General features: G+C 43.1%; 1 pseudogene; it reads left to right on the top strand.

Annotated features, from left to right (window-relative positions):
* Positions 1-27754: 27754 nt before the first annotated feature.
* LOC140455609 (heat shock 70 kDa protein-like) lies at positions 27755-63158 on the top strand (annotated as a pseudogene).
* Positions 63159-72089: the final 8931 nt, after the last annotated feature.

Genomic DNA, 72089 nt, shown 5'->3' with positions numbered 1-72089 from the left:
GAGAAACCCATGTCTGTCTTATGGCCACAACATCATCGCACCAGGTACTGATCCATGCTCTAAGTTCATCACTTTCATTCCTGATACTTCTTGCATTAAAGCAAACACACTTTAACTGATCCTTTGGTTCCTTCCAAAGAAAATTCTTCCCACAGCTGGTCTACCTCTTGGTATTACCTCGTCTGCATAAACTCTCACCTACGGTATACAGCTCAGGTTTTCACCCCTCTGCCATACTAGTTTCAACCATCTCGAACTACTCGAGCAAACCTTCCACCCAGGAAATTGGTCCCCTTCCAGTTCAGATGCAACCCGTCCTTCTTGTACAGGTCCCACCTTCCCCAGAAGGCATCCCAATTATATATATATCTGAAACCCTACCTCCTACACCAGCTGTGCAGCTACGTGATAAGCTGCGCCCTCTCCCTGTTCCTCGCCTCGCTATCTTGTGGCACCGGTAGTACACTAGAGAACACTACTCTGTTCGTCCTGCTTTGCAGCTTCCATCCTAACTCCCTGAAATCACTTTTTATATCCTCAATCCTTTTCCTGGCGATATCTTTAGTGCCAATATGTAACACGATTTTTGGATGTCCACCCTCCCGTTTTAGAACCTTATAAACCCAATCGGAGATGTCCCGGACCCTGGCACCTGGGAGGCAATATACCTTCCAGGAATCCCGATCCTGACCACAAAATCTCCTGTCGATTCCCAGAACTATCGAGTCCCCTACCACGAATACTTTTCTCTTCAGCCAACTTCCCTTCTTTGCCAGTGTCTGGCTCAGTGCCAGAGAACTGACTGCTATGGCTTTCCTGAGGTCGGTCATCCAACCCAGCAGTATCCAAAACGGTACACTTATTGCGGAGGGAGATGTCCACAGTGGATCTCTGCACTGTCTGTCTGTCCCCTTGTCCTGAGCCGTAGGAGTGACCAACTCCCGGTGACTCCTCTCAATTACCCCCTCAGCCCCACGAATCATCCATAGTTCATACAGCTCCAGCTCCAATTCCCTAACACGGTTTTCAAGGAGCTGGAGTTGGGTGCACTTCCCGCAGATGTAGCCAGCGGAGATGTGTGCCATGTCTCCCACCTGCCACATTCTGCAGGAGGAGCAAGCAACTGCCCTAGCAGCTATACCCGACTTATCTGAACACCCACTCATTACTAAAGTTGAAAGATTAGTTCAAGTTGCTATAAAATTAGTAACAAATTTATATACAATAGAGGAACTTTAGAATGTACCTTACCTTATTAACTAGGTTAGAGGAGCAGGGCGGTTGGGAGACACTAAGTTGTAGAGTCTCTGGTTTAGCCTCCTTGCTAATACATATGGTCACTGCTTTCCTTCCCGGCTGCACCTCTAGTCCTCGTCACTTCCTCCACAGCTTCCGCTCCTTCTGTGAAAGGGTAAACGCCGCTGTCCGTTACCCATAAGTAATTTTTTGAAAAAACTCCCTTTCCTTAGCTGCAGTCTTTCGGGTTCGTCTTACTCCGGTGATGCTCGCACTTAATCAAAAAAATTCATTAATCCTATCTTTGAACTTATATTTAACGTGGGATTTGTCCATTTGTTTGACAAAATTAAACAAGACCATCGAAGATGGGAGGCACTTCCAATATCCTGGCTAGGTCAGGTAACTCTTCTTAACATGAATTCCCTCCCTTGTTTGCTATACCCCGTGTGAATGCTTTTTTTTAATGATTCCCAGACAAACATTTAGGAGACTAAATGGATGATGTAGCTCTTTGATTTGTCACCAAAGCGACCCCTTATCAAGTTAACCAAGTTCCATCGACCCCACAGTTTGTGGGGAGTAGATCTTCGGATATTAAAAGCTATCAATTAAGATCTTCTTCACCCGATGTTAATGGGGACTCGGCGTCAATAGGGTTAGATATTGAAGTTTCTCAGGCTAACTGCTCCCTTATTAGTCTGCTATTCATAGACAAAATGAGGACAGTTACGAAGTATTGCAATTTCCCAGTAAGTATCAATAATTTTAAAGTAGGGAGGGCAATATAGCCAAACCTCATTTCTTACCCCATAAATTGGTGTACCGTGTTTCCGACGGGGGATTCTGGATTCGATGTTTGAACTATGGGCAACTCGGGGGTATATGTTGCTTTGATGATTTATCTGAGGGAGAAACAAGGATGTCCTTTGATCAAATAAGTCGTAACTATAGACTACCAAGTAGAGAGCTCTTCTGTTTTCTTTTTATCAGATCAAAGATGTTATTCAAAAAAGAACCACGCTTTTAACAGATTCATACAAATCCGATACAGAGAAGAGGGTGCTTATTGCTAAGAACACACTCTCTGTCAGTATCCTTTATCATTTGTTGGAGAGTGGCCCCTCAGACGAGACTTTGTGCCTTTCTGAGGTCTGCAAAGAGAGTTGGGGGTTCAGATCACTTCCCACACATGGGGAGGATATTTGTGAAAATGCAAGAAGTATTTCAATCTGTAAGAAGACTCTTGCCATGTCGTTGAAGATTCTTCACAGAGTCTATCTGGCCCTAGATCCTCTCTCAAAATTCAAAATGGGAGTATGTCTCAAATACAGAATGACTATGGGCAGTCTTACTCATTGCTTGTTGACCTTCCACCGTCGCTATAGGAGCGGTATGTTCGGTGGGATGGAGAGCATCCTGGGGACCGAATTGGAGATGGATCAATTTTCCCTTTTCCTGGGCCTGCCCAGTCTACCTTACTCAGATCTGCATATGAAAAATACTTCAATACCCTCACTCTCTGTGTTCATAAAAATGTTCTATTGTGTTGAGTGTCTGAAAACCCCTTGGGTCTGTTGGGTTGTCATAACCTCGTCATGGAGCATAGCCCTTTGGACTTTTTTAAAGGTATGTTGCACCAGAAAATAGAGGACTTTTATAAGACATGGCAATCCTTTTTGAATTACCAAGGTACCGGCTGACCTGCCACTCCAGTAAGGACTTTTATACAGCTATGACGAACTTGACTAATAAATCTAATGTCCAGAGAGGAAGACTGACGAACAAATGAACATGTATTACTTAAAGCTCTTGAAGGAAGAGAGCTTTAGTCTTGTTACACTGATTTCTACTGTTCGTTTTTTATGTTTTTTTTATTTTTCTTCAGTACGTTGATTTACCTTGTTTTTCTTTATGTACATGCACATGTGTGTAATTGTGTTCAATTTCCATTGTTTTTTGAGTTGGGTACTGATTCGTTCATTGAAGCATTAAAAAGACTTTCGCTGAATAAAAATATTTTGAAAAAATTTAAATGTTAACATGGATATAATAGAGTCCCAAAGGATCACTTTCTCATTAGTGAGACCACAAATTATGGTTTATCTTAAGCGTCATCACACCTCGGGTGACAGGATGATGTTGAGAGAGCGTCCCCTTCGTGGCAACCTATGTCTGTATGGGGAATGGAACCTGCGCTGTTGGCTTTACTCTGCATCACAAGCCAGCATTCCAGCGAGCAGATTGCGAGACTGTGTTACTACAAAAGATAGAAATAACCAAAGTCAAAGTAAAATATAAGCATTGAAAAGAAGGAAAAAAGGTACAATTCAAATAAAGGTCAAGATAATGGCTGAGAGAAAAAAAATCTCCGCTGGAAATTGTATTTTATAACGATGCAGTTGATTAAATGATATCCTTGGTTGAATATAATAAGGTACCCAAGCGACATAACCAGAATTATTAATTGTGATTAGATATCAATAACTATAAACCATGAGTACGTTTATGATTGGTCTGTGTGAAGCATGCTAACCATTGTATGGAAGTAAAAAGCTGATGGAACATATTTTTGGAAGGTTGGTCCCCATGGGAAATACCTCCCGAACACATGCTTGAAGAAACCCAGGGTAGAAAGTGCGTGAGTGTCATCTGGTTTGTGACAGGAAACCAGGGGGCTGAATGATTGAAAGTTCCTGCAACGTGAAGCTCAGGAGACAGTCAGATCATACCCTATCTTATTAAATGGTACAGCACATTTGAAGGGCTCAATGGACTCATTATGGATTTTGATTGCATATAATTTTTAAAAACACACTCTGTTCCTTCATCTAATGTTTTACACACTGGGGCACTGCCATTTTCCTGAAACTGGGAATTATTTGGAATATTATCTGGAACATTCCATAATCAGCATTATCCGGAGGATTCTACAATCTGTCGGGATATTAAAAAGGCAAGAGACACAGAGGGAGAGAGGGGGCACTGCATGCAGGAGTGAGAGCGGTGGAGCATGAGCCTTGTTCGGGTGTCGGTGCTGGAACAGACATACATTGAGTTATTGAGTTTGAGAGACCAGAGAGAATACGATGACCCCTATCCTTGCAGAGTGGGGAATGTTATCGATGTTTGTCCTGTATTGCTGGATATTGCTACAGATCGCAGTTACTGCACTGAGCTGGGTAGTGAGCTCAGATCATGCTCGGTGGGTGTGATGGTGTGGCCCACACTGGGAAGAGATGTACTAACTCATCCACGAGGATATCTGTGACCCTGTTGACAAACCGTGGTGTAATTGTCCCTTATCTGCTATCCTCTTAGTAAACTGTACATGGCAGTTCCAACCTCAGGAAAGCTCAATCGAGTGCCCATTATCCTTTTGACGATGGTACCAGTGCCAGGGATAATAGAATATCCAGGGGCATCCGGATGATGGTGGGTACCTCCAGCCAAGATGGGTGGGAAAATCGGTTTATCATTAAATGAGAGGGAAACCATGGGGTAGGGTGGGTAGTTAATGACGTGCGTTCGATAAGATAGCACCAGGAGACTAGCTCGGCCTCGATGCAGACAATCCCCCTGTCACACTCAATGAAAATCACTCAAAGATAAATTATTGTTAGATTCAGACGGATGAGTTGAAGACTCTGCTGACCCCATTAACACTTACAGAGCTGCAGAACAAATCCTCATCAAAATCTCTCCATCATTTGAACTCACACCGATATTCTTTTCACCATCATTCCTGGTAATACTGGCTTATTTTGCCTGATGCTATCGAAATGTCTATATGTCAGCATTCTGAAACCTGTGAACACATCCTTCCATTACATTGTTGCTCAATCTCACCCTCTCTGTCTATACCAAAAACCACTTTCATTTACATTTATGCACGGAGACAGGCCCTTCAGCCAAAACTGGTCCATACCAACCAAAATGTCTGTCCACATTAACCCCATTTCCCTGCACTTGGCTCATATTCTTCTCTGCCTTTCCAATTCATATATTGTTCGAACAAAGTGCAGCGAGGTTTTGTGACATCAAGAAAGACCTCAGGAAAGATCTCGCTGAATCTGCCATTCATCTTAACCCAGCAATCAAATAACATAGAAACAATTTGACTGGAGGTTATAAACAAAACGTACAAGCAAATACTTGTGGGAGATGTGTATGGAAGTCAATACTGCAGGGAAAGATGTATACGTTCAAAACAGGAAATTAGATATACAAGCGTTTGCAGGCAAAACTCAACGGATCTGGTACTATTTGAAGGACGAAAGTTGAAAGTTTGGCCCTCGAATAGGACAGCAGGTCAGGGCGCATCCAAGGAGCAGGAGAGTCTATGTTTCGGTCATAAGCCCTTCATCAGGAATTCATTTCAGAATTAATTTTTTCCTAATCCTCTGTAGGAAGAGAGTGAGTCAACATTTTTAATTTGGGGATTCTTCATCCGAACAGTTTTTGTTTTCGATCTGCAGTATATGCAGCTCTTTGTTTTATTTAAGATAATCAATTATTTGCATGCTGCAGTATTAATAGATAACTTGATTTGGGAAGAAGGGGAAAGGGAGAGGGCAGAAGAGCAGGCAATGTGTCAGTCACAGCTTAAGGCCCTGTCATTCAGAATGTGAATCCTGGGTTGAAGGTAAAAGAGTGCTTTTCGGAAGCACCGCACTGGAATTCAACGTCTTTTGCACAGATGTGACAGATCCAGAGTCATCCTTTGGGTGACTCTCTTTACGGTGTTTGCACCTTCTCCCATTGCGTGCGTGAGTTTCCTCTGGGTGTTTGGTTTTCCTCTCACAGCCAAAGATGTCCAGATTACATTCAGTGACCTCACTAAATTGTTCTGCAGTAACCAGGGATGTGCAGGTTCATTGGATTGTCTATGGGAAATATAGAGTTATCGTGGTAATGTTTGGGTTTGTTGTTCGGGATGTTATCTGGAGGATCAGTGTGGACTGGGTGGGCCAAATGGCCTGGTTCCACACTTCAGGGCTTCTATAATTTCTATGCAGCTGTCTGTGTTTGGAAAACCTGCCCAGGATCCTACCATAAGTGATGGCATAATTTGCCTCAACAAAATGTTACACATTTCGTTTGTCTAACATGAACTCCATCAGCCACTCTTCGGCCCTTTAGCATATATAACCAGCATCCCGTTTTATTCTGAGTAAACCATCTTCACCCTCCACTACCTCACCAATTTTGGTGTTATCTGCAAACTCACTAACCATTCCTATTGTATTCACATCCATATCATTTATATAAAATGACAAAATCCATTCGATTCTTGTGGTACACGGCTGGTCACAGGCCTCCAGTCCAAAAAAATATAACAGTTCACAAACCTTTCCTTAGTCTATACCTTCGAGCCAATTACCCCCGACTCTCCCTGTATTCCATGTGATCTCACCATGCTAACCAGCTTACCATGCGGAACCTTTTTGAATGCCTTACTCTAGTCTATATTCTATTCCACCGTTCTATTTCTGTGCCTTCGCCAATCTTATTCGTCATTTCTTCAAAACGATAAATCAAATTTCCGATAAATCGATTTCCACACACAAAGTCATGTCGACTATCGCTAATCGGAATTTACATTTCCAAACACAAGTAAATGCTGTCCCTCAGAATCCCCTCCAACAACTTACCCACCAATGACATCAGTCCCTCTTGTCTACAGTTTCCTGACTTCTCCTTACCAACTGTTCTTAAACAATTACACAACCTTACCTGTGACTGTCCATGATACAAATATCTCAGCCAGAGACTGAACAATTACTTCCTTAGCTTCCCAACAGATTTGGGGTGCATCTGATTAGTTCATGGACCATAGAACAGTGCAGCACAGTACAGGTGTTGATGTTGTGCCGGTAGTTTATCCTACTCTAAGGTCAGACTAACCTTCATGCCCTTCATTGTACTAAAATCCATGTGCCTAACCAAGAGTCAGTTAAAAGCTCAGAGCGGGTTATCCACCTTAATGCATTTTAAAGTATCCAGCTCCTCATCTTCTGTAATGTGGAATTTTCAAGATATCACTATTCATTTCCCCAAGTTCTCTACCTTCCATATCCTACTCCACAGTAAATACTGATGCAAAATCTTTATTTAGTACCTCACCGATCTACTGTTCTTCCACACATAGGTAACTTTGCTGATCTTTAAGGGGTCCTGCTCTCTCCAGAGTTACTCTTTTGACGTTAATGTATATGTAGAATCTCTTTGGAATATCCCTTACCCTATTTTTGAAAGACATCTTATGTCCCCATTTTGACCTCCTGATTTCCCTCTTGGGTATTATCCTACAGCACTGGTACACCACAATGGATTCACTCGATCCCTACTGTCTGTACCTATCATATGCTTCCGCCTTTTCTTGAACAGAGCCTTAATGCTGCTCGCCATTCAGCATTCCCTACACCTACAAGCTTTACCCTGCTCATAGTCAAGAACATGCTGTCGCTAGACTCTGTCACTCATTTGTGAAGGCCTCCCACTTTCCCACCAATAGCTACTCCAAAGCAGCTTTTCAAAGTGCCACATATATCGTTTAATGTTGGCCTTCATAAAACATTAAAATTATATTTGGACTATTCTTCTCCAAAGGGATTTTACAACTGATAGTTCCTGCATAACAGTCTCGAGAAGCAGAATGGCCTCCTCCTGTCCCTCTGTAACAGACTTGAGAGGCTGAATGGCCTCCGCTGTCCCTTTACAACAGGGGTGTGGGGCCAGAATTACTTCCTCCTGTTCCTGTGCTGCAATCTCGATGCTCTGAATGATGTCCCAAGGTTATGGAAGAATTTGACAACAGTGCACATAAACGAGAAGCAACATTACACAAAGTAAATGGACAATAAATATATACATTGGTTTATTGGCTCTGGAAATTACCCCACCAGTTACCTTATGCAGCGGGTCTGTTACTTTTTCACTGTCGCCCTTTATAAACCGATGTAATATACACAGTCCTGCAGTGTACTCCCACATACAAAAGGAGCAATAAGAATATTGAAAGATTTATGGTCCATCCCTAAGCAATGCCCATCCATTCCACCCACACCGAGTAAATGTTCCCTTTTATTGGGATACGAAAAGTGATGTCAGAAAGGCGTAAACTGGACCTGTTTGTTCAGTGATTGTGATTAATGTTAGTCTCCACGGGTTGCACTTACCCCAGTGGACGGTTTCCATCTATTAATGATAAGGGGGCTCCATTCAATGTGTTATCCACAGTATGGTGGGAGCATCACCAACAGTGTTAATAGGAATCAGCAGGTGGTACTCCAGGTTCCTGAAGAAGGGCTTAAGCCCGAAACATCGATTCTCCTGCTCCGTTGATGCTGCCTGACCTGCTGCGCTTTTCCAGCAACACATTTTTCAGCAGGAATCAGCAGCTCCAGAGAGACAGTGTAGAGATTTCAGAATCTCAGCACAAGAGCCTGGAATGTTTCAACAATGAATCAGAATCTGAGAACATTAGACTGGAATGTTACAGCAATGGATCAGAATCTGAGAACATTAGACTGGAATGTCCCAAGAATGGACAGGCGTTTAAACTGGAATGTTTGGTTTCTTTCTACATATTATGATCGAAGGTCAATATTGGGGCGGATCAAATATGTATTTTACATTATACAATATTTTTTATTATTCAATCCTGGCTTTTGTTGGTGTTCCTGGTAAGTCTCACTGTTCACTCGTTAATACTATAAATCATGTTTGACAGTAATACTGATCGTTCATTCAGTCTCCCCTCCTAGCCACTGTTATTGTTCCTGCTCAGATTCTAAATCCAGATATTCACTTGACAAAAAAATACTAAATTGTTAATTCACTCTCTCCCTCCTTGCTTCTGGCAGCGTTACTCGTGGGTTGCTATGTCAACCTGCTCAGTTTCAGCTGTGAACAATGTTCCGTTGTATCACTGCACTTGCTATCTAAATATTGAAAACATTGAGGTCACTATCTTCTGTTCTGGTTACAAACTGCATTTTCTTCGTCTGACTCCATTTCATTTCTGGACAATATCTGAAGCTGAAATAGACGAATGACCACAGTGATGATCCCTTTGCCAATGAACCAATACCTGACACTAAACCCTGACCATTACTAATTATAACTACTGATAAATCCGGTATATACTCCACTGGCACATCCCATCTGTTGTTTGAACCCTGAGCTGTGAAATACAGTCTTAAAGATGACAATCGTCTGTTGCTGACACTCACAGCTGCAAACCTGCAGAACCAACTCTGAGTCAATACTCCATAGCTATTATCTGATATCACACTGAACTCTCCATCCATCCATCATTCCTGTGCGTACTGATCTATAATGCTATTAGGTCCGGCAATGCCTTTACTTTAATATTCACAAGCACGTCACTATCAGCTGCCCATGAACTACAGTTTCCTCATTTCCTCTTCCACCACCTCAACCCAGTTCCAAACGACCAGCTCAGCAATGTCGCCATGACTTGTCCTACCTGCCTATCTTCTTTACCACCTATCCACTCCACACACCCGCCGATCTATGACCTTCGTCCCCTCCCCCACTCACCTATTGTCCTCTATGCTACTTTCTCCCCACCCCCAGCCTCCTCTCACTTATCTCTCCACCCTTCCGGCTCTCTGCCTGTATTCCTGATGAAGGGCTTTTGCCCAGTTCTCCATGCTGGCCCGATAGTCAGATTTACTGAGCAATACACTGCCATATGCTGCGGTACTCTGCATGCTGGGTTGTCTACTTGTCCCAGTTCATAGTTTCTGCGTTTGTTCTGTGAGGCAAATTCAGAATTCGGTGGAGCAAATTTTGTCAGCTGATCTGGCAATGCCTTTATTCAATGTTTTCATTCTTGTGACCTGAGCCGCCAAGGTCTCACTGCTCCAGATGCAACCACTCCCTTGTTTTTATTCTCATATTTCAACATCATGCTCAGTTTGTGTCCTAATTGTCCGTTTCTATCTTTAATGTGATTATCTCTGTCCATCTTTATCTTTCCCTGATCTTGGTTTTTGGTTGTGTATTGTATCGAATACTGGCATTCTGAAGTTCAGAAATAATGTCATGGTGTGTGTCAGGCGATTGTTCACTTTCCACTGTGCCCCATTTGTTACTCCTTGGACAGGGGAGTGTGTATAGGTCTGTTGTTCACTTCCTGGTGTTTCCCTTGAGGTGCTTCATGAACAAGTGTGTGTGTGTGTGTGTGTGTGTGTGTGTGTGTGTATGTGTAGGGCAGCTGTTCCATTCCCGGTATGTCCCATATCCTGCTCCATGGTGGACAGCGGTGTGTGTGCTGGGCTGTTGTTCACTTGCTGGTGTGTCCCAAGTTGTGCTCCATGTTTGACAGGGAGTTTCAGCATATTTGATTCAAGTCTTTAAATCTTGGTCTGGGCGTGTCCACTCAAAGCCTGTGTTTGCCCCTCTCAGCTGATCACGTGGTCTGAATCACGAGGAGGAACCTGAAGTATAATTATAAAGGAGTAGATATCACACTTTTAGTGGAGGGAAGCCTGTTTTTGTCCTGTTATTGAAAAGTTAGTGGAGGGGCCTGGGGATTGTTTGCTGGAGGTTGTTCTGTGAAATGCCTCAGACATTCAGGGAGGCCAGAGGATTTGGTGACCCAACTCTGGATGGAGCATGTGGTCTGCAGTTACAGAATCTGGGTCTGTAACATGAACAACAATTGGAGCAGAGGCTGCAGAGTGTGGAAGCTTTTAAACCAAGGACTGAGTGTGCGTGGGGGAAGGGATCAGAAGAAACTGTCTGTGTCTTAACGTGAGCACAGGCTGTCATTCTCATCCTTAAACATACATACACACACCCTCTTTCTCACACACACGGACACAAACATACACATCCTCTCTCTCTCACTCGCACGCCACCCGCCCCCCCCCCCCCCCCTCCACCTCAACACACACACACACACACACACTCCGCATCTCTCGCACAGACACACATATAAATCGGGGAGGCTAATTTGCGTTTACAGATTTATATTTGTGGATAGATTGTATTTTGTTCAAAACAACATTCAACTTGTACGCAGCCAATCATTATGGCATTTATGGCATTTTATAAAGTCCTGCTTTGGAAATAAAACCAGTATGTCTCCAGGGTAAAACAAGTTGGACTCCACACAAGACCTTCCATGGTTTGTGCAGGGAAGTTCACATCTTAGCAAACGTAATAGAATTCTTTGAGGAATGACAAAGTTGATAGTGGAGAAAAGGCTGGAGTTGTCATATACATGAACTTCAGTAAGGCATTAGATGAGATAGACTGATGGAGAAGGTGACGTCGCAGGGGTCCAGGGTGTACTAGCTAGCTGGATTAGAGAACTGTCTGGGCAATAGGAGACAGAGAGTAGTAATGGAAGCGAGTTTCTCAAAATGGATAACTGTTCTGTGTGGTGTTTCACAGGGATCCGTGCTGGGACCACTGTTTGTTGTGATATACTAAGATGATCTGAAGGAAGGTATAGGTGGTCTGATTAGCAAGTTTGCAGGTGACACTAAGATTAGTAGAGTAGCAGAAATATGAGGGGACGTTCAGCGAGTAAAGCTGAATGGAGATAGATTGGAGAGTTGGGTGGAGAATGGGCAGATGTGAGGTGATTCATTTTGGAAGATCCAATTCGAGAACGAATTATACGGTAACTGGAAAAATCCCTGGTGGAAATTGATGGACAGAGAGATCTGGGTGTTCAGGTCCATTGTTCGCTGAAAGTGGCAGGTCGATAGAATGCTGCCTGACCTGTTGCGCTTTTCCAGCAACACATTTTTCAGCTCTGATCTTCAGCATCGACAGTCCTCACTTTCTCCTGGTCGATAGAATGACCAAGAAGGCACACAGCATACTTTCTTTCTGAATTCTAACAATTTAAGGAGTGGAGAACTACAGACCAGTTAACTCGTCACCCACAGGAGGGAATTTTTTGAAATCTATTGCGTACAAGAGTAGGAAGGCCATATTACAGTTGTAAAGGACTTTGGTTCGGCCACACACAGAACACTGCGAACAGTTCTGGTTGCCACATTCCTGAAAGGATCTGGATGCTTTGAAAAGAGTGCAAAGGATTTCCTCCACGTTGTTGCCTAGTATGGAGCGAACCAAATATGAAGAGAGGTTTGGTAGAAAGGGATTATTTTCATTAGAAAGATGGAAGTTCATGGAGGACTTGACTGAGATCTACAAAATCATGAGACGGATAAACAGGGTGAATAGCAAGAAGCTTTTTCTCAGAATGGGGGAGTCAGTTACTAGGGGTCAAGAATTCATTACGAAAGGGGAAAGGTTTACTGGAGATATGCTCAAAAAGTTCTTTGCGCAGAGGGTTCTGGGTTCTGGAATGCATTGCCAGCGGAGGTGGTAGAGGCAGGGACTAAAGCATCATTTAATATATATGCGGACAGATACATGAATGGGCAGGGAGCAGAGAGATACAGAACCTTAGAATAAAGGCGACAGGTATAGCTAGAGGATCTGGATTGACACAGGCTTGGAGGGCTGAAAGGTCTGTTCCTGTGCTGTGATTTTCTTTGTTATTTGTAAATACTGGCGAAAAGCGTCTGTTGATACTTGAAAAGAAAATGAAACCAAGATCAAATGTGGCACAGCGAATGTGTGGATACGAGAATTTATTTAGAGAACAGACAAATGACAAGGAGATGAAACAGTGACATTGCGTCTGTCTTCAAAGAGGAAGATCGAGAAAATCCCCCAAAAATATCAAGTCACCATGGGTCCATTGTAACTAAAGACTAAAACCATTCATATACAGTTACAAGGTCGTATTTGGAAACAGATCTGGGATGAGTATTGAGAAGTCTGACAGACCAGATATAATTCCAACTTAAATTTTTGTGAAAAGAGCAATATAAATATTGATTGCAATAGGGGCCACTGTATTTCTCAGTATTCACTTCGGAAGGTTATAAATGCATTCTAATGATTTACGAAGGGAAGAAATGGGAGAGTGGAGGACTACAGGCCAGTTAGTTGTCATCCACAGCAGGGAAACTGTTGCAACCTATTGGACACTGAGTAAGCAATAGCAAATTTCAAGAGAGTTGTTCTGCATTTATGAAAGGGAGGTTATAAATTACAATTTTTTTGAAGATATCTCTTGTAGATATAAACAATGGCGAATCAGTGAATGTGGTACAGTCAGATATTCAGGAGTAGGTTTAATCAGCACACACAGTAAGTTATCAGAAAACATTCAAGCAAAGTGTATTGGGAGGATCATATGCAAACGGGGAAGCTAAGCATTAGAGAAACTATTAGACAACATAGGTGGTGGTAGAAGGTTATTTGTTTGACTGAAGACCGGTGTACGCTGGTGTGCCGCAGGTGTCAGTGCTGTGCCCCGTTAAACGCCTTCATTTAAAGGGAATCCAAATACAGACGATGGAGAATCAACGAGACTCAAAGTGTCAGCTTGCTCTCTCTTTACAGTGCTGTCTGACTCACTGTGATCTCTAGCATGTGTTGGTTTAATACAGATTCAGCTTCTGCAGTGATTTGCTCCTACTAGAAATAAAGACATTCTGCACTAGTAACACAGAGAGATGGTGAAATTATACCTGGACTGTACCTGTACAATTTTGATATCTTGATTTAAGGAAACTATACAGATCACATATACTGAATGCGTATTATCCAGATTAATCTCTCAGATGGCACAATGGTCTGCTGAGGAGACTTGGTCTGGGATCAGGGCGGGAATCTGTGTGTGAAACTGGAGAACGCTGATTGATTGTTATATGAGAACTTCACATCTTTTTACTTGGGTAAAGGAGGTGGCAGGTACAGAATTCAAGAAAATGGACTGTGAAGCTCTTCAACAGATTGATGTAAGATGTGAGCAGGGATTCATGGTTTTGGCTGGTCTAAAACTGGACCAATCCCCAGGTCCAGATCAGTTACATCTCAGGCTGCTGTTGGAGACAAGGGATGAAAGGCGCTGACAAAAATGTTTAAATAGAATCTGGTCACAGGTTAGGTGCCCGAGGACTGGAGAGGACCCTTTATGGGAAGGGTTTTGAATATAGAAGAGGGAATTATAGACCAGTGTGTTCAGATCAGTGTTACAGAAAATTTTGCAAAAAAATAGGTTGGTGGTAGAAGGCTGTTTGTGTGACTGGAGAACCGTGTCCCCTGATTTAACACAAGGATCAGTGCTGTGCCCCTTATTGTTTATGGTATATATAAATGATGTAGGTGTGACTGTGGAGGGGGAATGGCAGCGTGATAAGGAAGTCTGTGTTGACACAAATATTGGCTGGGTGTTTGGCAGAGAGGAGGAAGTTCCTATGTTATATGAAGATACAGATGGAAAGGTCAGATTGGTGGATCAATGGCAGATGGGATGTAACCCTGCTTAATATGAGGTGATGTACTTTGGAGGAAGGAACCAGGCAGGAGAGTACACAATGAATGGCAGCACACCAGGAAGCTCAGAAGGTGCTTCTCTACACATCCGTGAACGTAACCGGGGAAGATCAAAGGTTGTGTAAGAAATAATTGGAAACAGTGGGTATAGCATTTACTCATTGAGGCATAGATTACAAGAGCTGTGTAGCACTTTTGTTCGGCCAAGATGGAATAGTATTTGGGGTTCTGGGATCCCCGTTACATGAAGCATGTGATTGTTCTGTAGGGGGTACAGAGATTCACCAGGATGTTGCCAAAAATGGAGCATATCAGCTATAGAGAGAGGTTTCATAAACTCCATTTGTTTACTTTGGAGCAGAGAAGGCTGAGGGGGACGTGATTCAGAAGGATAAGATTACGAAGGACATGGACAGGGTGGATAGACAGCACACGCACTGATCTATATTTCCTTTTAGTCAAAGGGCCAAGAACAGGGGAGCACACGTTAAAAGGGAAGGATTTGAGGTTTAGAGAAGATTTAGGGATTGTCTTTTCACCCAGAGGGTGATGCGGTCCAGAATGCACCTCCTGAGGGGGGGTGGGGTGGTTGGGAGCTATCGCGGGTCACCTCACAACCACTAAAATGTATTTTGGCGAGCACTTGAAGTGTTAAACCATTCATGGCTATGGGATTGATGTAGTAAGGTTGGAATAATATAGATCCTGCTGTACTTTTGATGCTACACAGGCTATGCTTCTTTGATTGTATGGATGTGGAAGGTCAATCATTGAACAGCTTAAGACAGGAAGTAATAGATTTCAGAAGAGTATATTAAACAAGCGTGAAACGTTAAGCTTCTCAAAGTACAATATATCACGATGAAATGTTGGTAAAGATAATTGTAGCTTTCTTACAATCCAAAACCAGCGAATGGAGAACAGGAGAATGACAGATTATGAAGCAACCACTTCAGTTCTGCCTTCATGAAAGAAAAAAATAAAAAAACCTCCAAGCAATTCCAGGTCTACTGAGAAAAGACAGGAAATATAATCAAATCAGTAAATAATCAGTTTTGGAGAAAATATTTGGACTGAAATCTGATCATCTTTATCTATGATTCCTAAAGGAAGTGGCCATTGTATTAATGAATGTTTTGCTTACTCTCTACCAAATTCCCGATGATTGAATTGACAGATTTGAGTGCAGCAAATACAATCCCAGTATTTCAAAAGGAGGCAGGGAGAAAGTCGGGATTTACAGTCTGCTTAGCATCAAAGATGCAATCAGGACAAAACAAGCGTCTATTAGAAAGAATGCTTTGTCAGGGAACTTTGAGAATTAAATTAATTTGAAACTAATGAACATGGATAAACTCAATGCCAACTTATTAAAGGTGAATCATGTTTGAGAAACAGACTGGGAAATAAATTATGGAGAAGCAATAGAAGCAGTGAATTGGCATTTTCAGAAACGTTTTGATGAAGTCTCATGTCGAGTGTTGTGAAAATGCTACTCATTTAACAAGGTCATGCTGTCCTTCTTTCTTTTTCAAAGATGAAATAGCAGTGAATCCAAAATGTCTGGGTTTGACTGCTCTAAAATAAAAACACGTACAATAAGGAGCAAGCTGTGCTAGTTCTGGTCCTGTGTAATGAGACAGAAATAATTAATGACCTCGTAGTTAGAAATCAACTTGGAAGGAATGATCACAGTATGGTTGAACTTAAATAACAGATGGAGAGTGTGAAGATAAAATACAATCCCAAGGCCCTGTGCTTAAACAAGGGAGACTGCAATAGAATGAGGGCGGACTTGGCTATCGTCGATTGGAATCAAAGACTTTATAGTGAGAGTTGACTAGCAGTGGAGGATTTTCAAAAGAATTTTTCGAAGTCCTTAGCAAAATTATATTTCGTGAAAAGGAAAGACTCTAAAAAAGGGAGTAGTCTGCATCGGGTGTCTAAGCAGTAAGCGACGCTATCAAGTTCAAAGAGAAGGCATGTAAAGTGGCCAAGCACAGCAGGAACCTACAAGATTGGAAACACATTAAAGGTCAACAGAAAGCCAATAAAAGAGCTATAAAGAAAAGTAGGATAGGACACAAGAAAAAGAAAATTAGCACAGAACATGAAAAGAGATTGCAGATGATTCCCTAAATATATAAAATGAAAATGAGTGGCTAATGTAAATGTTGGTCCTTTGAGGACGAGAGGGACCATTTAGTTTTAGGATATAATGAAATGACCGAGGCATTGAGCAGGTATTTTGTATTGATCTTCCTAGTGGAAGACACTTACAACATGCCAGTAATTGACAAAGAGATGAGGGTAGGTGAGGACATATCCATAATCATTATTACAGAGGAGGTAGTTTTGGGTAAGCTAATGGATCTAAAGGCAGACAAGTCCCCCAATGAAATGCATCCCAGGGTACTAAAAAAGATAGCAAGAGAACTATCAAGTGCAAGTGTGGTAATTTTCTAAAATTTGCTGAACTCTGAGGCAGTCCCAGCAAATTGGAAAACAGCAAATGAGACGCCACTGTTTAAAGAGGCTGGTAGATAAGAGATGGGGAATTATAAACCAGGTAGCTTAATCTGTGTAATGGAGAAGATACGTGAGTGTATTATCAAGGGGGAAATACCAAGTCATTTTGATACAAATCGACCCAATGCGCAGACACAACATTGGTTCCTGAAGGACAGGTCATGTTTAACATGTCTTTTGGAAATTTATGAAGACATTATGAGCAAGGTAGACAATGTGGCCACAGTGGAGGTGATGTGTCTAGGTTTCCAAAAGGTCTTCGAAAAGGTGCCGCACAGTAAACTGCTGCAGAAGATAAAGATGGAAGGCGTTATGGTAAAGTAATTGTATGGATAGAAGATTGATTGACTAACAGGAAGCAATTGGTAGTTCTAAACGAGTGCTATTCACATCTAGCAATCAGTGACTAGTGCCGTGCTTCAGAGATCAGTGTTGGGGCTGCAATTATTCACAATTTGTATCAATGATGTGGAGTTGTGAGCATCTGCAGTTTGTCAAAGTTTGCAGATGACACGACGATGAGTTGCAGAGCAAAGTGTGCAGAGATCAATGAAACTTTTAAACAGGAACACAGATACTTTGAGTTAGTAGGCGAATGTCTGGCAGACGGATTACGATGTCAGTAAATGGGAATGCATCCATTTTGTTACGAGTATCATTAAAAAAGGATTATTACTAAAATTGTAAAACGTTGCAGCATGCTGCTCTGCAGTGGGACCTGGGTGCCCATGTGCATGAATCACACAAGGTTGGTCTGCAGGTCCAGCAAGTACTGAGGAAGGCAAATGGTATGTTGTCTTTCATTGCTGAAGGGATTCAATTCAAAATCAGGTAAGTTATTTTGCAGCTGTACAGGGTGCTGGTAAGGCCACACCTGGAGTATTGTATGAAGTTTAAGCTGCCTCACTTGCGAAAGAATGTACTGACACTGGATGAGGTGCAAAAGAGTTTCACGGAGTTGAGAGATAATTTGTTGATTTTTCAGATAGTTACGTTATTCTGTCTGTTCTCCTCTTGTGTTTGTGTTATATTCAGTTGCATCACACCTGGGATATCCTCCTTACACCTGCTTAAGTGAATGAGCAAAGGTTGGGTCTGCGGTACTTCCTTGAAATGATCTGAGGATGTCTGTCCTGGTCCATATCAGTGTGTGACAGCTCGATCTAATATACTGGCATGGGTTGAGAATGGGAGAGTTTAAAGGAAAAAGTGAATCAGTTCTATATATTTTGGAGTGGAAATCAATGACTCGCATGATAATTCAGGAATTGGTGTGTGGACCCTAGCTATTCAGAAAGCATGTCAAACATTTGTTCAAGGGCATTGTATGTAATCTTTACAAATATGCTGATGGCCTCAAATCGAGATTGTGACTGGGTGATCAGGTTGTAAAAAAGTTCAAATGTGATTGAGAAAATTGGAGGGAATGGGCAAATACGTGGCAGGTGAAGAACAATGTGGATAGACGTGACATTGAGCACATTGCTTGGAAAAATAAAATAATGGTTAACATTTCAAAAGGAATTGATGTAAACCTGTTGATCTGTGAAGAGACTTATGCGTATACCTTTGTTGACTTCTTCACCAAATTGACGGACCTAAGTTCCTATTTCATGTTTTATCCAGATAGTTAATCATTTCAATGGATATAGAGTATACAGTGTTTGGGCAAAGTCAATTGAAGAGATGTTCGAACCAAAAACTAGAGTGGGGAATGCTCAATGTTTTGGATGACCTACCCCTTTCCTGATGTTTCTGTGCAGTATGTGGGAAAGCTCTGTAAATGTTGTTACAAACTCTCAGATGTTAGGAAGGAGGTCTCTGAAGGTACGACAGGACAGTGTTTCCCATTCCTTTTTCCGATACACAGGCTGGTGCCCGGTGTTCTGTCCGAGTTCATCATTTAAGACCTTGGAACAGTTTGATACAACGGCCTTGCTTGGCAGTTTCTGAGACGACTGATGAGTTTACCACATGGCTTTGTATCTGGAGTCACATTTAGGCAAGACCAGAAAAGCACGGGAGATTCACTTCCTGAATGAACAATGGGGAAGAACATTTGTGTTGACAATTGACATGGGCTTCAATATCAGAATTACTGGCACCAGATTTTACATCTAGATATTTTATTAATTGTTTCTAACATCCACCAGCTGCCAAAGCATTAACCTGGTCTAGATTAGCAATCCAGTGACATTTCAACAACAGCATCATCTCCACATGGGGACCTATGGGAAACCACACTGATCTGGTTATTTCTTTGCTGCTTGACATCTCTGGCAGAAATAACTTTCATCAATTTGATTGTTGTTATGGGACTGAGGGGCTGGTTAATTGGTCCAGCTTGTAATTATTCCCCTCTTAGGGGATGGCACATAGCTGAGTAATTTTACACATTGCCAGGGAGATGTCAGAGTAGTAGCTGGAATGACACAGCGTCCCAGGGACACGGCTTGTTGTGCAGCACAAGTCTTCAGTCCTTTTGCAAGAATGGTGTCAGGGCCCATTGTTTTTGTCGTATCTATTTTGTTCAGCTGTTTCTTCATGTCACGTGCAGCTGTTCGAATTGGTTGAAGACTGGCATCTGTGATTCTGTGAGCGTCATTCAAGCAACACTTCTGGCTGAGGATGGTGCAGACACAGCATCCTGGTCTTTTACACTGATGTACAGGAAGGTTCCATTCTTTCGACAAATGGTAGAGCAATAGTCTCAGCAATAGCTGCTGAGATGTTAGTCTAACAACCCCAGTAATGCTCTGGAGACCTGAGTTCGAATCCTATTACATTAGATGGTGGAATTCAAATCCAATACATGTTTGGGATTAAGAGTCTAATGACGAGATCATGAATCAATTGCTGATTGTAGGACAAACGCATCTGGTGCACTGATGGCCTTAAGGAATGGAAACTGCCATCCATACATGCTCTGGGCACATGTAACTCAAGACCCACAGCAATGTGGTTGACTCGTAACTACCCTCTAGGCAATAAATGATGGCCTGAACATGACGCCCTCATCCCATTGAACAATGTTGTTTTTAAATAATATTTTTGGAGGCCTCTTTAATCGTCAGTTTCATAGTTCAACTCCATTTCTGTCTGGATGTGACAGAACTGTAGAGCTTCTATCTGATCTGTTTGCTTTGTAATCATTTCGCCCTCTGTCAGATATTAGTCCTGCTGTTTGGAATATAAGTACAGTGGTCACGTGCGGTAGCTTTAAATGGATTGTCATCAGTTTTAGGCATACATGGTTCTGACCCTAATACATTCCCAACTCGTCTCTGAAACATCGATCAGTTTAATGGGAATCGTAGATTGAGGGATTATCCTGGGCATACAGTTATAGATTATGATTCAATACAATTCTCCTTCTCTCCAGCTGTGATCAACAATCCCAATTGAATTCCCAAGTTTGAGCTGCAATTGCTGCATTGCAATTCAGCAGTCTATCCCCCAGTTCACACCAAGACCCATTCACTGAGACCGCTTCACCATGACCTACTCTTGTTTCGGAAGTGGCAACACTTCCATTTTTGTATCCTCATTCTTCTGAGCGTTTGTCCATGATGTCACACCTCTTAACTGTCATGATTCTCAAAACACCAAAGAATATTCCGCCAGGCAGCACCGTACATCCGTGGTTAGTGTGGCTGCCTCACAACACTACGGACCCAAGTTTGATTCCATCCTTCGGCGACGAAGTGCGTGGAGTTTGCACGTTCTCCCTGTGTCTGCGTGGGTTTCTTCCAGATGCTTCAGTTTCCACCCACAGTCCAAAGACATGCAGTTTAGGTGCATTGGCCTTATTAAATTGTCCATAGTGCTCAGGGATGCGAGGTTTGGGTCCATTAGTCAGGGGTACTTGTAGGATATGGGAATGGGTCTGGTTGGTTTATCTTCAGAGAATCGTTGTGGACTTGTTGGGCCGAAGAGCCTGTTTCCACACTAGCGATTCTAATTCTAACATTCATTTGAATCTTTTCCCTTCCAGTTGCGCCACCTTCGGTGTTTAGATTGAATGTGTTTCCCTCTGTTTCTCTCCATGGTCTTCATTAAGAACTCTGTAGCGTCAATGATGCCAGTCTGATGTTTCAGAACCAATGAATTTCTGCATCTTGCGTTATTGTTCACTCCCTGGTGTTTGGCGCTCCATGATGGACAGGGCATTTGAGCGGCTTGGACACACCTCTTTCAAGATGTTCCAAACCAGAAATTGCTGGAGAAATTCAGCAGATCCAGCAGAATCTGTGGGAAAGTAGAAACAGAGACTGTGTTTCATGTCCAGCGTGACCCTTATTTAGAACTGAAAAGAACTCCTTAATCCTTTGACAAAAGTGGATGAGGGATGATGGGATACAGAGCATGTGGAGATGCAATGCCACAAAGGAATGAGCTTTTAATTGTGGTGAAAGAGAAACAGATGTAAAATGGGTGTAAATTAAAGTGTAAATGGGAGAAATGGCTTCTCTCTATTGAGTGCAAGATAAACAAGTCACAGACAAGGTCATAGGGAAACCAGGAAGCAGAATGTATGAAAAATGGAGAAAAGCCATAATGGAGTCAGGCTTTTTATTTATGGAATTGAATATTAACTCCTACAGGCTGTAATGTACCAAAGTGTAAAGTGAGGTGTGAGTAAAGCTTGGGTTGTGCTTCTTTGAAACATTACAGCAGCTCAGGAACGAAAAGTCAGCATGAGAACAACGTAGGTTATTGGAATGGGAAGCAAGGGGAAGGTCAGGATTATTCCAACAGACAGAGTGGAAGTGTTCCTTAAAACAGTCTCTGTTTGGTCTCCCAAGTGTAAGGGAAGTTGTGACTGGGGCCTTGGACATTGAGGAGTGAAGAGGCTAATGAGCAAGTGTTGCACCTTCTGCAATTGCATGAGTAGGTGCCATGGGGGTGGGGGGAGTGGGGTAGTATTCAGGGTGATCGGGGGTGTCACAGAAGGAATGTTTCCTGTGAAATGCTGACAGTGGACGGGAGGGGAATATGTGTTTGATGATGTAGTCCTGCTGGAGGTGGTGGAAGTGGCAGAGGATGATTCCATGAATGTGGATTGTAGTGCAGTAGGGAGTGATGACAATGGGAGATATATCATTGTTCTGGGAAGGAGGGGATGGACTAAGGGCGACACTGTGGGTGATGGGAGAGTGACACCTGAAGGCCCTCTCCACCGGAGTTAGGGGATTTCTGGTTTGAAGAAAAAGGAGGACACGTCAGAGGCAGTTCACTGGAATGTGACATCATCAAACAAAAACAACAGAGATAGAGAAACCGGGAGAATAGAGTCAGCCTCCGCAGATCATGTGTTCATCCACATACAGAAGTTCCTCCTGAATGATTGAAAAGAGCCAAACATTTAAATTGAAGTTTAAATTTCACATCTGGTCTGAAGAGGGATGTGGAAATAGACCCAGAGGAAGGTCTGTGGACATACAGGAGCAGACATTCAAGCAGATATCCCATAACGCTCAGCAATTATTGTTTCTGTTAAAAAAAGAAGGACTCGGAAGGAGATGAACTGCTCGTGGTTGACAAAATCTGTCAAGGATACTGTTCAATTGCAAATTAACGAGCATTAGTGTGTCCCCAGATTTAGGGCGTATATTTCAGGGACCATGAGCAGATTCGGGACATGAATTTCAGCTGTGCTGCCTGAATTACCCCCAGAAACCCCAGCCATTGCTGCTCCATCTTCTTCCCTGCTCATCTCCCCTTCCTTCTTCCAGGTTATCAGTCTCCAATTACAGAACACATTCTCTCATATAATGGTTCCTATCTGAGTCTGTCTTACCTGCACGAGCATCAAGTTGTGTTTTGTGCTGTCACTTTGCCTCTGGTCTCAGTGCGACTCGGCCTCTCCATTCATGTTGCTTTACACCTCTCATTCACATCTCACTTCGGAATGTTTCCTCCTTGGAGTTTCGTTATTGAAATCATCCCCCCCCACCCCCCCCGGCCTTTGCACTGAATTCATACTGTGATCCAAATTTCAACAAGTATACTTTGCCTTCATCTCACACTGCTGAAGGAAACTGCATGCTTACCGTGTGGTATAAGAATTCAGTTTCTTACTTGGATTTGGCCAGAGATACGCTTTCAGTGTAGGGATTATCACCCTCTTTCGACAAACAAATTCAAGTGTTTGACTTCCTAATGTCACTGGTAAGGATTTCACGCTGTCTCTAGTGTTGTTACTTTGAGATAAAACAAATCACAGTATGAAGTTTTGTCTGTGCTGTTTACCTGTCATTTTGAATATTGTTTCAAATTTGCAGTGCTTATGATTAAACGTTTGCTCTTGAAGTTAGTATTAGATGGAGTGGAGGAGGTTGAAAAGTGACGTTATAGAAGTTTATTAAATCATTAGAGGCATGGATTAGGTGGAGAGCCAAGGTATTTTCCCCCGGTGGGGGAGGGGGGTGGGGGGGGGTGGTGGTTTGGAGGGATTCAAACATCGCTTTAAGGTGAAAGAGAGAAGATGCAAAAGTGCCAATGGTGCAACCTTTTCACATATAAGGTGATGTGTGTATGGAATGAGCTGCAAGAGGAAGAGTGGTAGATGGAAGCATAGCTAAAACATTTAAAATACATTTGGGCAAATATAAATGGGAAACGTTAAGAGGCATATGGGGCACGTGAAAGCGGATGGGACTAGTTTAGTTAAGCATGAACAAGTTGGACCAAAGGGTCCGTTCGTGCGTGATGTGACTGTATGAATCGAGAAAGGGAGGAAAAGGGGGCGGGGGGACAAAAGATACGATGTAAGTAAATTTGCAAGAAATATAAAAACAAGCATCACAAAATTTTCTTAATACATAAACAAAGTTCAAAATGAGTGTGTGACCTGAGGTAGAAATGAAGTCTGGAAAGTATGTTGAGGTCAGTTGGAGGATGTGACTGGGGAACTGTCAATAGGGAACAGACAAAAAATTACACCAGTACTTTGCATTGTTCCTCACTGGGGAAGGCACTGTAAGGATGTCAATGATATAAACAAAATGTTAATAAGAGGCAAGTTTTTGAACTGTCTCTAACAAAAGGAACAATGTTTTTTGACAAACAGATAAGAGTAAGTGTAGACCGGTCAGCAGTAATTCACAGTTGATTTTTTTAAAGTGGTGACAGAGTGACTGGTGGTACTGTGTGAAAGATTCCATAACTCTCTGGATTTCAGGAGTATTCCAGCGAAACTGGAGAACCTCCAATGTGGCGCCTGTCTTCGAGAAAGGAGCGAGACAGAAATCAGGAACCATTTAGCCTAACCATTATTACTGGGAATCCGCAAGAGTCTGTTATTAAGGCAAGAATTGAAGGGCATTTAGAAAAGCTTCACGCAGAGTCAGCATGGTTTTGTGAATGGGAAACTATATTCTGCCTGCAAAGTTATTCTGACAGCCCTGAAAATGTAACATGCAGACTTGATAAAGGGGAACTAATAGGCATGCGGCTCACCAGAGAACTTCCACAAGGTATCACAAAACAAAGCTTCTTACACAAGATAGACGCTCATAGTGTTACGGACAATGTGTTAGCATGGGATGACGGGTGTTTAGCACATAGAAATCGGAGCGTCAGGATTAATGGATCGTTATGATAAAGACATATCTACTGGGGTGTCACAAATACCAGTTCAATGGCATCAGTTATTTACAGTGTATTCTGACAGCCTGACGGCGGGAGCTGAATGCAATATATATCCGAGTTTGAGAATGACACTGCGAACCAAAAGGCAGGCTGTTATATAATGAAGAAGACTCCCAACAAAGGAGCAGTAAAAAGGGATTGGAGTGTTCCTGTGTATGAAACATAAAGTCAGCGTGGTGATGCAGCAATTAACTAGAATGATACAATACGCAGGTTCCTGGGATGAAAGGGTTGAATTATTGAATACATCTAAAATGGTGAGGCGATTATTCATTGTGCTTGAAATTAATGAGCGTGATATTACTGAAACGTAAATGATACAGAGGGGGCTTGACAAGGTAGATGCTGAGAATGTGTTTCCACACTTGGGCAGAGTCTCAAACTCAGAGACAGAATAAGGGATATCGACTTTAAACTGAAATACAAAAAAAAGTCTTCTTTCAGAAGGTCGTGAAGTCTGAATTTCACTCACCAGAGAGTTGTGGAGGCTGGGTCATTGAATGTTTTTACAGATGGGCTGGATTGATGTTTGACATATCAGCGAGTTGTGGGATATGAGGGTTGAACAGGAAAGTGGCGTTGAGCCCTGGAGGCTGAGAGAACGTCCCTATCATGGTGACCTCTGTCAGTATGGGGAATTGAACCTGCGCTATTGGCCTCCCTCTGCATCACAAACCAGGGGTGAACAGGAAAGTGGCGTTGAGCCCTGGAGGCTGAGGGAACGTCCCCATCATGGTGACCTCTGTCAGTATGGGGAATTGAACCTGGGCTATTGGCCTCCCTCTGCATCACAAACCAGCCATCCAGCCAACTCAGTGGGAGCCTGCGTAACTGTTTCAGACAGAAACAATCACAGACAAAGGGCAAGAGAAACTTTCATAACAAGGAAAAAGGTACAATCCAGGTAACGGTCAAGGTACTAGCCGAGGATAAAAATGTTCTCTGCTGGAAATTGTGGAAACAAGTGTTTACATGTTATCCTGAGCTGAATGCAAAAAGGTGATACAAACAAAATAACCAGAAAAATAATTGTGTTTAGATATCGACAACTATTAAATAACAGTAAATTTCTGATTGGTCTGTGTGAAGCATGCTTATTTTTGCATGAAAATAGAAAGCTGATGGGACATATTAGATTACTTACAGTGTGGAAACAGGCCCTTCAGCCCAACAAGTCCACACCAACCCGCAACCGACCCATACATTTACCCCTTACCTAACACTATGGGCAATTTATCATGGCCAATTCACCTGACCCGCACATCTTTTGACTGTGGGAGGAAACCGGAGCACCCGGAGGAAACCCACGCAGACACGAGGAGAACGTGCAAACTCCACAGAGTCAGTCGCCTGAGGCGGGAATTGAACCCAGATCTCTGGCGCTGTGAGGCAGCAGTGCTAACCACCGTGCCGCCCATATTGGTAGGAGAGTCCGCCCCCCCCCCCCCCCCCCCCCCCGCCATGGGAAATGCCTAAGGAACACATGCTTGAGAAAACCCCGGATAAAAATGCCTGAGTGTCATCTGGTCAGTGACAGGAAGCCGGGGGCTCAATGACTGAAAGTTGTTTTAACATTGAGCTCAGGAGACAGTTAGTTCACTCCCGATCTTATTAAGTGGTAGAGCACGTTTGAAGTATGGAATGGCCTCATGATGGATTTCAATTTCGTGTGCATGTAATTTTTTTTTAAAAAAAAACACGCTGTTCCTTCCCCTCATGTTTTCCACACTGGTGCACTGTCATTCTCCTGAAACTGGGAATTGTTTGGAACAATAATCAGCACTCTCCAGAGCATTCTATAAATTTGTGGGGGTATAACAAAGGCTTGAGAGAGAGGAGGAGGGGGATGTGCTGACTGCAGCAGTGAGAATGTTGGAGGATGAGCCTTGTTCTGAGGTAGGTGCTATAACAGATATACAGTGAGTGTGAGGGAACAGAGAGAATACGGTGTCCCTTATCCTGACAGAGTGGGGAAGACTATTTATGCTTGTCCTGTATTGCTGGACAATTCTTCAGACCAAATATACTGCACTGGGCTGGGTGGTTGAGCTTGATGGGTCTGGTGGTGTGGCTCCCTTTGAGAAGAGAATGGTCCCCCTCTCTACTACCCCGTCTACGAGGACATCATTGCCCCTGTCTACAAACCCGTAGTGTAATTACCCCTTATGGATGGATAGAGCTCTAAAAGATGGTGGAATCAAGGGTTACAGGGATAAGGTAGGAACAGGATACTGACTGTGGATAATCAGCCATAATCATAATAAATGTTGGTGCTGTATCGAGGGGCCGAGTGGCCTACTCCTGCGCCTATTGTCTATTGTCTATTATGTATTGTCTTATCTGCCATACTCGGCCTAAACTGGGCAGGGCAGTTCCGAACTGAGAAAGCTCAATTACTTGCCCACTGGCCTTTACATTTGGCATCCGTGCTAGGGATCACGGAATATCCAGGGATTTCCGGCGATGGTGAGTACCTCCAACCATGATGAGTGGGTGAATCAGTCTGGCATTGAATGATAGAGACATCATGCGGTGGGGTGAGTAGTAAATGAGTTGAGTTCGATCAGGTAACACCAGGAAACTAGCTCAGTCTCACACAGACATAACCTCTGTCACTCAATGAAAATGACACTGAGAGAAATTAGTGTTAGATTCAGCCCAGAGTCAAAGACTTTGCAGACCCCACTCCCAGGTACAAAGTTGCAGAACAAATCCTCATGCAAAACTCTCCACCATCTGAACTCACACCAATATCCCATTCACCTAGCATTCCTGGTAATGTTGGCTTATGTTGCCAGATGCTATTGACACGTCTCCATTCTGAAACCTGTGAACATATCTTTCCATGACATTCGGTCCACATTCACTCCATATCCCTGCACTTGGCCCATATCCTTCTCAGCCTTTCTGTTCCATGCGTTTTTCGAACAAAATGCAGCGAGATTTTGTAACATCAAGAAATGCCTCAAGAAAAATCTCGCTGAATCTACCATTCATCTCACCACGGTGCTCAGTTTATACAGGAAGTTTGACTGCAGCTTCTAAGAATGAGAAGCAAACGCTGGTGGAAGATGTGCATGGAAGTCAATACTGCAGGGAAATCTTTGTTTATGTTAAAAACAGAAAGTTAGATACCCAAGAGTTTGCAGGAAAAACTCAACGGGTCCGGTTGCAACTGAAGGAAGGAAGTCGAAAAGTTTGGCCCCCGAAGAGCACAGCAGGTCAGGCAGAATCCGGTGAGCAAGAAAGACTATGTTTCAGATAGAAACCCTTCATCAGGAATTCATTTTAGAATTCACTGCATTTGCAGTTGTCACTTTCTCGCAATCCTTTGTCAGAAGAGAACAGAGTCAATGTTTCAAATCTGGGGAGTCGTCATCAGAACAGTACTGTTTACCGATCTCCAGAGTATACAGCTCTTTGTTTTATTTTAGATCAGCAATTATCTTGCATGCTGCAGTATTAATGGAACACTTGATCTGGAAAGGAAGGGAAGGTGTGAGGGCAGATGTGCAGGCAATGTGTCAGTCACAGCTTAAAGACCTGTCCAGTGGAATGTGAATCCTGGGGTGAAGGTAAAGGAGGGCTTGACAGAGGCACCACGCTGGAATTTGACATCACCTGATGTGACAGATCCAGAGAAAGCTGGAGAAATCAATCACTCTCTCTGATGGTCGTTAGGTGGCAAACCCGCTCTCAATACTGTGTCAGGACACCAATGATCTGGGTTCGATTCCATCCCTTGGTGACACTCTGTGCGGTGTTTGCAATTTCTTGCCGTGTTTGTGTGGGTTTCTTTCGGGTGCTTAGTTTTCCTCCCAGAGTCTAAAAATGCACAGGATAGGTTCAGTGGCCTCACTAAACTGCCCCACAGTATCCAGGGATATGCAGGTTAAGTGGATTGTCTAAGGCAAATGTAGAGTTACCGGGGTAACGTATGGGTGTGTTGGTCAGCATGTTATCTGGAGGGTCAGTATGGACGAGATGAGCCAAATGGCCTGTTTCCACACTGCAGGGTTTCTATAGTTACTATTTAGCTGTCTGTGTTTGGAAACACTTCCCAGGATCCTGATTACAAGTGCTGACCCAATTTGGCTCAGAAAAATGTTACACCATCCGTTTGTCTGACATGAACTCCATCAGCCACTCCTCGGCACTTTGGCTCATCTTATCAGGGTCCCGTCTTACTCTGAGTTAACCATCTTTACTGTCCACCACCTCACCAAATTTGGTGTTATCTGTAAACTCACAAACCATTCCTACTTATATTCACATCCAAACCATTTACAGAAATGACAAAATTCATTAGATCCTTGTGGTACAGTGTTGGTCACAGGCCTCCAGGCCAAATAAAGTATGCCGCACCAGCAATACCTTCATCTCTTACGTTTGAGCGAAGTATCTACAACTCTCCCTGTATTCCATGCGATCAAACCATGTTTAACAGTTTACCATGTGGAACCTTTTTGAATGCCTTATTAAAGTCCATATTCTATTCCACAGTTCTATTTTTATGCCTTCATCAATCTTATTCGTCACTTCTTCAATAAACTAAATCAAATTATTGAGACAATATTTCTCACAAGCAAAATCATGTTGACTATCGCTAATTGGAATTTACCTTTCCAAACACAAGTAAGTCCTGTCCCTCAGAATCCCCTCCAACAACTTACCCACTAGTGACATCAGGCCCACCGGTCTATAGTTTCCTCACTTTTCCTTGCCAACTGCTCGTAAACAATGGCACAACCTTACCTGTGGCTGTCCATGATAAAAAATATCTCAGCTAGATATCAAATAATGGCTTCCCTAGCTTCCCAACAGATTCTGGGGTACACCTGATCAGGTCATAGAACACAGAACAGTGTAGCACAGTACAGGCACTTGAGCTGTTGATGATGTGCCGGCAGTTTCTCCTCCTCTAAGATCAGACTAACCTAGGTGCCCTTCATTGTAATTACATCCAGTTGCCTATCCAAGAGTCACATAAAAGGTCAGAGGGGGTTGTGCACCTTCATGCATTTTAATATGGAAAGCTCCTCATCTTCTGTAATATGGACACTTTTCAAGATATCATTATTCATTTCCCCAGGTTCTCTACCTACCATATCCTACTCCACAATATTTACTGATGCAAAATATGGATGTAGCATTTCACCATTCTCCTGTACTTCCACACATAGGTCACTTTTCTGATGTTTAAAGGGCCCTGTCCTCTCCCTAAATACTCTTTTGAGCTGAATGTATTGGTAGCAATTCTTTGGATTGCCCCTTACCTTATTTTCGAAAGATATCTTATGCCCCCAGTTTACCCTCCTGATTTCCCTCTTGAGTATTAGCCTACAACCTTGGTACTCCTCAATGCATTCACTCGATCTCTATTGTCTGTACCTATCATATACTTCCGTCTTTTTCTTGAACAGAACCTCAATTCCGCTCGCCATTCAGAATTCCCGACCAGCCTTGCATTGCTCATGAACCGGAACATACTCTATCTAGACCCTGTAATCTCATTTGTTGAAGGCCTCCCACTTTCCTGCCACGAGCTCCTCCCAAACAGCTTTTGAAATTGCCCATATAAAATGTTCAAAGTTGGCCTGATTCAATTTAGAACTTTACCATTTATGTCAGGATGGTTCTTCTCCATAAGTATTTTAAAACTGATAGTTATTGAATAACAGGCTCACGAAGCAGAAGTGGGCCTCCTTCTTTCCCACTGGAACAGACTCAATAGGCTGTATGGCCTCCTCCTGCCCCTCTGCAACAGAACCAAGAGGCTGAATGGCCTCCTTCAGTCCATTTACAACAGACCCAAGAGGCTGAATTGTCTCCTCCTATCCCTCTGCAACAGACCTGAGGGGCTTTATGACCTCCCACTGTTCATCTGTAACAGGGTCGAGAGGCTGATTGTCTCCTCCTGTCCCTCTCTGACAGACATATGGGGACAGAATTACCTTCTCCTGTTCCTGAGCAGCAGTCTCAATGCTCTGAATGATGTCACAAGGAGCAGCACTGCACAACGCCAATGGCCAATAAATAGTGTACACTGGTTTATTGTCTATGCAAGTGTCTCCACTGGTCACCTTACACAGCCGGTCTGTTTATTTATCTCTATCTTCCTTTACAAACAGTATGTAATATAAACAGTCCTGCAGTGTTCTTGCACTACTCCCACATACACGGAAGAAAGAAGAAGAAGATTGAAAGATTTATGGTCCATCCCTAAGCAACGCCCATCTATTCCACCCAGACTGTGTAAATGTTCCCTTTTACTGGGATAGTAAAAGTTACAGATGGAAGGGGTTAACTGAGCCTGTTTGTTTAGTGACTGTGATTAATCCCAGTCTCCATGGATTGTAATTATCCCAGTGGAGGGGTTCCATCTTTTAATGATAAATGGGTTTCGTTGAATGTGCTATTCCACAGTATGAGTGGGAGCACCACCGACAGCATTAACAGGGATCAGCAGCTCAAGAGATGCAGTGGGGAGAGATCAGAATCTGAGCACAAGTGTCTGGAATGTTCCAACAATGAGTCAGACTCTGAGAACATTAGACTGGAATGTTCCAACAATGAATCAGAATCTGAGGACATTAGGCTTGAATGTCTCAAGATTGGACAGGAGTTTATATTGGGATTTTTGGCTTCTTTCTACATATTATGATCGAATCCCATTATCGCTTCAGATCAGATATGCACTTTACATTATTCAATATTTTTATTATCCAATCCTGGCTTTCGCTGGTGTCCCTGGCAAGTCTCAATGTTCAGTCATTAATTGTATAAATCATGATTGACTGTAATACTGTCCTTTCATTGACTCTCCTATCATTGTCGCTGTTATTGTTACTGCTGAGACTAAATCGAGATGTTCACTTTACAAACCACTACTAACTGCAGCAATGAACTTGTTAATTCACTCGCTCTCTTCTTGCTTCTGGCAGTGTTACTCATGGGTCACTATGTTCACCTCTCCAGTTTCAACTGTGAAACATGATTCATTGCATCACTGCCCTTGCTGTTTAAATATTTAAAGCATTGCGGTCACTGTGTTCTGTTCTGGTTACAGGTTGCATTTCGTTCCTCTGACTACATCCCATCCCCGGCTAATACTGAGGCTGAAATACACTGGAATAGTCTACACAGCTCCCCATGCTGGGCAGACAGTACAGCTTACTGAGCAATACACTGGCATGGTCTGCACAGCTCTCCATGCTGGGCAGATAGTTTACTTTACTAACTAATACATCGGCATAGTCTGCAGAGCTCCCCAGTTAGTCCCACTGCCCTGCCTTTTTCCCCATATTTCACCAATATGGCCTATTTCTGACTTAATTATCTGTTTCTATCTTTAATGTGATTTTTTCTGTCCCTCCGTATCTTTCCCTGGCTTTGAGTTTTGGCTCCCTAATGTATCGAGTGCTGACATTGTGAAACTCAGAAGCAGTGAAATGGTGTGTGTGGGCTGTTGTTCACTTCCCCGCGTGCCCCGTGTTCCATGTTATATATGCAATCCTGCAGTGCTCTTGCACTACTCCCACACACGGAAGAAAGAAAAATGGTTGACAGTTTAATGATCCATGTTGGACAGGAGGGATTCAGCCGTTTTGACTCACGTCTTTGAAACTTAATCTGTGCCTGTCCACTGAACGCCCGTGTTGGTCCCTCTCAGCTGATCGTGCTTGCTGTAACACGAGGAAGCACTCGAGTATTATTGTAAAGGGGCAGGCATCAAACTTGCGTCGGAGGCTGAGGGGTGACCTTATAGAGGTTTGCAAAATTATGAGCGGCATGAATAGAGTAAATAGACAAAGTATTTTCGCTGGGGTCGGGGAGTCCAGAAATAGAGGGCAGAGGTTTAGGGTGAGAGGGGAAAGTGACCTAAGGCGCAACTTTTTCACACAGTGTAGTACGTGTACGGAACGGACTGCTGGAGGAAGTGGTGGAGGCTGGTACAATTGCAACATTTAAGAGGCATTTGGATCAGTGTATGAATAGGAAGGGTTTGGAGCGATATGGGCTGGGTGCTGGCAGGTAGGACTAGATTGGGTTGGGATATCTGGTCAGCAAGGACGGGTTGGACCAAAGCGTCTGTTTCCATGCTGTACATCTCTATGACTCTCTGATTCTATGAAAATCTTCTGACTGACTCCTGTTATTCAAAAGTTAGTGGAGGTGTTGGGATGGTTTGCTGGAGGTTGTCTGTGAGCTACCCCAGACATTCAGGGAGACCTGAGGATTTTGTAACCCAACTCTGGATGGAGCATGGAGACTGTAGTTCCTGATGAAGGGCTTTTGCCCGAAACGTCGATTTTGAAGCTACTTGGATGCTGCCTGAACTGCTGTGCTCTTCCAGCACCACTAACCCAGACTGTAGTTACAGTGCCTGGGTTTGTAACATGAACAACAAATGGAGCAGAGGCTGCTGAGTGTGGAAGCTTGGAAACCAGAGCGTTAGTCTGTGTGGGGAAAGGGATCTGCCAAATCGGTCTGTGTCTTAACGAGGACACACGCACCTGCCACCCTTGCATGCACATGTACGCTCACGGTCTTTCTCTCTCTCACACATACATACACGCGCTCTCTCTCTCATTCTTCCCCCACCCCCGCGCACACACACTCCGCATTTCTCACATGCACACACATATAAATCTGGGGGGAGAATTTGAATTTGCAGACTTGTATTTGCAAATGCATTCAATTTTGTTTTAAAAGAACATGCATTTTGTAGGCAGTCAGTCAATGCAGCATGTTATAAAGTTCTGCCTTGGAAATAAAACCCGTCTGATTCCAGAGTACAACACAGACAGACTCCAAACAAGACCTTCCCTGGTTTTGTTCCAGGGAGGTCACATCTTCGCAAAGATAGTAGATTTCTTTGTGGAAGTGAAAATTGACAGTGAGGAAAAGGCTGTAGATGTTATATGATGGACTTCGATAAGGTATTTGATGAGGTAAGCTGATGGAGAAGGTGAAGTTGCAAGGGGTCCAGGGTCTACTAGCTAAATGGATGGAGAACAGGCTGGGCAGCAGCAGACAGAGAGTAGCAGTTGAAGGGAGTTTCTCAAAATGAAGAACTGTTCTGGGTGGTGTTTCACAGGGTTTAGTGCTGGGACCACTATTGTTTATGATACACATAAATGAACTAAAGGAAGATAAAGGTGGTCTGATTAATAAGTTTGCAGATGGCACGACGATTGGTAGACTGGCAGAAAGTGAAGGGGACTGACAGAGAATGCAGCAGAAAATAGATCGATTGTAGAGTTGTGCAGAGAAATGGTAAATAGTGTTCAATCTGGACAAATGTGAGATGATACCTTTTGGAGGATCCGATTCAAGAGTGAACTTTATGGTAAATGGAAAAAGCCCCGGGCAAACTAATGTACAGAGAGATCTGGGTGTTGAGATCCATTGTTCCTTCGAGGGGCAGGTCGATAGAGTGGTCAAGGATGCATACAACATACTTTGCTTCCTGCATTCCACCATTTTAAGAAGTGCAGAAAAGAGAAAGTGGCGAAGTACAGACCAGTTAACTTGTCATCCACAGGAGGGAATCTGTTGGAATCTATTGTGTACAAGAGATGACAGGACATGTTACAGTTGTGTATGGCTTTGGTTCGACAACATTTGGAATAGTTCACACAGTTCTGATCGCCAACTTATCAAAAGGATGTGGATGTTTTGGAGATGGTGCAGATGGGTTTCAGCAGGATATTTCCTGGTATTGGAGGCAACTGGCTATGAAGAGAGGTTTGGTAAATTAGGATTATTTTCATTAAACTGACGGAGGTTTGGGGGACCTGGTTGGGTTCTACAAAATCATGATAGGTATAGACAGGGTGGATAGCAAGACGCTTATTCCCAGGGTGGGGTACTCAATTTCTAGTGCTCAAGAATTCAAGATGAGAGGGAAAAGGTTTATGGAGATATGTTCAGAAAGTTCTTTACACAGAGACTGGCAGATGCCTGAAACGCATTGCCAGCGGAAGTGGTAAATGTGGTCACGATAGCGACATTTAATATGTATCTAGACAGATACATTAATGGATAGGGAGCAGAGGGATACAGATGCTTTGAAAATAGTTGACTGGTTTCGATAGAGGATCTCGATCGGTGCAGGCTTGGAAGGCCCGAAGGGCCTGTTCCTTTGCTGGAATTTTTTTTTGTTCTTGGTAAATACTGGCGAAAAGTGTCTGTCCATATTTGAAAGGAAAATGAAAACAAGGCCAAGTGTGGCACAGTGAATGTGTGGACGGGATAATTTATTGTAGAAAACAGAAAATTGACAGGGAGACGAAACTGTTACATTATGTCTGCCTTCACGGACGAAGATCCAGAAAATATCCCACAAATACCACAGCCGTTTGTAACTAAACACTAAAATCATTCATACTAGTGACGTGGTAGTATATGACAACATACCTGGATTGAGGATTGATAAATCTGACAGTCCAGATGTACTTCACACTGCAATTTCAGAGAAAGCAGCAATACACAGATGGATTGGATTGTGGATGACTGTTTTTATCCGTATTCAATTTTAAAGGATATAAATGCATTCCAACGATTTAAGAAGGGAAGAAGAGGGAGAGTGGAAAACTACAGATCAGTTTACTTGTCATCCGTTGGAATTAATCTTTTGCAATCTATAATAACAAATGTGATATTGGACACTGAGAAAGTTATAGCAAACTTCAAGAGAATTATTCTGCATTTATGAAAGGGAAGTTATCATTTAGAAACGTTCTGTTTGAAGATATATCTTGTAGACTTAAACATAGAGAAGCAATGGATGCCATGTAGTCAGATATTCAGGAGGAATCTTAATCAGTCCACACAGTAAGTTTGCAGAAAACATTAAAGCAAAGGGTATTGGAAGGAGCATATACAAACTGGGAAGGTAAAAGTTACGTTTGTCTTCATTTAAAGGGAATCCGAAGACAGACAATGAAGGGTCAACTAGACACAAAGCATTAACTTGCTCTCTCTTTACGGATGCTGTCTGACTCAATGTGATGACTAGCATTTTTTAGTTTCAGTACAGATTCCAGCTTCTGCAGTAATTTGTTCAGACGAGCAGTAAAATCATTCTGCACTAGTTACACAGAGTGCTGGTGAGACTGTACCTGGAGCAGCAAAATGTGTTGCTGGAAAAGGGCAGCAGGTCAGACAGCATCCAAAGAGCAGGAGAATCGATGTTTCGGGCATGAGCCCTTCTTCAGGAATGCTTATGTCCAAAACGTCGAATCTTCTGCTTCTTGGATGCTGCCTGACTTGCTGCGCTTTTCCAGCAACATATTTTTTCAGCTCTGATCTCTAGCATCTGCAGTCCTCTCTTTCTCCTAGACAGTACCCGGAGCATTGTATACAATTTTGATGTCTTTATTGAAATAAAATATACTGATCCCATATACTGAATGGACATTCTCCACATTAATCCCTCAGATAGCAAGGTTTTCTGCTGACGAAACTTGGCCTGAGATCAAGGCGGGAATCTCTTGGTGAAGCTGGTGAACATTGATATATGAGAGAATCATGTCTGTTTTACTTGGGAGAAGGAGGATGCAGAAACAGAATTCGAGAAGATGGACTCAGAAGGTCTTGAGCAGATTGATGTAAGATGTGTACAGGGGTTTATAGTTTTGGCTGATATAAAATTGGACACGTCCCTAGTTCCAGCTCAGTTACATCTCAGGCTGCTAATGTAGTCAAAGGGATGAAAGGCAGTTATGAAAATGTTTCAATACAATCTGGTCACAGGTAAGGTGCCGAGGACTAGAGAACGCCCTTTATGGGAAGGGCTGCAGAGAATGACCAAGGAACGACAGACCTTTGAGTATCAGATTAGTGTTCGAGAAACTATTGCAGAAAATAGGTGGTTGTTGAAGCCTGTTTCTGTGTCAGTGTTGTGTTCCTTATTATTTGTGGTATTCATAAATGATATAAATGTGAATGTGAAGGGGCATGGGATCAGTGTAATAATTAGGTTTGTGTCTGACACATGGATTATTCGAGTGGTTGGCAGTGAGGAGGAAGGTCTTACGTTACAGGAAGATGCGGATGGAATGGTCAGATGGGCAGATTACTGTCAGATGGAATGTAACCCTGATAAATATGAGATGATTCACTTTGGAAGAATTAACCAGACAGTGGAGGACTCAATAAATGGCAGCAGACTCGCAAGGTTAGAGGGTGCTTCTGCACACATCCTGGAATATGACGGGACTGGGTAATAGATTAGTAAAGAGGTAATTGGAGACAGCAGGCACAGCCTTTACTAATCGTGGCATAGATTACAAGAGCTATATAGCACTTTGGTTCGGCCAAAAATGGAATACTGTGTGCAGTTCAGGGATCCATATTACAGGAAAGATGTGAATGCACTGAATGTGGCAAGAGGAAATTCACCAGGATGTTCCCTGGAATGGAGCATATCAGCTATGGAGAGAGGCTGGATCAGCTCGAGTTGGTTACTTTGGAGCAGACAAGACTGAGGGGAACGTGATTCAGAAGGGTAAGATTACGAAGGGCATGGATAGGTTGGATAGACAGCAGCGTTTCCTTTAAGTCAGAGGGTCATGAACAAAGAAGCACGCTTTTATAGTGAAGGGGTTGAGGTTTAGAGAGGATTTCAGGATGGTTTTTCACTCAGAGGATGTTGGTGTCTGCAATGCACTTTTTGAGAGAAAAGTTGTGGGTCATCGCACAGCCGTTAAAAGGTACGTGGACAAGTACTTGAAGTGTAATAACACTCACATCTATGGGCCTGATGCATTAAAGTGGGATGAATGTAGATTGTACCATATTTCCGATTGTACAGAGATTGATTCTGTGATTGTCTGGCTGTGGAAGGTCAATCACTGAGCAGCTTAAGACAGGAAATGATGGGTGTATGAAGCGTACATTAACAAGAGTGAAATGTAAAAACTTCTCAACATAGAGTATACCAAGGTGAAATGTTAGAGAAAATCATTGTATCTTCCTTATAGGCTGAAACCAGAGAACAGGAAAATGGCAGGACTATGAAGCAACCACTTCTTTTCTGCCTTCACAAAAGAAAACGTTTCAAAAAGTAAACTCCAAGCACTTCTCAGTACACTGAAAAAAAAGTAAAAAGAATCAAATCTGTACATAAACAGTTTTGGAGAAATTATTTTGACTGAAATCTGATTCATCCCCATGACCTGTTAATCTTCTCGTTGATTACTAAGGGAGGTGGCCAAGGTAATAATGAATACTCTGTTTATCCTCTTCCAAATGCTTGATGATTCTGGAACTGAATTCACAGATTTTCACAGCAGCAAATGTAATCTCAGTATTTCGAAAGGAGGCAGGGAAACAGAGTCTGCTTAGCACCAAAAAAGCAATCAGGGCAATACAAGAGTCTCTTAGAAAGGTCGCATTTTCAGGGAACTTTGAAAATTACATTAATCATAAAGTAATAAACATAGATAAATTCATTGCCTAATTATTAAACGCCACTCATATTTGAAAAAACTGGATGGGAAATAAATTATGGCGCAGCAATAGATTATCAGAAACATTTTTGAAGTCCCAAGTCTAGTGTTGTGACAATGCTACTCCTTTAACAAGTTTATTATGGCCTTGTTTTATTTTTCATGGATGTCTTAAAAGCAGCGAATCCAAAAATTTTGGGTTTGACTCCTTGGGAATGCTTTCAAGTCTAAAATAAAAGCACGCATAATGAGGAGCAAGATATCGTAGGTCTGGTCATGTACAATGAGACAAGAATAATTATTCACATCATAGTGAAGGAGTGATCACAGTATGGTTGACTTTAGAATGCAGATGGAGAGTGTGAAGATAAAATCCAATACCAGGTTGCTGTGCTTCAGCAAGGGAGACTATAATGGAATGAGGGAGGAGTTGGCTAAAATCACCTCGAAACGAATACTTCATGTAGGGAGAGTTGACAATCAGTGGAGAATTTTCAAAGGAGACTTTTAATTTCCGTGGCAAAAGTATATTCTAGTGAAAAGGAAAGACTCTAAGAAAATGGGTAATCTGTCAATTGTATTAAGGAAATGAGGGACGCTATCAAATTGAAAGAGAAGGAATGCGAACTGGTCAAGAACAGCAGAAACCTAAAAGATTGGGGAAAACAGTAAAGGTCAACAGAATGCCACAAAATGAACTATAAAGAAAAGTATGAATGGACACGAGAGAGAGAAAAAAAGAACTGAATATAAAGATGGATAAATGATGGTATATGCCATAAATGTATAGAATTAAAAAGCATGACTCAAGTACATGTTGGTCTTTAGAGGATGGGAATGGACATTTAGTTAGAGGATATGACGAAATGGCCGAGGCATTGAACAGGTGTTTTGTATCTATCATCATAGTGGCGGACACTAATAGCATGCGTGTAATTGCCAAATAGACAGAGGTACGTGAGGACCTTGGAAACATTCATTAGTGTGGAAGAGATAGTATTGCGCAAGCTAACGGAGCTGATGGTAGGCAAGTCTCCTGGCCCTGATGGAATGCGTCCCAGGGTTCTAGAAGAGAGAGCAAGAGAAATAGTAAATGCAATTGTGGCAATTTGATAAAATTTGATGAACTCCAGGGCAGTTCCAGCAGATTGGAAAACAGCAAATGTGACACCACTGTTTAAAAAGTGAGGTAAACAAAGTATGTGCAATTATAGACCAGTTAGCTTTTCCTGTGTAGTGGGGAAACTGCTTGAGTGTATTATCAAGGAAGAAATAGCAAGGCATTTCGATAGAAATCATACTATTGCGCAGATGCAACACGTGTTCATGAAGAACAGGTCATGTTAAACAGGTCTTTTGGAAATCTTTGGAGACAGTATGAGCAAGGTGAACAACGAGGCCCCAGTGGCTATGGTGTAACTAGATTTCCAAAAGATCTTCAACAAGTTGACACACAAGAAACTGCTGCACAAGAAAAATGTGCATTGTGTTACGGGTTAAGTATCAGCATAGATAAAGGATTGCTGGATTACAGGAAGCAAATTTTGAGTGTAAGTGAGTGATATTCTGGCTGACAATCAATACCTAGTGGTGTGCCTGTGTGATCGGTGTTGGGGCCAAAATTATTCACAATTTATATAGATGATTTGGAGTTGGAGAGAACGTGTAGTGTGTTAAGGTTTGCAGATGACACGAAGATGCGTTTCATAGCAAAGCATGCAGAGGACTGTGAGACTTCGTCGATTAACATAGATATTCTGAGTGAGTGGGTAAAGGTCTGGCAGATGGAATACAATGTTGATAAAGATGATATCATCCATTTTGTTGGGAGTGCCAGTAAAAAGGATTATTCCTTGAATGGTATAACATTGCAGCATGCTGTCATACAGAGGGACCTGCATGCCCATGTGCATGAATCACAGAAGGTTGGTCTGCAAGTACAGCAATTACTGAGGAAAGCAAATGGAATGTTGCCCTTCATTGCTAAAGGTATTGAGGTTATAAGCAGGGACGTTATGTTGCAGCTGTCCAGGGTACTGGTGAGGCCACACCTGGAGTACTGCATACAGTTTTGATCTCCTTACTTCAGGAAGGCTATATTGGCACTGGAGGGGGTGCAGAGGTGGATTATTCGGGTGATTCCATAGGTGAGGAGGTTAGCTTATGAAGTGTTACTTTGCAGACTGGAACTATATTCATTGGAATTTAGCAGAATGATGGGATGATCTCATAGAAACATATAAAATTATGCAGGGAGTATATACGATAGAAGTAGACAGGATGTTTTCACTGGCAGGTGAAGCTAGGACAAGATGGAATGAAATCAATATTAGAGGGAGTAGATTTAGGATTGAATTGAGAAGGAACCTCTTTACCCAGAGATTTGTAATCTCTGGAATTATGGGGATTATATCAAATACTTGGAACACCAACATTAAATTGGGATAATCTGTTGGGTTTTCGGAGAGGTTATTCTGTATTGTATCTACTTCCGTTTGCGTCTCACCCAGTAATCTTGCAAAGAAATTCTGTTTTGTTTAAAACTAAGTGATTTGACCAGCTACATCACTTCTGCAATATCCGCCTAACACTTGCTTAAGTCAACGAGCAAAAATAGGGTCTGTGCTACTTCCTTGAAATGATTTGAGGGGGTCTGTCCTGGAACATAACAGTGTGTAACAGCTAGATCTAATATGGGTTGAGAATAGGAGAGCTGTCAGGGAAAAGAGAATCAGTATAAACCGTTCCATATATTTGGCAGTAGAAAGCAATGACTAGCGGGATAATCCAGGAATTGATGTTCGGGCCCCATCTATTCAGAAAACAGATCAAGCATTTGTTCATGGTTATTAAATGTAATCTTTCCAAATCTGCTGATTGTACCAAACTGAGATTGTGAGTGGATGAGGAGGATATAAAAACGTTTCAAGGTGATTGAGAAAAGTGGACGAAATGGTAAAATACGTGACAGATGAAGAAGAATGTGGATAGATGTAACATTGAGCAATTTGGTAGGACAAATAGACCGACAGGCTAGCATTTCAAAAGGAATTAATGTAAAGAAGTCGCTGCATGAAGTTACTTATGTGTATACTTTTGTTGACTTTTTCACCAAACTCCAAGTTCCATGCAGAGCAGTGGGTTCTGAAGCCAGAAGTCATACTGGGATTGATATTGGCACACTGACCAGTATACATAGACCCACCAAGTGGGGAGATATATCATTGAAAAGGATCTCTATCTCCTTGTACACCAGTCACAGAAAGCAATACTGCTACAACAGAAAGCAGGTAGAAAGATAAATAGTATGCTGACCTTCATCTCTGGGGGATTTCAGCCCAGGTGTGTCTTACTGCAGCTACACAGGCCCTTGGTGAGCCCCCATCTCAAACATTGTGCAATACAGTGTGCAGTATTGGCCTCCTTACATAATAAAGCACAAATCTGACATTGAGGGAGTGCAGTGAAGGATGACCAAACTGATCTCTGGGATGACAGGCTTGTTGTGGGAGCAGAGTTTGAAGCGACTGGGCCTGTATTCCATGGAGTTTCGGAAAATGGGTGGAGATCTCAGTGAAATATATAAAATTCTGACAGGGTGAAACAGATTGTCAGCGGGGATGATAATTCCACTGGCTGGGACGTCTAAAACAAGGGTCACAGTATTAGATACAGACAAGCCACTCTGCATTGAGATGAGAATAAATGTCTGCACTCGCAGACTGGTGAACCTGGGGAATTCTGTCCCACATTTGACTGTGGAAACTAAGGCACTGAATATAAATAAGGATTTCTAGACACTAAAGGGGTGAAGTTGCAGCAGGAGTTTGGTGTGGAGATACAGGATCAGCCATTGTTATATTGTATGGGAAAGCAAAATTGACAGACCAAAGTTCCTACTTCATATTTTTTCTGATATATATTATCACTTCAAAGGATATCCAGTATATATTGTTAGGGAAAAGTTAATTGAAGAGTTGTTTAATCAAACCCTAGAGTAGGGAAGTCTCAGTGTGTTGAAAGGCCCACTCATTTCGTGATGTTTCTGTGCAGTCTGTGGGAAAGCTCTGTTAATGTTGTCATAAACTCTCAGATGTAAGGAAGGAGGTCTCTGCAGTTTCGACAGGACTGTGCTTCCTATTCCCTTTTCCGATACAGAGGCTGGTGCCGGGTGTTCCCTCATTTTTTATCCATTAAGACCTCGGAGTAGTTTAATATAACGGCCTTGCATGGCCGCTTGAGAGACCATTGAAGAGTTTAGCACATTTCTGTGAGTCTGGAGTCACTTTTTGGCTCGACCAAGAAAGCACTTCCTGAATGTACATTGGGGAAGGAAGTTTACGTTGACAATGCGCATGCGCTTCAAGGTCAATATTACTGGTACCAGATTTTAGGTCTCGATATTTTATTAATTGCTTCTAACTTCCACCAGCTGCCAGAGCATTATTCTGGTCTGGATTAGTAATCCAATGACATTTTCACAGCAACACCGTCTCCACATGGGGGCCTATCAGACACAGCACTGTGCACGTTATTTCTGTGCTGGTCTACAGCTCCATCAAAGGAATTCCCACCAATTTGATTATCGTGATGGGACTGAGGGGATGGTAATTGGTCAGATTGTAATTATTCTCCTCTTAGGGTCGGGACACTTCTGTGTAATTTTCCGCATTTCCATGGAAATGTCAGAGTTGGTGCTGGAATGAAACAGCGTCCACAGAGACACGGCTTGTTGTGCAGCACAAGTCTTCAGTTCTATTGCAGGAATGGCGTCATGATCCATTCCCTTTTTCGTATCTACTATGTTCAGCTGTTTCTTCATGTTACTTGAAGCGAATCGAATTGTTTGAAGTCGGGCACCTGTGCTTCGGTGGGGATCATCCAAGCAACACTTCTGGCTGAGGATGGCGTATGGACTGCATCATTGTCTTTTACACTGATGTGCTGGAAGTTTCCATTTTTTCGCGGAATGTTAAAGCAATAGCCAAGTGGTGTTGCTGCTGATGTGTTCCCTCCCACAATCCAAAAATGTTCAGGTCATTGGCCTTGCTGATCCCAGTAATGTTCTGGTGACCTGAGTTCGAATCCTGTTAGAGTCCATGACGGAATTCAAATCCAATAAATGTTTGGGATTAAGAGTTAATGATGATTATGAATCAATTGCTGATTGTGGGAGAAATCGATTTGATTCACTGATGTCCTTTAGGGAAGGAAACTGCCATCCATACCTGCTCTGGCCCACATGTAACTCCAGACACACAGCAATGTCATTGAATCTTAACAGTTCTCTGGTCAATAAATTCTGACCCAGTAAGCGACGCCCTAATTCGAATGAACATTGTTTTCAAATAATATTTGTGGAGTCCCTTTCTCTCGTCAGTTGTTCCAGGTTCAACTCGATTTCTAACTGGATGTGTCAGGACTGCAGAGCTTAGGCCTGATCTGTTTGATTTGTAATCATGTTGCTTTCTCTATCAGATATTAGTCTAGCAGTTTTGAATGTAAGTACAGTAGTCAGTGTGATAGCTTTAAATGGATTGTCATCAGTTTTAGGTACACGTGGTTCTGACCCTGGTATATTCACTCACAATCGTCAATGAAACATCGATCCAATAATGGAAATAATAGACTGAAAGATTAGACTGGGCAAAACGTTACAAGTTGTAACTGAATCCAATTCTCCTTCTGTCCAGCTGTGATCTACAGGACCACATGAATTTCCAGGTTTGAGCTGCAATTTCTGCAATGCAATTCAGCTGTCACACCAGTTCACACCGAGACCCATTCATCCATCACCCCGTGACCTACTCTGTTTACTGATGTGGTAACACTTCCATTTTAATATTCTCATACCTCTTGCTTGTTATGTTTCTGAAAACCCCTAAATATTTTCTGGGGCAGCACGGTGACTCAGTGGTTAGTGTTGCTGCCTCACAGCAGAGAGGACCCAGGTCCGATTCCATCCTCTGGCAACTGTCGTGCACATTTTCCCTGTGTCTGTGCCAGTTCTTTTTTCCACGTGCTCCAGTTCCCTCCCACAATCCAAAAATGTGCAGGTTATTGACCTTGCTGAACTGCCTATAGTGTTCAGGGATGTGCAGATTATGTACATTAGTCAGGGGTGAAAATAGGATAGGGGAATGTGTCTGGTTGGTTTAGTCTTCACAGGATTGGTGTGGACTTGTTGGGCCGAAGGGCCTGCTTACACACTATAACGATTCCAATTCTGATATTCATCAGAACCGTTTCCGTCCAATCGTGCCACTTTCGGTTTTAACATTGTAACTGTTTCTCTCCATGGACTTGATTAAGAACTTTGTAGTGTCAATGATGCCAATATTGATTAATTTTAGAACCAATGAATTTGTACACTTTGCGTTATTGTTCACATCCCAGTGTATAGTGCTCCATATTGGACAGGACGTTTGAGCAGTTTTGATACACGTCTTTCAAGCTGTTAAAAACCAGAAATTGCTGGAGAAACTCAGCAGGTCTGGCAGCATCTGTGAAGACAGACAAACAGAGGTAGTGTATCAAGTCCAGATTGACCCTTGTTCAGAATTGAAAAGGACGTTTTAATCCCTTGACAAAAGTGGACGAGGGATGATGGGAAAAAGAACATGTGGAGGTGCAATGTCACAGAGAAGGGGCTTTTGATTGTGGTGAAAAAGAAACAGATGTAAATTGGGTGTATATTAAAGTGTGAATGGGAGAAATGGTTTCTCTCTACTGAGTGCAGTATAAACAAGATATAGACAAGGTCATAGGGAAACCAGGAAGCAGAATGTATGAATAATGGAGAACAGCCATAATGGGTTTAGACTGTGAAGTTGTGGAAGTGACTTCTACGGGCTGTAACGTACAATGCGTACGTGAGGTGTTACTCGAACTTGGGTTGTGCTTCGCTGGAACATTGCAGCAGCTCAGGACCGAAATGTCAGCATGAGAGCAAGGAAGGTTATTGAAATGGGACGCAGTGCGAAGGTCAGGGTTATTCCTCTGGAAAGCGTGGGAATATTCCTCAGGGCAGTCTCTGTTTGGTCTCACCAGTGTAAAGGAGAGTGCATAGTGAGCAGCAATGACAGGAGACTGGATTGAAAGAGTACAAGCGAAATATTGCTTCACCTGGGAGGTGTGATTAAGTCAGTCTCCGCTGATCATATGTTCAGCCACATGCAGAAGTTCCCTCTGAATGATTGAATAGAACCACACATCGAAATTGAGGATTTCTGTCTCACATCTGGTCTGAGTCGTGATGTGGAATTACACTCAGAGGAAGGTCAGTGTGTATACATGGGTCGACATTCAAGCAGATATCCCATACTGCTCATAAATTATTGTTTCTGTTCGAAAAGAAGGACTCGACAGAAGATGAGCCAACCGTGGTTCACAAAGTCTGTCAAGGATACTATTCAATCACATATTAACGGGCATCAGTGTGTGCCCAGATTTAGGACATTTATTTCAGGGACCAGAAGCAGATGCGAGGCATGAATTTTAATTGTGCTTCCTAAATTACTCCTTGAAACCTCTGCCATTGCTGCTCCATCCTCTTCCCTGCTTGTCTCCCCTTTCAGATGCAGGTCAGGCAGCATATAAGGAGCATGAGAATCGACGTTTCGGGCATAAGCCCTTCTTCAGGACTATTCAGGAATCCTGAAGAAGGGCTTATGCGCGAATCGTCGAATTGCCTGCTCGTTGGATGCTGGCTGACCTGCTGCGCTTTTTCAGCAGCACATTTTTCAGCACTGATCTGCAGCATCTGTAGCCCTCACTTTCCACTTTCTGATTCCAGGTTCTCCCTCTCCAATTACAGAGCACATTCTCTCATATTATGGTCCCTACCCTCTGGAACTGAAGTTCTTTAATTAAGTCGACCTTCCCTGCTTTAGCATCAAGCTCCGTTTATGCTGTCACTTTGCCTCTGGTTTCAGTGTGATTCGGCATCTCCATTCATGCTGTTTTACACCTCCCACTCACATTTCTCTCCGGAAAGTTTCCTTTTTGGAGTAAACTTTATTGAAAACACCTCTTTCCCTTTGCACTGAATAATCCAAATTTCAAAAAGTATTCTCACCAATCATCGCGCTATACGGCATGGTGGCATAGTGGTCAGCACTGCGATCTCACAGCGCCAGAGATCTGGGTTCAAGTCCCGCCTCAGGTGGCTGACTGTGTGACGTTTGCACGTTCTCACTGTGTCTGTGTGGGTTTCCTCCCACTGTCCAAAGATGTGCAGGTCAGGTGAATTGACCATGTTAAATTGCCTGTAGTTTTAGGTAAGGGGTATGGGTGGATTACGCTTCGGTGGGTTGGTATGGACTTGTTGGGTCGAAGGCCCTGTTTCCACACTTTAATGTAATCTAATCTAAAGGCAACTGTACGCTGACCGTGTGGTATGGCAATTCCCTTTCTTGCATAGCTCTGGCCAGAGAAACGTTTTCACTGTAGAGATCATCACCCCCTTTAGGCAAAGGAATTTATTTTCTTGACGTCTTATTGGCACGAGTAAGAGTTTCACACTGCCTTAGTATTGTAACATGGAGAAAGACAAATCACAGTATGAAGTTTGGGCTGAGTGTTGTTTGCCTGTCATTGTTTTAAATATTGTTTCAAATTTGCAATGCTTATTAGTGAATGCTTGTTCTTGAAGTTAGTATCAAATGGAATGGAGGACGTTGAGATGTATCATTTTCGAAGTTAATAAAATCATGGGAGGCATGGATAGGGTGAATTGCCAAGGTATTTTCGACATGGTAGGAGACACCAACCATATAGGATACAGCTTTAAGGTGAAAAGGGAAAGATATAACAGGGACAAAATGGCAACTTTTTCACGCAGAGGAGATGTGTGTATGGAATGAGCTGTCAGATGCGCTGGTCGATTCAAGTACAGCGACAACATTGAAAAGACATTTGGACAAACATATGAATGGGAAGCGTTTAGAGGCATGTGGACCAAATGCAATCAGATGGGACTAGTTTAGTTTGGAAACCCTGGTTAGCATGGACAGCTTGGATGAAATGTTTGTGTGCAGTATGACTGTATGAATCTAGAAAGCGAGGGAACAAGCAAGAAATAAACGGAAAAAGGTTGGAAAAGTATGATGCAAATAAATTGTCAAGAAATATAAAAACAAGCATCACAAGTTTTTCTGCGTGTATATAAAAAAGTTGAAGATGAGTGTGAGACCTTTGGCAGAAAAAAAGGTCAGGAAAGTATATTGAGGACATTCGGAGGGTGTGACTGGGGAAGTGGCTACAGGGAACAGGCAGATAATTTACACCAGTATTTGACATCAATCCTCACAGGGAAGACACTGTAAGTATTTCACAATCATCAAGAAAATGGTAATAAGAGAGTTCTCGAACTGTCTCTAACAAAAGGTATCAGGTTTTTAACAACAGATAAGACTAAGGATAGGCAGGTCAGCAGTAATTCATAGTTGATTTTAAAAGTAGTGGTTACAGAGTGACTGGTGCCACTGTGTGAAATATTCCGTAACTCTCTGGATTACAAAAGTGTTCCAGTGAAACTCGTGAAGCTCCAATATGGTGCCTGCTTTCAAAGGATGGAGCGAGACAGAAAGCAGGACACATTTAGACTCACCATTATTGCTGGGAATCTGAGACAGTCTGTTATTAAGGAAGAAATTGCAGGGCATTTAGAAAAGCTTCAGGCAGAGTCGGCATGGTTTTGTAAAAGGGAAACTATATCTTGCCCTGTAAAATCATGTAAAGTTTTTTCTGGTGATCCCTGAGAATGTAACAAGTGGACCTGATAAAGGGGAACTGGTAGACATGAGGCTTTCCAGAGATTTTCCACAAGGTATCACATAGTAAAGAATCTTTCTCCAGACAGATACTCATAGTAAGATGGATAACATGGGATGACGGATGGTTATCACAGAGAAATTGGAGAGTCAGGATTCATCGATCTTTATGATAAAGACATACCTTCTGGAGTAGCACCAATATCAGTCCAATGGCTACAGTTATTTACATCTATACTGAGAGTCTGAAGGAGGGAGCTGAGTGCAATACACATCCGAGTTTGAGGATGACACTGACAAACAAAATGCAGGCTGTTATTTAATGAAAAGGAGTTTAACCAAAAGGGCAGTAAAAAAGGATTGGAGTGTTCCTGTGCGTGAAACATGCAGTCATCATGCTGATGCAGAAAGTAACTAGATTAGTACATTAAGCGGGTTTCTGGGATGAAAGGGTTGAATTATTGAGTACATCTAAAATGGTGAGGCAATTATTCATTGTGCTTGAAATGAATGAGTGTGACATTACTGAAATGGACAAGATACAAAGGGGACTTGAGAAAGTATTTGTGGAGAATGTGGTTCCACACCTGGGCAGAGTGTCACACTTCGGGACATTGATACAGAATAAGGGATATCGATTTCAAACTGACATATAAAGAAATGTCATCTTTCAGAAGGTAGTGATTTTCTGGATTTCCCGAACCCAGAGATTTGTGGAAGGTGCGTCACTGAATGTATTTATACAGGGGGTGGATTGGTTTTGGACATATAAGCGAGTTGAAAGATACGAGGGGGTAGCAGGAAAGTGGAGTTGAGCTAGCCTGGATTCTACAAGTACATTTTCGAAGCAAGGCCTAACCATCGGATTGACCTCGATCTGCTCCTGTGTAGCAGGTCCGAAGGGCTGAATGAAAGATCAGAACACAGGGCTGATGGACACGAGTGGGCCATTCGGCCCTTTGACACTACTCCACCAGTAAAGTAGATCATGGTTCATCTCATTGTGCTCTCAGCTGAACTTTTCTGTCCATGCACCATTATCCCTGATTCACCTGTCTATGGAAAATCAGACGAAGCCAGCCTCGATATAATATAAAGATTCAGCCATCACAAACTTCTGGGAAAGAGAATTCCCACTTGAATAAATGCCCACTTTGTGAATTATCCTCAGTCCGGTGGTTGGAGGTTGTGACTGTTACCTTTTCTAGTACCGCTTCTCCGCTGTTTGTAACAAATTTCAAAGTAACCAGGTTGGTGATATGGCCGATGATAAAGGCCACGTTCAGTGATAGGAACAAGTCAGGCAGATGTCTTTAGGCAGTCACATCTAACTATAGACATAACGGAGCAGCATGGTGGATCTGTGGTTAGCACTGCTTCCCATACCACCAAGGTGCTGAGTTCAATTGCAACCTTCACATCTCCTCGTATCTGTGTGTGTTTCCTCCCTGTGGTCCAGTTTCCTCCCACAGTCCAAAGATGTGCAGGTTAGAGTTACTTGGCCATGCTCAATTGCCCCATTGTGCTCAGGGATGTGTATGTTAGGTGGTTTAGTCATGGAAAATGCAGGATTACATGGTTAGTGTTGGGGGATAGGTCTGGGTGGGATGCCGTTCAGTGGGTCAGTGTGGACTCAATGGACAGAATGTCCTGATTCCAAACTGTAGAGGTTCTATGACAATGACAAGTTTGGACTAGACAAACACCCAGTGGATATCTACCTGATCCATGCTCCTCAAGGTTTTGCATATTTCAATAAGATCACCTCTCATTCCAAGAATAAACTATAAAAGCCTCCATAATATAAGCCCTTCATTTCTGGAACACGTGAATTGAAGCATCTCTGAACTGCTTCCAATGTAATTATATCTTTTCTCAGGTAAGGAGACAAAATAACAACCTCATACCCCAGATGAGGTTATTTATTATTTTCTCAGTGTTGTGAGACTTTGGAAATCTCTTCCCGCAGATTATTGGAGGCAGAGATATTGAATAGTTTTTAGGCAAAGACAGAACGTTCGTAGATAACAATGGAGTCAAGGATTATTGGTCAGGAATGTGCAGTGTGGGGGAAATGTTGGCAGTCGTACAAAATGACACTGATCCAAAACATCCAGGAACATAATGCAAAACAAACGGTAACGTAATTTTTTAAAAATGCAAAAGTGATAGAATAGGGTTCCAAAGGAACATGGGGCTGCTCTGTCATGAGAGGGAGACCACACGTGGTGGTTTAACCTGAGGGTCAGCACACCTAAGGCGTTGGGGTGAGGTTGAGAGAGCGTCCTCTTCATGGTAACCTCTGTCAGTGTGAGGAATTGAACCTGCGCTGGTGTCCTCCTTCTGCATCACAAACCATCCAACCAAATGAGTGGGAGACTGTGCAACTGTTACAGACAGAAACAGCCACAGACAAAGGGCAATAGAATCTTTCATAACAAGGGGAAAAGGTACAATTCAGATAACAGTCAAGATAACGGCTGAGGTTAAAAATGTCGCCGGCTAGAAATTGTGTTTTATAACGAGACAAGTGTTTAGAAGCTGTTTTTGGCTGAATACAATAAGTGAGACAAGTGAAATAACCAGACACTAATTGTTATTGCTTACTGATAACCATAAAATAAGTGTAGATTTTGGTTGGTCTGTGTAAAATGAGCTTATCATTTCATAAAAGTATACAACTGATGGAATATATTGTTTGGAGTGTCCGTCCCCATGGGAAATGCCCTCGAAGAGGCACTTGAAGAAAACCGGGGTAAAAGTGCTTGGGTGTCGTCTGGTCGGTGACAGGAACCCAGGGGGTTGAATAACTGAAAGTTCCTGCAACATTGAGCTAAGAAAACCATCAAATAAGCCACAATCTTATTATATGCTAGAGCAAATTTGAAGAGTTGATTAGCCTCATGATGTATGTTAACTGTATGTGATTTGAATAACACACATCTCTACTCCTTCCCTTTATATGTTACATACTGGTGCATTGACATTTTCCTGAAAACGGAAATTTCTTGGAACATTTTCTGGAACATCCTATAATCGGCATTCTCCAGAATATTCTATCACCATGTGAGGGTATTGGAAAGGCAAGAGAGAAAGAGAGAAACAGGAAAGGTGCTGCTTGCCGCAGTGAGAGTGATGGAGAATGAGCCTTGTTCGGATAGGTGCTATAACAGATATACAGTGTTTATAGTGTGCGGGCAAAGTGGAGAGAGAGAGAGAGAGAGAGAGAGAGAGAGAGAGAGAGAAGGTGCTGCATGCAGCAGTGAGAGTGGTAGAACGTGAGCCTTGTTCGGGGTTAGATGCTAGAACAGGTTTCAATGAGTGTGCGGGAGCAGAGAGAAGACGGTGAGCCTTATCCTGGCAGAATGGGGAAGGTTATTGATGCCTGTCCTGTATTGCTGAACATTTCTTCAGGCCGCAGATCCTGCACTGAGCAGGGCGGTGAGCTCACACTATTATGCAGGGCAGCTCCAAACTGAGAAAGCTCAACCGTTTGCCAATTGGCCTTTTAAGGATGGTACCAGTGCCAGGGATCACAGAATATCCATGCGGCATCTAAGTAATGGTGTTTACCTCCAGCCATGAAGGGTGGGAGAATTAGGCTGGTATTGAATGATAGGGACACCGTGGGGTGGGGTGGGTAGTTAATGAGGTGAGTTCGATAAGATAGCACCAGGAAACTAACTCAGCCTCGTACAGATAATCCCTCAGTCACACTCAATGAAAATGGCCCTGAGATAAATTATTGTTAGTTTCTGCCCAATGAGTTGAAGAATCTGTTGACTCCACTCCCAGTTCCAAACCTGAATAACAAATGCTCACCCAAAACTCTCCATCATCCGAACGCACACCAATATCCCATTCACCCATCATTCCTGCGAATTCAGGTTCGCGTTGCTGGCTGCTGTCAAAATATCTTAATTTCACCATCCTGAAACCTGTGATCTTAAATGAAATTGTCTCTCAATCTCCCTTTTAATCTTTTTCCCAAAATTATTTTGTTTGTTGATATTTAAACTGATTCCCCGCCATCTCCCACTGGCCGTGAAGTTCACACCCACAGCATCCCCTTGTCATAGCACAGTGGACATATGGGGCTTTAAATGGATGGGAGCTGCACATCCTGTCACTTCCACCATGGTCTGCAAGTTTCCCCTCACTATGGACAGAAATCCTACACAGTGTTGCTCAGCAATGTGCTGGAGTGGTGAAAACAGTTCCTTTGACGGTAACTGCTCCAGGTTTAAAGATTCATTCACTGCACAGATTCCCATACTGTACAGATGCCTTGTCCACGTCTATAGAGCAAGAGACTGGTTTGGACTGCATATCACCGCCTGCGGGACAGACCATTTCGTCAGTGTTTCTGAATGAATGCATCCGGGTGTACTGTACGGCTCCACATGTTGGACAGATAGCTAGTGGACTGGAGAGACCTGTGCTATATTCCATCCTGGACTGATTGCTGGGTTGTACTGAACCTGGTCTGTACTGTGCTCCATGCTGAGCAGATATCTCATCTGGGCTTATATGGTCTGGGCTGGATCTGTGAGGTGGATTAACTCTGCGATATAATTCCTGATAGAGCTATCACTCCTCCAGCATGGCGCATTCCGCTGTTAAATCCTGTGTTTCTGCAACATGTTGTATATTAAGTAATTAGCCTATTAAAACGTGAATACCTGTCCTTTGTGTTATGGAACTGAGTAGACGCATCTCAAAATACATGATGAAGGTAGTCCTGACCGGAACACTTTCTTATTTTAAAGGTAAATGTGAGGTGCTGTGTTTCAGATGCAATTCGCTTGGTCAAAATATTCGACATTAAGCAAAACACAATGCATTCAACTACTGTTGACAAAACACAAAAAATCAGAGTAATAGATTGTTTACCTTCTAAACACTAACTGTTCCAATATGGTAACATCCCATAAACACACACTTGTCAAACAACAAATTCAGGAAACAATATGTCTCACATGCAGTTCTCCATCCATAGAACATAGAACATAGAACAATACAGCGTAGTACAGGCCCTTCGGCCCTCGATGTTGCGCCGATCAAAGCCCACCTAACCTACACTAACCCACTATCCTCCATATACCTATCCAATGCCCGCTTAAATACCCATAAAGAGGGAGAGTCCACTACTGCTACTGGCAGGGCATTCCATGATCTTACGACTCGCTGAGTGAAGAACCTACCCCTAACATCAGTCCTATATCTACCCCCCCTTAATTTAAAGCTATGCCCCCTTGTAATAGCTGACTCCATACGCGGAAAAAGGTTCTCACTGTCAACCCTATCTAACCCCCTAATCATCTTGTACACCTCTATCAAATCACCCCTAAACCTTCTTTTCTCCAAAGAAAACAACCCCAAGTGCCTCAGCCTTTCCTCATAGGATCTTCCTACCATACCAGGCAACATCCTGGTAAACTTCCTCTGCACCCGTTCCAGTGCCTCCACATCCTTCCTATAGTATGGCGACCAAAACTGCACACAATATTCCAGAAGCGGCCGCACCAGAGTCTTATACAACTGCAGCATGACCTCAGGACTCCGGAACTCAATTCCTCTACCAATAAAAGCCAGTACGCCATATGCCTTCTTCACTGCACTATTTACCTGGGTGGCAACTTTCAGAGATCTGTGTACATGGACACCAAGATCCCTCTGCTCTTCCACACTACCAAGTAGTCTACCATTAGCCCAGTAATCCATCTTTTTATTACTCTTACCAAAGTGAATCACTTCACACTTAGCTACATTGAACTCCATTTGCCACCTTTCTGCCCAGCTCTGCAGCTTCTCTATATCCCGCTGTAACCTGCCATATCCTTCCTCACTGTCTACAACTCCTCCGACTTTCGTATCATCCGCAAACTTGCTCACCCAACCTTCTAACCCTTCCTCCAGGTCATTTATAAAAATGACAAACAGCAATGGTCCCAAAACAGATCCTTGCGGAACACCACTAGTGACGGCACTCCAAGATGAATCTGTGCCATCAACTACTACCCTCTGTCTTCTTCCAGAGAGCCAATTCCTAATCCAAACCTCCAACTCACCCTCAATGCCATATCTCTGTATTTTCTGCAGTAGCCTACCATGGGGGACCTTATCAAACGCCTTACTAAAATCCATATATACTACATCTACCGCTTTCCCCTCATCTACCTCCTTCGTCACCTTCTCAAAGAATTCAATAAGGTTTTTGAGGCACGACCTGCCCTTCACAAAACCATGCTGACTATCCTTGATCACATCATTCTTATCCAGATGTGCATAAATCCTATCCCTTATAATTCTCTCTAAGACTTTGCCCACAACAGAAGTGAGACTCACTGGCCTATAGTTACTAGGATTATCCCTACTCCCCTTCTTGAACAAGGGAACCACGTTTGCTCGCCTCCAGTCCTCTGGCACTACTCCTGTAGACAAAGAGGACACAAAAATCAAGGCCAATGGCTCTGCAATCTCCTCCCTTGCTTCCCAGAGAATCCTAGGATAAATGCAATCAGGCCCAGGGGACTTATCTATTTTCACCCTTGCCAGAATTTCCAACACCTCTTCTCTACATATCTCAAAGCCATCCATTCTACTTATTCGTGCCCCAGTATTCATATCGACAACAATGTCCTGTTCCTGAGTGAATACTGACGAAAAGTATTCATTCAGCGCCTCCCCAATCTCTTCAGCCTCCACACGCAACTTCCCATTACTATCCTTGATTGGACCTATTCCTTCCCTAGTCATTCTTTTATTCCTAACATACCTATAGAAAGCCTTAGGGTTTTCCCTAATCCTACCAACTAAGGACCTTTCATGTCCCCTCCTTGCTGCTCTTAGCTCTCTCTTCAGGTCCTTCCGGGCTACCTTATAACTCTCAATCGCCCCTATTGAACCTTCACGCCTCATCTTTACAAAGGCCGCCCTCTTCCATTTAACTAGGGATTCCAACTCCTTATTAAACCACGGCTCCTTCACACGACCCTTTCCTCCCTGCCTGATAGGTACGTACTTATCAAGGACACTCAATAGTTGCTCCTTGAACAAGTTCCAATTATCAATTACGCTCTTGCCTTGGAATCTACTTTTCCAATCCACACATCCTAAGTCATGCCTCAACGCATCATAATTTCCCTGCCCCCAGCTATAACTCTTGCCCTGTAGTACACACTTATCCCTCCCCATCACGAGACTAAAAATCACCGAATTGTGGTCACTGTCCCCAAAGTGCTCACCTACCTCTAGTTCTAATACCTGGCCTGGTTCGTTACCCAGAACCAAATCCAGTATGGCCTCACCTCTTGTTGGCTTATCTACATATTGTGTCAGGAAACTCTCCTGCACACATTGCACAAACACTGACCCATCTAACGAACTTGAGCTATAGCTTTCCCAATCAATATCAGGAAAGTTAAAGTCTCCCATAACAATCACCCTATTACTGTCACTCTTCTCCTGAATCATCTTCGCAATCCTTTCTTCAACGATTCTAGGACTATTAGGAGGCCTGTAAAAGACTCCTAACAGGGTGACCTCACCTCTCCTATTCCTAACCTCAACCCAAACTACCTCAGATGGCAAATCTTCATCCATCTTCCTTTCCACCGCTGTAATACTATCTTTGACAAGCAAAGCCACACCCCCCCTCTTTTACCCCCACCTCTGACCCTACTAAAACATTTAAACCCTGGAACCTGCAACAGCCAATCCTGTCCCTGATCTAGCCATGTCTCCGTAATAGCCACAACATCGAAGTCCCAGGTACCAACCCACGCTGCGAGTTCACCTACCTTATTTCGTATACTTCTGGCATTAAAGTATACACACTTCAAGCCACTCTTCTGTTTACAGGCACTATCCTTTAAGATTGATACCATATTCCTACCCTCCCTACACTCCAGGTCCTGCACCCTAAAGCTACAGTCTGGGTTCCCATGCCCCTGCAGAGTTAGTTTAAACCCCCCCCAATAGCACTAGCAAACCTTCCCCCAAGGATACTGGTGCCCCTCAGGTTCAGGTGCAGACCATCCTGTCTATAGAGGTCCCACCTTCCCCAGAAAGAACCCCAGTTATCCAAATACCGAAATCCCTCCCTCCTGCACCATCCCTGTAGCCACGCATTTAACTCTTCTCTCTCCCTATTCCTCGACTCTCTATCACGTGGCACGGGTAACAAACCAGAGACAACAACTCTGTTCGTTCTAACTCTGAGCTTCCAACCTAGCTCCCTAAAAGCCTGTCTAACATCCTCAGCACTCCTACCTATGTCATTGGTGCCAATATGGACCACGACTTCAGGCTGCTCCCCCTCCCCCTTAAGGACCCGGAAAACACGATCAGAGACATCACGTACCCTTGCACCTGGGAGGCAACATACCAAACGTGAGTCTCTCTCGTTCCCACAAAACCGCCTATCTGTGCCCCGAACTATCGAGTCCCCAATTATTATTGCTCTGCTCTTCTCCACCCTTCCCTTCTGAGTAGCGGGGACAGGCTCCGTGCCAGAGGCCTGAGCCCCGTTACTTACCCCTGGTAAGTCGTCCCCCCACAAGTATCCAAAACGGTATACTTGTTCTTGAGGGGAACGACCACAGGGGGTCCCTGCACTGGCTGCTTCCTCCCAGTCCCCCTCACTGTCACCCATCTATCTGCCATCTTTGGAGTTACTACTTCCCTATAGCTCCGATCTATGACCCCCTCTGCCTCCCGAATGATCCGAAGTTCATCCAACTCCAGCTCCAGTTCCCTAACACGGTCTTGGAGGAGCTGGAGATGGGTGCACTTCCTGCAAGTGTAATCAGCAGGGATGTCCATGGCATCCCTCACCTCATACATGTTGCAGGAGGAACATTGCACTGCCTTCACTGCCATCCCTCTAAAGCTAACCTTTATTTAAAAAAAACTGGGTCTAAAGAATACAACAAGCAAAATTCGGCACTTACCTCCTTACCACAACGGATCTTATTATTAGGTTAGAGGAGGAGGGCGGGAGGGAGGCACTACCTCCGTAGTGCCTCGGGTTCTTCAGCTGCACGCTTTTAAAGGGGAAACAAACCTACCCAGGTAAGCTTACGCTCTACCTGCTTCCGGGTCTCGGCTGCCTCTCTGGTCGTCGTCACTTCCCCCTACTGCTCCCGCTCTTTCTGTGAAGAGAGAGTGAAAAAAACCACCGCTGCCCGCTACCGGTAAGTACTTTTAAAACAAACAGTCTTACCTTAGCTGCTGCTCGCACTCAAAATGACCGTTAGCGTCGAAGGGTGAGTATTTATACTCACTGCTTTCCTTCCCGGCTGCCTCTCTGGTCGTCGTCACTTCCCCCTACTGCTCCCGCTCTTTCTGTGAAGAGAGAGTGAAAAAAACCACCGCTGCCCGCTACCGGTAAGTACTTTTAAAACAAACAGTCTTACCTTAGCTGCTGCTCGCACTCAAAATGACCGTTAGCGTCGAAGGGTGAGTATTTATACTCACTGCTTTCCTTCCCGGCTGCCTCTCTGGTCGTCGTCACTTCCCCCTACTGCTCCCGCTCTTTCTGTGAAGAGAGAGTGAAAAAAACCACCGCTGCCCGCTACCGGTAAGTACTTTTAAAACAAACAGTCTTACCTTAGCTGCTGCTCGCACTCAAAATGACCGTTAGCGTCGAAGGGTGAGTATTTATACTCACTGCTTTCCTTCCCGGCTGCCTCTCTGGTCGTCGTCACTTCCCCCTACTGCTCCCGCTCTTTCTGTGAAGAGAGAGTGAAAAAAACCACCGCTGCCCGCTACCGGTAAGTACTTTTAAAACAAACAGTCTTACCTTAGCTGCTGCTCGCACTCCAGGAGGAAAGAACATAAAAAGACAATTCTGAGAGAAATCTCCGAGAGAGTGTGTAGCAGCTAGGAAAGATTTCCACCCTTCCAACCCTGCTGAGACCCAAGCAATACCTGCTGAAAGGTAAAACTAAGAATCCTGGTTCCGTGAGAGTTTGACCATCGCTCCACAGGACCAGGCAGCAGCTGCAAGGACCACAAGGAATGGACTGTATATACACCGTTTTTGCCACTGAAGGAGCCTCTCAAAAATGCCTAGCCTCACCTAAGCCATTGCATGATGGTAAGATAAATGTCAAAGTTAAACATAAGTAAGTAAAATTAAAGGATGCAGGAGGCCTGGTTGTCAGACACAGCCGGCCTTTTGAGACCAGCAATTCCGAACCTGCCACAACATCGTAGGGTCATCGAGCTAGTGAATACAAAGCATCATCTCTCTCCCTCACCTCTAACTTTACAAATGGAAATTTAGACTATTAGCCCAATAGTCAGCGATGCCGACATTCCAACCAGACCAAGTATTATTGTGACTTAGAAGCATTGTAAGTGAAAGGAACTGTTTGTACATTAACTGTGATTGATGTCAGTCTCCATGGATACTAAATGTGTCATTGGCGGATTTCCCTCTTCTATTATTAATGGGCTTCCTTCAACCTGCTATCCCATAGTATCAGCGGCAGCGTCATCCTCAAGATGATTGGGCTCAGCAGCTACAGGGAGAGGGAGAGGAAGAGAATCTTAGAACAACAGACTGGAATGTTCCAACAATGGATCAGAATCTGAGAGCATTAGATTGGAATGTTCCAACAATGGATCAGAATCTGAGAGCATTAGACTGGAATGTTCCAACAATGGATCAGAATCTGAGAACATTAGACTGGAATGTTCCAACAATGGATCAGAAGCTGAGAGCATTAGACTGGAATGTTCCAACAATGGATCAGAATCTGAGAGCATTAGACTGGAATGTTCCAACAATGGATCAGAATCTGAGAGCATTAGACTGGAATGTTCCAACAAAGGATCAGAATCTGAGAGCATTAGACTGGAATGTTCCAACAATGGACAGTAGTTTGTCCTTTGGTCTATACTTGCTTTCTCAGGATTGGGCATGGTTAGAGTTGAGGATACGAGCTGTACTGATGATTATTCAAGCAGGTTACTATCCCATCCTCGCTATTATTGGTTTTTCGGGTAAGCCTATTTCTGTGCATTCTATTAGCGATGGTGAAGGTTATTGCTATTTCTGTTAATTATGTATAACAAATACATAACCTGTTGTCTTCAGTTTCCTTCACAAATTCCAGTTCATTTCTATCAATTTCCGAATCCTCACTCATAAACATCTAAGAAGGAACAAGACTGTTCAGACCTTGTTTTTTTCCTTTTGCCCTGAACTGTTTTATGTCTCTATTTTCTCTGTCTACACCCACCACTATAATATCCCCAGTGTCCAGCTCTGCCTCAGTGCGTTTGCTGAATAAGGAATCATCTGCCGCCTTGTTAACTTCAGATTTTATGGCTCCAGTTCTTTACTGACCACTCTTCCAATTACAAATACTTTGACCACAAGCTTGCACTTGTCTCTCCAGTTATTTCACAATAGGAACCTCATATCACAGTAATAATGTCACTGGCCGTGTTATGACTCTAAATCATTGCTTCAATTTCTACCAGAATCAATGATTGAACTTAAATTCAAATGGCAGCAATCGGAAAGAAACCTCATTTTACAAACAGCAAACAAAAACCATCAGGATTTCTTTTATTATTTCACTGATAGCCTTTGGTAAAGAAACCAAGTGTGACAATAAAAGGTTGGCTCCATCTTGCCTTGACAAATGGTCTCGCAGTTAACGGCAATTAGTGATGGATGACAAATGCTGCCCTTGCCAGTGATGCGGACATCTCGTGAAACAACAGAATTGAAGGTTGTTAGAAACGAAAATCGCTTCTTAATAATCGCTCTAGACAAATTCAGGAAAACAAAGTTTTATTAGCAAGTCTGCAGAGTCGGGCAGCCTTCTGAGTAAAAGGCGCGCTGAGGCTTACAAAGTTTCTCATTATATACAGTACAAATCCCTCCCCTCCTTGGCTCTAACAAGCCATGAGGTTCACATTCTTAAAAACATCATTATTCTTCGATTTACACCCTTATCACAAAGTCTGCAACAAATGCCTCCAGACCCTCCCCTCCCTGGCTCTAACGAGCCATGAGGTTCACATTCTTAAAAACATCATTATTCTTTGATTTGCACCCTTATCACAAAGTCTTCAGAGTCTCCAAAGTTGTTTCTCTCACCCTGCAGTATTATCAGTCAAGGACTCATCCTTCCCTGCCTGTGTTAATGGTTTCATCAATCAAGGGCCTGTTTGTTTTTACTCTGCTCACAAATTGTCAGCATTCTGCACAATTTAAACTATTCTACTTTTGAGTATACAAAATGTTTTAGAAAAGAAACAAAAGTTTTGTCTTTTATTATAGATCAGTCTGTGGTCCAGGCACATCTTAAAGTTTAAACCGAAATTACCTCTCACAACTCCACCCTTTTCTTTCTTTAAGATGTGCCTGACCAAGATAGCCCCCCCTCCTCAAGGGCCCGGGAAATCCTTGGTCTTTCGCAGCAACATCACTTTAAGTTCACGCGTCCCATGTTGTGGAACCACCACTGCCTGGAGTCGGGAAATATTTTTCTGAATTAAAAACTGAATACAGGGAGTTAGGCAGGGTAATACGAGAAGAAGAATCATGCCCCCCCCCAACCACCAGCAACGCCGTGCGCCACCAGCTACCACCTAGGAGACCATCCCACCATCCGATGCCACTAAGAGGACGCCAAGATTGTACTGGCACATGGGCCAATTTCCGAATTTCATCGGAAATTTTCAAAACCGCTTTACCATTATCGTCAATTTCCAGACAGCAGTTAGTCAGGTTAAACTTCCCGTACACACCCCCCTCCGAGGCCAACAGACAATCCAAGGCAAGTCGGTTTTGATATATAGCAGCCCTCATCTGATCCTGCTGTTTCGCCAGCAACTCCAGGGCTTGGGCAGTCCGATTAGTAATAATCTCTACGACTGCTTGGAGCCTGATAATACGATTTAACATATAGATAGGAGTACGGTATCCCCATGATCCGTCCTGTGCCCATGTAGCTGGCCCGTAGTATGCAATAATCCAGGCCGGTGGCCACTCATTCCCCCAATCACCGATTTGGATATCCCTTGGTGACCTACGGAGGGAGTCAAAGAGTTTAATCCCCAAATCATCGCCTTCCTCCCGGGGTAATAGGAAGAACGCAGGTCGTATTAGACCCAGGAAGCATACCCCAGCCCATCCCATGGGCAGTTTGGAGTATGCCCGATTACCGCATATCCAAAATAGGCCATCTGGAGCAGGCCCTCCCTGCCTCACAACGTCATCCCACAGCTCCTTTACCCCGGGGACGCCCTCATAAGGACCAGGACCACTGCAATTCCAGTATTCGGACTCCTGACCCAGAGTCTGGACAGGAGTATCCCAGCATCGATTCCCCCGACAACCACCACTCCAGACTCTCATCATGCCATCGGAAGAATCAGAACCTAGTTCGTCAGAGGAGGAATCAGTACGTAATGGAACGCAATTTTTATGACCTCGGTTTGCAATGTACCAAGTAATATCCTCAGGCCACCATACTCGTGTGGTTGCATCCAATATATTCTGACAGGGACTAATCCCTACCTCCACGGTCCCCTTGCCTTCAATACAGAACTGGCCCTCAGGGCTGTTTGTCAGTCTCCACCCCTGGCTTTTTCTGTCGTTGACATGAGTCCAAGTGGTTTGCTGCAATTCCCCTATGTCTAAGCTTTGACCAGTCCACGGCCATTGTTCCGACATATGCGGCCCCCCACAAACCCAGCAATTGCTAACATTTAAAACAGTGGCTATTCTAGAGGTGAGATCAATAAACAGGTTTTGAGTAACATCAGGGAGTTCAATTTTTCCTTCGACCTCTTCGTATACGGATGGCACTTTAGGGAGCACGACCGTTCCCTAACGGTCTTGCTCCTTCCCCAACCCCCGATCAGTGATCTGTATCTTGGTCTCCTTGACTCTGTCAACCTGCTCCCTGAGCAACACGGAGGATAGGTCCCACCTCCCAGTTTTGCTAATAGACACTCAGCGGTCATTTATAGGGCATCCACGGATTTTGCCACCGTATCCTTTATTATATACCTGATAATAGGGTCTCCCATCCTCCCAACATTCATGGCGTGCACTCACATCATAACACCTATCGTCCACATAGGAATGGGACACAAATGATCCCGTGTAGATTCGAATCCCAAGTCTTACTATAGTTCGACATTTGTCACATCTCCCCTCACCCTCCCCCACATACAGGAGTAAATTGATCAATATCCCCACCAATACAGTCCAAGTAGAGTTCATTATTGCTGTCTTTTCAGTTTTACCACCAACGGCTTGTCCCCTTGCTCGCATGTCCAAGTGCTTTCTTCTTCAGATGGAACAGGCCCCTTTATCCTTAATGCGTGGACCCACCCTTTCTCTTTCGTCCGAACAGCTGCTTCAGTTGTTAACAGAACCAGGAACGGTCCTTCCCACCGCGGCTGGAGCTTTTCGGCCTTCCAGGCCTTAACAAGTACCCAGTCTCCGGGCTCCACCTTATGCAAGAGGAAGTCGAGCGGCGGAGTGTGAGCCAGGAGACCTTTCCTCCGGAGTTCTCTTGGGCAAATTTGACCTCAGTGGGATCCCTCCTGCGCCACGTGGTGTACCACAGATTGAGGTCACCTTTGATGTTGACGCAAATGGCATCTTGAATGTCTCTGCTGTGGACAAGAGCACTGGCAAAGAGAGCAAAATCACCATCACCAATAACAAGGGCAGGTTGAGTAAGGAGGAGATCGAGAGGATAGTGCAGGAAGCGGAGAGGTACAAAGGTCAGGATGATATGCAGCGTGAGAAAATTACAGCCAAGAATTCCCTGGAGTCGTACGCATTTAACATGAAGAGTTCAGTGGAGGAAGAGAAAACGAAAGGCAAGATCAGTGAGGAAGATAAGAACAAAGTCATCGAAAAGTGTAACCAGGCCATCTCCTGGCTGGAGGCAAACCAAACAGCAGAGAAGGAGGACTTTGAGCAGCAGTTGAAAGATTTGAAAAAAAAATATGCAAGCCCATCATTGCCAAACTTTACCAGGGAGGTATGCCCGAAGGGCCATTCTCAGAACAAGTCAGAAAGGACCCTTCTGGTGGACCAACAATTGAAGAGGTTGATTGAAACTTTAACTCTCTTCAAAGTAATATCATTTTCAGTTGGTCTCTCTTCTCCACCATTCCATCCCCCCCACCTCCCTGAAATTGCAACAGTCCTTTAGAATTTCTCGGGGCTTCTGTAAACCCAGTTGATTTGGACATTTGCACAGTTAGGTAAATGATGGCCTACATTTCTGAAGTTTGGGTTATTGAATGGTAGCAATTAAACGTGTCAATGGTGAATTTTTCTGCAAACTGTTTCCTGTATGTTTTATACATTGAGTAGTTTACACCCTTTTAGCTGCTAATGGAGTTCTTTCTCAGTTTTCTGCACACTACAAGAATGCACCGTATGATTCAGAAATTCAGTCAGTTGTCACTAATCCTGAGAAGTTATTGTTTAGACAGGTTATACTTACAGTTAAGCAAGCCAGCTATCCTTTCTGTCATGTAGTTGGAACAGTGTTCCCTTATAATAAATAGTATACAACAGAGATTCTATTTTCATACAGACCACAAGAAGGTGGTGTTATAACAATTGGCAGCCTTTGCAGACTTAATTTGTATGCAATTATTGGGGAAAGTAATCACAATTAAATATCTTTGGTGGAAAATGCATAACATCCGAGCAGTGGCTATCAATAATACAATTTCTCTCCGTGCACAACCAATTTTCAGATGATGTCCTTTGTGTTCTCCAAAAGCTTGTTTAACCATTTGAATCATTAAGTGGATAGGACCAATTTTCATGCATTGTGTGTCTGTTGCTGTCATAAATGTTTTTTTGTTTGCAGCAAAATTTAAGTTTTTTTTTGATACCTTCCAGACATTGATTCTCTCACAATCTTTTCCATTTTTATGACTTTTCTTTCAACTCTGTCTGTTTTTTTCCCTTGGTTAATCATTCTTTGATATTCCCTTCCTGGAATCATTTTTCCTCACTGAGGAAACTGGGAGTCATGAACTATTTTCATAAAAGTGTGCAGTTGTTCATTAGTTGTCTTTTCTATTAAACTTCTTTCTGAGTCCACTCCAGTTAACTCTGCACAATGCCTACCTTCTTCGAGTTTATAGCACAGTTGTTTTCAACCCAAGTTTCTTACTCTTAACATGAATGCTAACTTCTATCATATTATGGTCACTGTAACCTTTAGAGTTTATTTTTACTTTGTGATCATGTATTAAACCTTCCTCAGTATATATTATCAGACGCAAAATAACTTGATTCCCATTTGGATGTAGAACATATGATTCTAGAAAAGTGTCCTTCTGACTTCCTTAGGCAACTTGATTTTCCCAATCTACATGAAAATTAAAATCACCAGTGATAAATATACTGCCTGTTTTTTTACACACCTTATTTTCTCCCTGAACTATTCTGTCCCAAAGAAAGCTACTGTTGATGGGTCTGTGGACAACTCCCAGCAGCATCTTTACCCATTATTTTTTATAAGCTTCCACTTATATGGATTTTACAACATATGTTTCCAAGATCATTTCCTGCTACTTATACTTATTCTATCTACAAATAACAAAGCATACCCCAGCCCATCCCTTAATCGCCTTAGATCCCTTATTTCCCATTTCCGAGGACTTCATATTTCTCCCGTGATAATCTATCACAATGTAGCCAATTCCCGGACCTTCAGTCCCGTGATCGCCCAGGTTCCTTTGCAGGCACCCCCGGTCTTTGGATTCCTGTGTCCTACGTCTCTGTGACACAGATCACAGGCACCCCGTAGGTACACGTTCCTCCGCAAACACGGTCTCTGCAAAATCCCTCACAGGCCAGCCACGGTCTCTAGATACCTGAGTCCTACGTCTCTGTAGAAAAATCCACAGGCACCCCGTAGGTCCCCAGGCGTCCGGAAACACGGTCCCCGCAAGTTTTTCTTACCTGGGTTCGGTGCACCGAAATTACTCGATCGTTAACCGTCCCCACTGCCTCGGCCACACCCCTCCTTTGTTTTCCTGAGCCTCCCGGATATCACTCGCTCAAGCCGCGCGGGGCGACAAGCAAGGAATCAGGGACTGCTGAAATCAGCAGGGTGCACCTTCTCCGATGTCCTTCCTCAGCTCCCCCCGCGGCCGGAGTGTTGATCCCGGACAACGAGCCCCCAAGTTGTTAGAAACGAAAATCGCTTCTTAATAATCGCTCTAGACAAATTCAGGAAAACAAAGTTTTATTAGCAAGTCTGCAGAGTCGGGCAGCCTTCTGAGTAAAAGGCGCGCTGAGGCTTACAAAGTTTCTCATTATATACAGTACAAATCCCTCCCCTCCTTGGCTCTAACAAGCCATGAGGTTCACATTCTTAAAAACATCATTATTCTTCGATTTACACCCTTATCACAAAGTCTGCAACAAATGCCTCCAGACCCTCCCCTCCCTGGCTCTAACGAGCCATGAGGTTCACATTCTTAAAAACATCATTATTCTTTGATTTGCACCCTTATCACAAAGTCTTCAGAGTCTCCAAAGTTGTTTCTCTCACCCTGCAGTATTATCAGTCAAGGACTCATCCTTCCCTGCCTGTGTTAATGGTTTCATCAATCAAGGGCCTGTTTGTTTTTACTCTGCTCACAAATTGTCAGCATTCTGCACAATTTAAACTATTCTACTTTTGAGTATACAAAATGTTTTAGAAAAGAAACAAAAGTTTTGTCTTTTATTATAGATCAGTCTGTGGTCCAGGCACATCTTAAAGTTTAAACCGAAATTACCTCTCACAAAGGTTAAATAAACCAAGGAACTGTGGATGATGGAGATCTGAAATAAAATTCCCCAGCGTCTGAAAATATTGGAGAATCTAAGCAAGTATGGCAGCCTCTGTCAGGAGAAAAACAGATAAAGTTTCGAATCTAGTGACCCTATATCACAACTGAAAGCAATTGGGAAGTAATGTTTTTTTATATCAGGGGTGGTCGGATGTGTGAGGGGGAGGGTAGTTGAGTGGATGTAGAAATGCCCAGCGAGAAAGAGAGAGAGAGAAAAATGAAAAGCAAACATAGGAGCTGCTGATAAGCACCCAGAAGGGAAATAACATGGGAGCTTATTCTAAAATTTCCCCTTTTCCCATATTCCTAAATATCATGTCAATTTAGATATGTCTCTGTTTAAATTGAGTTATATTCCCTCTGTCTTTCTTCTCTGAGTGTGATGATCAACTCCATCGGCAATACTGGTGCCGCCCTTATAGTTACTGAGATGAAAAGAAATGGAATGTCACATTGTCAACTGATTTTTTTTGGAGAAGGGGACTGTAACTGTCAGACTGTGCAGAGATGTAACTGTTTTTTTCTGCTATGATCAGAAACATTTTCAACACTAAACTGGTGCACCGCGTGTGTGAAGTTTTAACTTGTTACTCTCATTACAGATAAAGGGATATTCTGTGGACGCTTTTCACGGGTTTGTGTTATCAGCTGTTGCGTCCATTCAGAGAGACCCAAGGGAATGGTGACCGCACTCGGGAGAGATATGAGCACTGCATTTACAGAGTGTTCTGGGTCCATGGTAAACACATGGAGTCGAGGTTACACAGAAGGGAAGCTCCGTACACAGGAAGGGGCAGGGCATTGCATGATCCTGCAGAAATTTCCAAGAACATGTGTCTAAGCTGGACCATTCCAAGTGTAAAATGTGAAACCAGCGTCTTTCAAAAATGAGGTGGCGACTGAGCTGTGTCCCCTCCTTCAAACTCACACCAGGACTGTGCTGACACTCACCATGAAGTGAACTGGATTGTTTCTGGAAATTTCCAGGCAAGAGTGGGTGACATATCCATCACAATGAAGTGGATTGGATTGAGTCTGGAACTTTCCAGGCAGGAGTGCATAACATAACCAGAGTGCAGTCCTACGATATATCACTAGCTGATAGAAGCCACCTGGCTGCTGAGAGGAATACATTAATTCTGTCTCCACAGGAAAAGGTGCAGAAATTAAATTCCAGAAATACGAGGGAACAGGGTCCCTGGTGAAAATGAGGGGCTGCACGAAATTAGAATTAATGAAGTGTATGTTTTAGAAAACCTAATCGAATTGAATATTGGCATTTTGCTGGAACTGATTAGCTACATCCCCGAGTATTGAGGAGGTGGGAACAGAGCTAGTGAAAGAACGACTGACTATTCGTCAAAACTGGTTGGATTCTGGAAAGGATCCTGCGGACTGGAAAACAGCTATTGTAAACCTAAACATTTAAAACAGGACGGAGAGGACAAAAAGAAAACTAAATAGTTTGATATCAGCTGTAAGAAAAGCATATAACCTTTTATAAGGAATGTGACAACTAGACATTTGGAAAATAATATGATTTGGTAGAGTCAGCCTAGATTCAGGAAAGGGAAATGATCTTTGATAAACTTGCTGCAGTTTGTGGAGATTGTCCGTTGTGACATCGAAAATTGACAACCAGTGGGGGTAGAGGATTTTAATTTTAAGAAAACATTTGACACGGTTGAGTACTGGTGAGTGGGGAATGTTAGTGTCCTTGGGTAGGTAGGGGTGAAACACACAGAATGGATCAAAAATTGGATAATGGGCAAAATGAAGAGAGTAGTGTTTTTCTGTGAGTGGAAGGCTCGTGGGGTTTCAGAAGGATCAGTTCTTGGGCAATAGCTGTTCGCATGGCATAACATGTTTCAGGTAGGAACAACAGATAAAATGTTTCTCATTTACGTTTATTAAATGGTGAGAGGCTGGGAAGTTCTGTTGTTGAAATGGACCTGGATGTTCTTGGTTATAAGTCACTAACAGAATTCAGTAAGTAATTATAACTGAAAATGATGTCTGGTCTTCAATGCAAAATACTTGAAGTACCACAGTAAATATACCTTATTCAATGGTAGTGTTTTGTTGAAAGAGCATTTGGGGTATTATGTACAGACTGAGTCGACTTCATAAATAATGATCCTGACATGATGGCATCATCAGGAGAGAGGGTGGTAACTATGTAGTTAACCTATAGCACTGTGAGAGAATACGAAGGTGAAACTTGACGGTTATGGACAGACACTCACAAGCAGCCAATGATAAGGTGAGAAATTTCGTACTTTCCATAGGATGTTTGATTCCCAATAGTTTACGAGCCAGTGCTTAGACCTCATTTCGATTAACAGAGAGTCCGAATGAACTCTGAACACTGTAATGCACAGTTACCGTGTGACCCTCCACTCAATGATACATTGTTCATAATCCTGTCATCAGCCACAATACCTTCATTCTGAAACAGTTAGCCATTCCCCACCAGCTTCTGAATTCCAGACAGATCATAGGCCTGCTCTCTCAGCGACGGAAGATGCCTTTGAGACTGGTTAAAAAAAAAGCTTCATTCCCACTGCCAGAAAAGCATGCTTACATAACCCTGATGCACTACGAATAATGAAGCCACGAAGAATACCATGGAACAATCCATCTGTGCAGTTCCTGCTCCATTTGTTTATTATGTTGAAGCATCTCTGACACTTTCCTTTTCCTGTGTTAGTGTCTTGAGAAGCTGAATGGCCTCTTCCTTTTCCTTTGTAAGCGTCTCTAGGTGCGAAATGGTCACTTGCTGATCCCGTGTAAAAGATTTGTGGGAGTGAGCAAACTCCTTGTCTTCCTGTGTAAAGGCAGAAGGGATTGAATGGGCTATCGCTCTTCTTGTCCAGTAGTTTTGATGGGCTGAATGACTTTCCCATATTCCTGTGAAGCCAGATTGAGGTACTTAGTGAACTCCTCCATTTACTGTGGAAATGTGCAGCGCTGTTTCATGAATGTTACCGACAGTTTAACAGCACAAGCTTGAACGTTGTCTAAGTCTTGTTGCACATGGACACAGACTGCATCAGGAGGTCAGGGCTGACGAAGCTTTCTGAGTATTGTGCAACGTAGAGTAAATATCCCCACTTCTGATCGATGTGGGCTCAATGGGATGAATGGCCTACTTCCTCACAGCAGGGATTCCCTGCTGACAAAATGGGGATGCCTGGGCTGAGGTAGCTACCCTGAGGATCCCCTGCAGAGATGTCCCACGGTTGAGATGATTGTTGTCCACCGATGATAAACATGTTCCATTGTACTGTGGATGACTCCAAATACTGGAGAGTTTGCAATGGATTCTAATGAAGTGCAATTTTGCTCAGGCTTCTTGATGTTAAAGACTGCCTTGATATCAGGGCCAGTCGCTCTTTGCTAAGTCCTTGTATTCACCTCTATTGCTCATATCAATAGGGCATCGTGTAGGAGCAGGCAGTGATTTCTTCAAACAGGGGGTAGTGAATGTCAGGAATTCTCTATTCCAGAGAGTCAGGAGAGCTATAGCAGTAAGTGGCCTTCAACCGCATGTGTCAAGCAAGTTGGTGGGTCTGAACGGAACATCAGAAGAGGAGCAGGATTAGATCGTTAGACACTATGAACCTTCTCCACTAGGCACAACGATTGTGGCTGATCAGCTTGTGGTCTCAGCCCCACTTTCCTGTCTGTATTCCATCATCTGTGACTCACTTCTCTGTCAAATATATAACTAACACAGCTTTGGATAAATGTGAACAAAGAGGCAGCACATACCTGTGGAGAAGAGAATTCCCACTCAAATGGTCCTTTTAGAATTTCTTCTCATCTGCCTTACAGTGTCATGCAGCATGGAGACCTGTCCACATAACTCAGACATCCCAATCTGATCTAGTCTTACTTGCCAGCATTAGGCTCATATTCCTTTAAATCCTTCCTATTAATATGCATATCCAGATGCCTTTTAAATGTTGTAACTGTAACAGCCTCCATCACTTTCTCTGAGAGCTCATTCCATACACACTGCACAACCTGTATGAAAACACTGACCTTTTACTATCTTTCTCCTGTCACCTAAAGCCTTTGTCCTATAGTTTTGGACTCCCCTAACGTGGGGAAAAATATCTTGGCTATTCAGATTATCCATGTTCCTCATGATTTTATAAACCTCTATAATGTCACGCTTCAGCCTCCGATGCTCCAGAGTAAACAAGCCCCAGTCTGTCCAGCCTCTCCCTGTCGCCTAATCCCTCCATGCGCGGCAATATCTTTGCACATCTTTTCTGCGCCCTATCAAGTTTAACAACATCCTTCCTGGAGGAGAGCGAACTGAATTAAACACAGTATTCTAAATCTGGCCACAGCAACATCCTGCCCAGTCGCAACATGATCTCCCAACTCGCATTCTCAATGTACTGATCAATGAAAGCAAGTATATGAAACCCCACCTTCACCACCCTGTCTCCCTGCGACTTCACTTTCAAGGATCTATGATTGTGGGCTCTTTTGTTCAATAACGCTCCCCATTAATTGTATATGTCTTGCCCTATTTTACCTTACCAAATGCAATACTTCACATTTATCTAAGTTTAACTCCATCTATCACTCCTTGGCCCATGGCCCATCTGACCAAGGTCTCATTGTACTCTGGGGTAAAACTTGTTGGCCACTGCACCTCCAATTTTAATGTCATGTGTAAACATAATAAACGGGCAAATATTCACATTAAAATCATTTATATAAATAATGAAAAGCAGTGGATTCAGCACGGCTCTTTGTGGCACATCTCTGGTCATAGACGTCCAGTCTGAAAAAAAAAACAGTTCTTTGCCACCTCTGTCTCCTATCTTCACTCTAATTTTGACTTCAATTGGCTAGCTTATCTTGGATCTATTTATGACCTAACCGTACTAACTTGTCTTCCATGTGGGATCCTGTCGACTGCCTTGCTAAATCTATATGGACAGCGTCGACCACACTGTCACCTTCAATCTTCTTTGTCAGCTCTTCACAAAATGCAATCAACTTTGTTAGAAATGATTCCCCATGCACAAAGCCATGTTGGCTATCCTTCATCAGTTACATTTGCAAATACATGAAAATCCTGCCCCTCTCAATGCTCTCCAACAATATGACCACCAATGACGTTAGGCTCACTGATCTATAGTTCAGGTCACTATTCCATTTCCTCGTCCCACGCTTCCGCTGCTCAGTGCAAATGTTAATGTAACCGGGTTGGTGATATGATCAGGAATGTAGGTCTCACACTGTGTGATGATTAGGAACGAATTAGGCAGGAGTCTTTAATCTGCTAAAATTAACAAGTTTATGACCGAAACAAAGTTACTCAAACTAAGATGGAAAGATGAATGACAAATAGTTTGACTACTGCAAATCTGTGCGTCGATCTTTCCCTCTCTAAAAATACTGACTCATGCACACGTTTGATGACAAACGGAAAAAATATAATCTCTGCAGAATGTTAACTTGAATGAACTGTGCCCAAATATTAATTGAACTCATGACGAAAGGAAACATGAGTGATAGTTCCAAACATCATTCAGCTTATGAAGCTACTCTGCTCTTACAAGCTACTGGTAATGGGATAACTTCCTGGAACAGGTGGATTTAGTTGGATTGCCTTTACTTCAGGCAGTGGGGCGATTCCAATCAATCCTCGACAGGAATCCTCCATGAGTGGTAAAGACGACTAAGAAGTTTTCAGCTCACACACATTGCTGGGAAGAGGAACAGCGAGAGAGAGGGAGCAACAGGCTGTTACTTCTCAGGAATGATGCATTTCCTCCCTCTCTGAGTTGAATCACACAATAACGTTATCCAGCCCCAAACTGAACCATATGAAGTCTGTTTGAACAGTGTCTGAACTGTACGATTCCATCACAAACCCTGCTCCATGTAGGTACTTCACTGCTGCTGTTGGACGCCTAGCCATTTCTTTTGGAACAAATAACGCCACTAGGCCTCAAAAGGCCTCCGCTTCTTCCTTTCCCGCCGGACCAACCAGTACCCTTCCACTGACACCCTCGTTCGACTGACTGAACTGGTCCTCACTCCGAACAACTTGTCTTTCCAATCCTCCGACTTTCTCCAAATCAAAGGAGTAGCCATGGGCACCCGCATGGGCCCCAGCTATGCCTACCTCTTCATCGGATATGTGGAAGAG

Source organism: Chiloscyllium punctatum, chromosome 30 (assembly GCF_047496795.1).
Source record: "Chiloscyllium punctatum isolate Juve2018m chromosome 30, sChiPun1.3, whole genome shotgun sequence".
NCBI lineage: Eukaryota > Metazoa > Chordata > Chondrichthyes > Orectolobiformes > Hemiscylliidae > Chiloscyllium > Chiloscyllium punctatum.
Note: the sequence above shows the minus strand (reverse complement) of the source record. Positions and strands in the feature narration are given on the sequence as shown.